At 35.5% G+C, this 72,089-nt stretch overlaps 1 protein-coding gene and 1 long non-coding RNA gene across 3 annotated transcripts; both read right to left on the bottom strand.

Annotated features, from left to right (window-relative positions):
- Positions 1-13,411: 13,411 nt before the first annotated feature.
- Positions 13,412-51,877, bottom strand: LOC139890836 (cyclic nucleotide-gated ion channel 2). Its single transcript, XM_071873761.1, has 6 exons — positions 51,117-51,877; positions 15,693-15,908; positions 15,080-15,511; positions 14,602-14,838; positions 14,225-14,311; positions 13,412-14,097 (listed from the first exon to the last, which is right to left on the bottom strand). The coding sequence occupies exons 1-6, from the start codon at positions 51,786-51,788 to the stop codon at positions 13,609-13,611; spliced, it is 2,133 nt and encodes a 710-aa protein (XP_071729862.1). The 5' UTR covers positions 51,789-51,877; the 3' UTR covers positions 13,412-13,608.
- A 2,291-nt stretch (positions 51,878-54,168) lies between these two features.
- Positions 54,169-56,479, bottom strand: LOC139890835 (uncharacterized). Of its 2 annotated transcripts, none has more exons than XR_011773455.1 (4): positions 56,108-56,479; positions 55,939-56,033; positions 54,884-54,943; positions 54,169-54,269 (listed from the first exon to the last, which is right to left on the bottom strand). It is a non-coding gene; the product is annotated as an uncharacterized lncRNA (long non-coding RNA). The 2 variants fall into 2 exon arrangements; XR_011773454.1 differs by having other exon boundaries at positions 55,944-56,033.
- Between the last annotated feature and the right edge of the window lie 15,610 nt (positions 56,480-72,089).

Below are 72,089 nucleotides of genomic sequence, written 5' to 3'. Positions count from 1 at the left end.
TTATAGGAATGTTGTTTGGGTAGGTTGCTGACTGGTTTTTAGGGTTGTTGAAGGATGATGATTGTTGTCTATGAACGCCGTATCTTCTTACTAATTCACGGTAATAGGAATTTCTTGGATTTGATTTCGGTTTTTGCACAGATCTAACCCATTCTCCTTCCTCTAGGGGGGAGCACATAACAAAAAACCATCCAAGCCACTTGTTATTGTAATATCGGCTCCAACTTACATTCGATTATCTAAACCCTCAAAATTTGGTATCAGATCCCGATCACTTTTTAAAATCTCTGCCGGATCCAGACAACTTCTCATCCACCGAGGTCGGCACCATCCTCATCCTCGATGGAACTTCTCCGTCACTTCACCCTGTTCCCGTCCACGTCATCACCGCAGCAATCAAGAGCAAAGTCTCAGTCATTCCTTACTCTGAGTTTGTCATCAGTTACAAAGATAGTTACAGGCGCCGGAGATTTTGAGTGAGAGTGAGGTAAAAGGATTGATGAATCTGATACAGGTTATCGTAATTTAGTACTTGCTCACTCAATTTTACCTCCAATTTACCATTCTTGACGTTCTAGATCTTCGGCTATTAATTTCATCTGGAATTATTGGGGTTTTTGTTATGCACGCAATGTGTTTGTTTAAATGCCTGAATGATATATGGCCGAAGATGATGTAATCCCTATGTCGAAGCCAAATGGCTTTTCGCCTACAAAGTCGAGTGATAGTTGTGTTACATCGTTTTTGATTTTCAACATTCCGGATTCTTGGTCTCGTGAAGATTGTCGGAGAGTTTTCGAGAATTATGGGGCTCTCAAAGACGTGTACTTTGCTCGGAAGAGATTTTCGAGCGGCCAACGCTTCGGGTACGTCCGATTCGATGGCATTTCAGACATCGATTCCTTCACGAAAGTTTTAAACAACATACATGTCAACGGGAGGTGGATTCGTGCCTATAAAGCTTTAGAGAGAAATGTAACCAAACGAGTACTGAATAAAGGTAGTGTTTCTAACCTGAATGCTGATGTTTATGGTCGTGCTCCCAATCTAATTGTCGATGATTATGATGAATTTCCACATGCTCCTTGGAGTCGTGCTTCGTCAAACCCGTCAAATCCAATTAGCCGGGAAGGTAAATCCTTCGCAGATTCTGTTGTTGGGTCTAACCAACAACCCAATGCGTCTCAGCATAATAATTCAAGTCGTATCGAGATAAAAGTTGGAGGTAAGTGGATCGATTTTGATTTTCCGGAATCGGTGAGCAATCATAATCTTGTTTTTAGTTTTAACAAGGATCGGATTTTGTGGTCTCTAATCGAAGTAAATAAGTTCCGATTCGAAGATGTTGATAGTGGGATTCAATCGAAGCAGGCCAAGGGTTATAATTTGGGTGATAATAAATCGTCAGTGATAGTGCTCCAAATGAACATATATTTAGTAGCAATATCGTTCCAATATGTAAAGTTTTTAAATGTAATTTCCTTATTTTTAGTTGTAATAGTTAAATAAATAAGTGCGAAGACGAAAGACGCAAATCGCTCGAAAATGAAGATTTAAAGACAAAAACGAAGATTTGAAAGACCAAAACATCCAAAAAGCTCAAAAGTACAAGATACAATTAAAAAGGTTCAATTTATTGATAAGGAACGTCTAAAAATGACAAGAGTACAAGTTACGAAACGCAAAGTACAAAATATCTCAGCGTACGCAAGGACGTTCGAAAATCCGGAACTGGGACATGAACCAACTCTCAACGCTCGACGCAACGGTGTAAAAATTACAAGTCAACTATGCACAAGAATAAAATATAATATTTAAATAATTCATAATAAGAATAATATTAAATAATAAAAAGTTGTTAATTGAGCATAGTTCAGGGGTCGTAAATGAAAAATCAATTTACAATTTAGCCTATAAAAGGAACGATTGTAACGATGAGAGGGGAGAGACTTTTTACGTTTCGATCTCTTTTTTTTTTTTTCTTCTATCTTTTTTTTATTTTTCTATCTATCAATATCTATATTCTATATCTCTATCATAATGTTAATGTAATAAGATATAACAATAATCTTAATTTTAATTTTAAATTATGATAATAATAAGATTTATGATAGAGATCGTTTGAGTGTGTAAGTCGAAATTCTGTCCGTGTAACGCTACGCTATTTTTAATCATTGTAAGTTATGTTCAACCTTTTTAATTTAATGTCTCGTAGCTAAGTCGTTATTATGCTTATTTAAAATGAAGTACTCATGATGTTGGGCTAATTACTAAAATTGGGTTATTGAACTTTGGACCATAATTAAGGTTTGGGCAAAAGACCGACACTTGTGGAAATTGGATTATTGACTATTAATAGATGGGGGGTATTGTCTAATTGAGTGACAACTCATTGGAGTCTGTCGAACCTATCTTCAAATTAATTAACCTAATAATTAATAATGATTATAGTTGTCCTATTTAGTGACGTTCATATGGAATCTGTTATAATCATTTAATTAATCAATTGGGTTGGGTAATTGATTATTCATTCTGATCAAGTGGATGAATTAATATTCATAAACTAATTAAAACAGGGGTGGATTACATACAGTGATAACTGGTGTAATTGTTGACAGAAGTGATAACTGCGTCACAGTTTAAATCCTTAATCAGTTGGAATATTTGACTTCGGGTATAAGGGTAATTTGACGAGGATACTCGCACTTTATATTTATGACCGATGAACTATTATGGACAAAAACCAGATAGACGTATCAAATAAACCAGGACAAAGGACAATTAACCCATGGTAATAAATTAAAATCAACACGTCAAACATCATGATTACGGAAGTTTAAATAAGCATAATTCTTTTATTGTATTTCTCATCGTATCTTTATTTACTGTCATTTTATTACTCGCAATTTTATTTACTGTCATTTTATTTATTGTCATTATTTTACGCACTTTAATTATCGTCATTTATCTTTGCGCTTAAAATATAGAATCGACAAACCGGTCATTAAACGGTAAAACCCCCCTTTTATAATAATATTACTACTTATATAATTATATATATTTTGTATAAATATAGTTTTTAAAAATATAGTAAGTATCACCAGCTCCCTGTGGAACGAACCGGACTTACTAAAAACTACACTACTCTACGATTAGGTACACTGCCTATAGTGTTGTAGCAAGGTTTAGGTATATCCCATCCGTAAATTAATAAAACTTGTGTCATATTTTGTAGTATTTCCTAGTAAAAATAATACTATTTCGTACCCTCACGCTACATCATCAAGTTTTTGGCGCCGCTGCCGGGGAGCGCTAAAACGCTATATTTTTAATTATAATAATATTGAAATAAAATATAATAATATAATAATATTGAAATAGAATATAATAATATAATAATATTGAAATAGAATATAATAATATAAAAATATTTAAGAATAAAAGTTTACGTAAAATTTAAAAAAAAAAGTCGTATTTATTAAATACTTCAGGGGTATATTATGTAACTTATAATTAATAATTGCTATCATGTCGCTTTCATGTGAATAGTAAATTAATTAATTTATTTTCATTTACTATTCATGAATAGTAAATGAATTAAAAAAAAAAAAAAAAAAAAAAAAAAAAAATCGTTTTTTAAAAAAAAAAATCGTTTTTTTTTAAAAAAAAAAAAAAAAAAAAAAAAAAAAAAAAAAAATTTGTGTAAAAAAAAAAAATCGTTTTTTTTTTTTTAAAAGAAAAAAAAAATCGTTTTAAAAAAAAAAAAAAAAAAAAAAAAAAAAAAAAAAACGTAAAAAAAAAAAAAAACGTAAAAAAAAAAAAAAAAAAAAAAAAAAAACGTAAAAAAAAAAAAAAAAAAAAAAAAAAAAAAAAAAAAAAATTTATTAAAAAAAAATATATATATTTTTAAAATTTTGTCTATAAAAAAAAAAAAATGTTTTTTTTTAGTTTTATTACCTTTAGATTTTTAGACTATATTCGCAACTTTTAGTATTAAGTTTAGTTTTGCCATAGTTATTTTTACTTCTAGAATTTTTAGGCTTTGCCGTAAAATCCCTTAAGTGCTTATTCCTTAGACTAAGTTTTAGGTGCTTTAGAATTTTACGACGCCGTATTTCGCACTACTTTCTTATTTTTATTTTTCGACGCCTATTTTTCGACCTTTTATTTTTCGACATTTTTCGACGCGCAATCTATTTCTTTCTTATTTCTCGCCATTCTAGTTTTTAGGACTTAGAATTTTTTTTCTACTTCTTCTCTAAATTTCTTAAAATTACGAAAATTTATTTTAAGTGGTTAAATTAATAGACATCAAAATTTTCTGGTTCGTAGTAATAGTTGGATTTGTACGTGGACCGGGTTATTGGAGCCAAACAGTCCTCAATTATATTGAGACCAAACGAATCCTGCCCCTCTGCTGCATCTTTTGGCTATTCGAAACGTGGGCAAAATCAGAAAAGTCTATTGATTGGATAACTTATTATAATTTTTCTTTCCTTTTAAAAACTAATAGGATATTCAGTGAATGCACCGAACAAGACGTTCACCACCTTTTGTACGTTCACCACCTGTAACTAGATCAAGACATTTAACAAATATAACCGCCGTTGATTTCTCTTTAGAATCGTCATCCAGTAGACCAAGTACTTTAGTTCAAATTTCCGATAATCCATTTTTTGAACCCGACTTCACAATTAAGAACCCGGAGCATATTCAAGGACAATTCCAAGATCCTGAACCACTAATTATTCCTCCTGAGCCACAAACCATTAAATCAGAATCCTCTAGTGATTCGGATACAACACTTCCTATCATGGAAAATCTAGAACCTCTAAGTATGGAAGATCGAATGAGAGCTACACGCACGGGCCAAGGTCACGCCATTATTAAGCCAAATGTTAATGCGCCAGATTATGAAATCAAAGGACAAATCCTACACATGGTGACTAACCAATGCCAATTCAGTGGTGCACCGAATGAAGATCCTAACGAACACCTTCGTACGTTTAAAAGAATTTGTACACTATTCAAAATCCGAGAAGTGGAAGACGAACAAATCTATCTCATGTTATTTCCCTGGACTTTAAAGGAAGAAGCCAAAGATTGGTTAGAATCGTTACCTGAAGGGGCGATTGACACATGGGATGTTTTAGTTGAGAAATTTCTTAAAAGATTCTTTCCGGCATCTAAAGCCGTGAGACTTCAAGGAGAAATTGTTACGTTCACACAAAAGTCAAATGAAACTCTATATGAGGCGTGGACAAGATTTGGAAAGTTGTTGAGAGGATGTCCTCAACACGGTTTAGACACTTATCAAATAGTACAAATATTCTATCAAGGTGTCAACGTTGCTACACGAAAAGACATCGACATAACAGCTGGTGGATCCATTATGAAGAAAACCGCAACTGAAGCTTACAAAATTATTGATAACACAGCCTCCCACTCGCATGAGTGGCACCAAGAAAAAGATATCTTTCGATCATCTAAAGCAGCTAGAGCCGATTCTAGCCATGACTTTGATTCCGTTTCCGCAAAAATAGATGCTTTCGAAAGACGAATGGAAAAGATGAATAAAGATATTCACGCAATACGAATCAGTTGTGAGCAATGCGGTGGACCACACTTATTGAAAGATTGTAATGTTGAACCAACGATGGAACAACGAGAGAATGTTTCTTATATGAACCAAAGGCCGGGAAATGATTATCAAAATAATTATCAACCGCCAAGGCCGAACTTCAATCGAAATCAATACATTCTTTACAATCCAAAAGGACCCGAAAATAACTTGTACAACCAACAAGGTCCGAATAACCAACCAACTCAAAACAACACTTTCAATCAACAAAGACCTAGCTTGTATAAACCACCACAACAACTCGAAGAGAAAAAGTCAAATCTAGAAGAAATGATAGCAAAGCTAGTTGAATCTCAAACACAATTTATTACATCTCAAACCCAAACGAATGAGAGGTTTGATCAGTCATTAAGAACTCAACAAGCTTCCATTTTGAATCTAGAAAAACACGTAGGTACTCTTGCTAGCATGATGAGTGAGAGGGAACAAGGAAAGCTACCGAGTAATACTGAAGTAAATCCTCGGAAAGAGAATGTTAATATGGTGTCAACAAATTCTGAAAAACCAGTTCCAGAAGATGGGAAGATTTTAGATGTGAGTAACAATGAAGAAGTTACATCACCACCACCACCCGAGTATGTAAAGCCAGTGGTGACACCATACAAACCACCCATCCCGTTTCCAAGAAAAGGAGTTGAGTATGAGCAAGTGATAGGTAATAAAGATTGTGATACCTCTGGAAAGAAGAAGAAGAAAAAGAATAAGAAAGTGCAAGAAACAAAAGCCGTAAATATAAACCCGGTGAATACAGTTCCACCAAAACCTCCACCTAGAGTAGGTGATCCGGGTGAATTTATTGTTCCTTGTCTACTTAGTGATTGTGTCATGTATGATGCACTAGCAGATTTAGGTGCAAGTGTGAGTGTTATGCCTCTTTCCTTATATAAGAGATTAGGTGTAGGTGAGTTAAGTCCAACGGATATGAGTGTTCGACTCTTTGATCAAACCATTAAGCACCCAGTTGGAATTGCTGACAACCTACCCATTCAAGTAGGTAATTTAACCTTTCTAGTCGAATTCATTGTCATTGACATAGAAGAGGACTCAAACATTCCTCTAATTTTAGGACGACCATTCTTAGCGTCCACCGGGGCGTTATTTGATGTAGGAAATGGAAGAATGACACTTAGTAGTGGTGACAAATCGATCACCTTTATGATTCGAAAGTCTAAATCTCCACCAGCCAAAACCGTTGAACCAGTAAAAACAATTGGTAAGAACCATGTGGTTTTACCAACTCCAACGGTAATACTTAGCAATAATGAAACGCCTAAGTGTGGGGAAAATGAAGTAACACCTAATGATGACATGATAACAAAGAACCCCGTTGTTGATACGAAATTAAATGATCCCGTTATTAATAGTTCAATGAAGAAACTTATTAAACGGATTCGCGATGCTAAAACCAAGGGGAACTTTAAGTTATGTAACCGGTTAGTATCCAATCTATCACCTAAAGAAAAGGAGAAACTAGTTGAAATTGTGGATATTACACAGGAATCCGACCAATGGCTTAAAGAAAAAGTCACGGATATGCAAGTTGATTATGGACCAAGAGAAATTGACAATGAAGTTAATCACAATTTTGACACCACAGCTACCTAAGTGTGGGGAGATTCAAGTGTTCTAAAAAGAAAATGCTATCTAGAGTTAGTTGTTCTGTTCTCATGTAGTTCTGAGAATGGAATCCGAGTGGTCTTTTCCACTAGCAGACACTAAAGAACTAGTTTTCTCCCTCCATTCTGAATTTTTATTTTTTTTAGGTTTTATTTGAAATTAATATGCATTTTAATTTATGTTTTATTGTGATTTAAAAAAAAAAAACAAAATTTACTTTAATTCATTAAGTTGAAAAAAATGATTTCTAAAATTCGTCGTGAGTTGAAGACTAGGTCATTAAGCCGAAATTACTTTACCCGAGGGCGGGGCGACAAATTTTGTTATCATTATTTTTAATTTTATTGATTTAAAGTATGCCAAAAATATTATACTTTATAAATTTTTGAAAAGTGGGGTTATAAACCAAACTTCAAAAATATATATGTATATATGTTTGTATTTTATGTTATGTACACAACAGGGTAAAACAGCGCACTTTCAAAGACTGTCATTAAGTTCAACAAAAAGCTACTAATTTTGATGACAAGGCGCAAAATATCAAATGTGATGTAAAATAATATGCTTACAAACTGGGTATTTTTAATCACTTTTCTACACTAATCACCCTCATGAATTTATAATTATAGTCTGATTTCATGCAAATGAGGGCATTGCATGATCTTAAGTGTGGGGAAGGGTTATAAATTCTCTCAGGTTTATACTTGGTTTATTTGCCAAATTTTGTGAAAATTTGAAAAATTTTCAACTAAATGAACTCAAAATCATGTTTATACATATTTATGAACGATGAAAACTAGGTGATAATACCGAAATTATCGTTACCTCGGAAAGGACATAAATTGAGAAACACCCTAAAATGCTTGAATTCATTTAAAATGAAATAAAAGAAAATAAAAAGGCAAAGAAAGAAACTAAGTGTGGGAAGAATGTACCAAGTTATTCAATTTAAAACAAATATCACATATTTTTGTACAAGATTATTGCAGGTACTTTTGCTTTGGACGATACTAATCAGTTTTACCCGGTTTACTGTAATACATTTGAAAGAAAGATGGATCTACACGATGAATCAATTCCATCATTTGAAGGAAGTAAAGTCTTCCGAAAAAGACACGCGCTTCTTGATTTAGGTCATGAAGTTGTCGTCCAGACCAGCTGTAGGTTGACGAAAAATCTAGAAAAGTCATCTCTAAAATCAGCAGGAAATCCACGGACCTCAGCATCAAACAGGGTCGCCATGTGGTCAGATTTATCCTAACCATGAGAAGGATTTATCTCGTACAATGGGGAGGCACCGTGCAAATTAGCTTGATAAGACTAATGAATCAGATCCCCAGAAAGGATAATCTCCTTAAAGATTAAAAATCAGCTTTTAAGACTGATATTACTCAATCCTAGAGATTGACCTTAAAGATTGAGAATTCAAACTCATGGAATTCAATGATATCTAAACTCGAGCTTGAACGAGAAAATATTTTGATCAAAAATACAAACCGATTTGTTTTCTGAAAATCCATTTTCAATGCGTTCATTACCATTGAACGTAAAATCCTAGGAATTCACCTAGAATTCATTAGGTCACCTGAACCAAATCGGGTGTCAACCGTAAGAACGGTGGTTGCATAGCATGGTCAGAGACAGGACCTTGTGCCAGACCGAAAAATCATAGGATGATCTTTACTATCGCTCCTACCAAGGATAGTTCTAGCATCCGACACGTTAAAAGACCATAATCATCTGCATGTCACGGGACATTGCCTTAACAGTTTCTTGTTCATCGCTTTCCTTTACAACCGGACGGTAGTTTGCCGAAAGGTAATATACGGAACAAGTAAACTGGATGTGTGCTTTCCGATACCGGGATAGCAGTGGATTACACGAACCTAAATGTTTTTAGCCAAAATATTGATCCACAAATATATTTTGCAACACCAATGGTGGATCAAATCAGAAAACTTGTCTAGGGTAAAATCTAGCTTGAATTTTCAAAAGATCAAATGTTTTCATAAAGATCCAATTTCCTTAAAGGATCTAAATTTTTATAGTCATGTGGGACTGTAAACCGCCTTTCAAATGTGCACTTTGCTTTGGAAACCGAAAGTAAATCGGCTATTTGATTGCCAGTGTCGTTGACCTAAACCCGAGGCAACTGTGGATGACACACCCACCTTTAACCATCATTACTGTCATTGTTTATACCGCTATATCAAAATCACTGATGTACAAAATGTGATGAATAAAAAAGTGATTCATGTATGTTTTTATTTCAAGTTCTGTATTGCTTGAGGACAAGCAACGCTCAAGTGTGGGGATATTTGATAGTGCTCCAAATGAACATATATTTAGTAGCAATATCGTTCCAATATGTAAAGTTTTTAAATGTAATTTCCTTATTTTTAGTTGTAATAGTTAAATAAATAAGTGCGAAGACGAAAGACGCAAATCGCTCGAAAATGAAGATTTAAAGACAAAAACGAAGATTTGAAAGACCAAAACATCCAAAAAGCTCAAAAGTACAAGATACAATTAAAAAGGTTCAATTTATTGATAAGGAACGTCTAAAAATGACAAGAGTACAAGTTACGAAACGCAAAGTACAAAATATCTCAGCGTACGCAAGGACGTTCGAAAATCCGGAACTGGGACATGAACCAACTCTCAACGCTCGACGCAACGGTGTAAAAATTACAAGTCAACTATGCACAAGAATAAAATATAATATTTAAATAATTCATAATAAGAATAATATTAAATAATAAAAAGTTGTTAATTGAGCATAGTTCAGGGGTCGTAAATGAAAAATCAATTTACAATTTAGCCTATAAAAGGAACGATTGTAACGATGAGAGGGGAGAGACTTTTTACGTTTCGATCTCTTTTTTTTTTTTTCTTCTATCTTTTTTTTATTTTTCTATCTATCAATATCTATATTCTATATCTCTATCATAATGTTAATGTAATAAGATATAACAATAATCTTAATTTTAATTTTAAATTATGATAATAATAAGATTTATGATAGAGATCGTTTGAGTGTGTAAGTCGAAATTCTGTCCGTGTAACGCTACGCTATTTTTAATCATTGTAAGTTATGTTCAACCTTTTTAATTTAATGTCTCGTAGCTAAGTCGTTATTATGCTTATTTAAAATGAAGTACTCATGATGTTGGGCTAATTACTAAAATTGGGTTATTGAACTTTGGACCATAATTAAGGTTTGGGCAAAAGACCGACACTTGTGGAAATTGGATTATTGACTATTAATAGATGGGGGGTATTGTCTAATTGAGTGACAACTCATTGGAGTCTGTCGAACCTATCTTCAAATTAATTAACCTAATAATTAATAATGATTATAGTTGTCCTATTTAGTGACGTTCATATGGAATCTGTTATAATCATTTAATTAATCAATTGGGTTGGGTAATTGATTATTCATTCTGATCAAGTGGATGAATTAATATTCATAAACTAATTAAAACAGGGGTGGATTACATACAGTGATAACTGGTGTAATTGTTGACAGAAGTGATAACTGCGTCACAGTTTAAATCCTTAATCAGTTGGAATATTTGACTTCGGGTATAAGGGTAATTTGACGAGGATACTCGCACTTTATATTTATGACCGATGAACTATTATGGACAAAAACCAGATAGACGTATCAAATAAACCAGGACAAAGGACAATTAACCCATGGTAATAAATTAAAATCAACACGTCAAACATCATGATTACGGAAGTTTAAATAAGCATAATTCTTTTATTGTATTTCTCATCGTATCTTTATTTACTGTCATTTTATTACTCGCAATTTTATTTACTGTCATTTTATTTATTGTCATTATTTTACGCACTTTAATTATCGTCATTTATCTTTGCGCTTAAAATATAGAATCGACAAACCGGTCATTAAACGGTAAAACCCCCCTTTTATAATAATATTACTACTTATATAATTATATATATTTTGTATAAATATAGTTTTTAAAAATATAGTAAGTATCACCAGCTCCCTGTGGAACGAACCGGACTTACTAAAAACTACACTACTCTACGATTAGGTACACTGCCTATAGTGTTGTAGCAAGGTTTAGGTATATCCCATCCGTAAATTAATAAAACTTGTGTCATATTTTGTAGTATTTCCTAGTAAAAATAATACTATTTCGTACCCTCACGCTACATCATCAGTCAGATATGGATTCAGTTTCGTCACATGAGCTTCTTGTAACGGCAGAGGGGGATGTTCATTGTGAAGAAGTTAAGATGGAAGTTCACGGTGATAATCTTACTGTGAATGTCGATGCTGTCGTTGATGATGAGGTTGAAGAGGGAGAGATCACGACGGTTGATTTTGGTGATAACGTAGTTCCGCCACAATCCGACGACCCTCTAGCCTCGACATCCACACCGGATTTCAAATTAGGCGGCGACTCACTGCCCAAAAATTTACAGTCGCCGATGTCGTCTGATGCAATTTCCAACGTTGATGGTGATGTGTTCGAGGAAAGCAAGGGCACGCGTGTGCCTGCTTATCCGATTCCCCATTCATGCAGTTCCCAAAATCAACATCAAACTGGGCCAGTTCCTCATACTGGGTCAGTTTCTCATGTTGGGCTAGACTCTTCATGTGAATTTGCTATGGACAATCAGGCCCTAAATGGGCTGGACCTGGGCTTAGATGAACGTGACGTGGGTGACCCTAGCCCAATAGGAAATGTTCATGCCGATTTGCAGGACGTACCCCTCTGTCCTGCTTTTACCGCGGTAGCTCGGTTTCGTGTTAAAAGGAAAAAAGCTCCTCTTTTGATCAAAAGTCCTTTTATTAAACATGTGTGGGTAGGAATAATATGAAGCGTAACCGACGTCGAGATAATTTCCGGTGGCACGATAGATATTTTATCGAGAATGTGATGAATGACTCGGAAGAGGATATTGGTTGTTGCTCGTGTTGCTCTTCTTGCGCGTCATCGGACTCGGAAGCATAGTTTTTTAGTTGTCGTGTCGTGTCCTCGTGATTGTGTGACTTGTTTAGTTTCGTACCTTTGTGCGTGTGTGCGTCCTTTTTATGCGGTTATGTGTTGGTTCGTGTAATTGTCTAGCTCCTTGCTAGTCTTTTTTCGTGTACTGTTTTTTTCTTAATAATAAAATCTGCTTGCCTTTCAAAAAAAAAATTCTCCTTCCTCTAGGTCATCGGTGAATTTTGGTTTGAAAGTAGGGATCCGGCGGTTTTTGATCGGAGGTGTGAAGGGTGAAGATGGGAAGGGGAAACGTTGGTACATCGGACTGATATGGTTAAGGTGTTTATGCACGACTTCGAATCGCCTTGAGATTAGTTCGCATAGAAAATTTGATAACTCGCACCTACTTGATTTGAAGTATATATCAAGTTTCAACCACACTTCTTTTATCAGTGATACTTAACATTCTTGGTACCTCTATGACGATACAAACAAAAAGAAAAAGTTGCAAGTGAAAATCAAATAAATCATTATTCTTCATATTATTAGAAGAAAATAGAACTTTATTTCAGTACTTTCAAATTATCCATGAAGTCTAGAATATGATAGCATACAATCTATCGCGAACATCCAAAGCAACGTACACCAATTGGACCAAGACTCAAAAGTATGTCTAACTTATTTATTGTTGATTATATCACCCATAAAATCAAGAGTATGATATCATACAATCTATCGCGAACATCCAAAGCAACGTACACCAATTGGACCAAGACTCAAAAGTATGTCTTACTTATTTATTGTTTATATTAATATATTTCTTCTAACGTTGTATGACATCATCATTTTTTAATCTATCTTTAAACTATTTAATATGGTATTAGGTATAACATTGATTTATCAATCATCTCTATCATGTCATATTGTTAAAAGTCTAAAAAAATACAGTAATAAAAAGTCCAATTTGACTTTTAGTGGGTTTCTAGACTTTGGGCCGCATGTGACATCAAAAAGGTCCGATGAGTACAACAATAAAATAATTTTCTGAACAGTAAATTCATATATTTAAAAGGATTAGCGGACGTGTGCTGATGTCAGCATGACATGAGCACGTATACTGTTCGTCGAGTATGGCTAATATGTATATTAGGAATAGGAATAGGAATAGGAATACGAATACGAATAATATAATAATATATATGTATGCGGGCCCAACTAGTATTCACGTCTTCTTTTTTCTTTTCAAATATACACGAATATGTGACGGAATGCAACATTTCCTTCAATTTTTAGTCATCAGAGATATAGAAATACAATAAATTTCAATTGTAGCAATAACAAACATGATAAAAAAAGCACAATCAATGTCATATATATGAGACCCTATTCAAGATGATCATGGGGTCTAATTGACATAAAAATAGCAGCATATTGCCGGAGCATACGATCACTGCCACCGCCCTCTTCCGTCACATCATTCACCACCCGCCGCATCCTAGCCACATACCGCCTCCACCCTAGTTGTATGTTAACGGCAGCCCAAGTCCGCCAGTTGGACGAATAATATCTAACTGTCCGCTTCAACCCCTCATTTGAAAATTTGTATCTAAAATGGTCTGTCACATAACGCAGATGATTAGCATCGAGCCCAAATGCTTCTGTGGGCTCCACACAAGTAAATGTGGCAGAAGAGGTCGGAAGCCGGTTTATAAATGGTCTTCTTAGGCTCCAAGATAAAAGCTCGTCACCTAAGTAGCCGCCGGGGTCTAGTAAACTCGTTGCAATAACTCCTTTACTTAAGTTTTGGCTACTTTTAACACGCCCTCGAACTATAAACACCATTCTTTGAACTGGATCACCTTCTCGTATGATCTATGGCTCAAAAAAATCAAATCAGCAAAACAAATTAATGTCTGAAGAAATTACTGTAAACTAAGTTTGATGATTTTATCAATTAAGTGGTTTTTGCAGTACTTCATAATAAATATTGATCTGATACCTTTTCGTCCTTTGAGAATACTAGAGGCTTAACACGGTCACATATGTTGTCGAGTATTAAATCATCTAAATTGTGGAACAATGGTACCTGAGGATGATGAACCGAGATTAATATAATCACATTATTAATAAATCGATTTCTAACATGTTTTAATTATTTGAATATATTTGGTACGACCAGAGTAAAGGGTCGGCAATGTTTGCCGGATAATCAGGTTTGACTGCCTACATCCGAGTATGGAGCCTGAACGGGGAAAATCTTATCCGTTTACAAGATGTTAACCCCATTTGACTTGTTTGACCCGTTCCATAGACAGTAAAATCAGGAAAAACCTCTAATACATGAATCAATTGTGTGTAAATAACTTAGTAACTTACCATTCGGATGAGATCAAGGCAAAGAAAACGCTTAAGATCGCGTCTAAGGCCTTCAGGTAGATCTTTGATCAGTTCCATCTCGTCTTCACCACCCATTAACGCCCAATTCTGGCGCTCATAATGGCGTACTCTTTGTCTAAGAATTGATGGTAATTGTCTCCTCTTCATCCACCATTCCATATCGCGACATCTTAATTGCATTTTCCTCTTTTTAGCCATAACCGCATGTAAAAACACCTACATTTTAAAATAACAATTAATTCACACACTACTTTAAGGACCTATTTACTTTTCACTTAATAATATGATTCTGAACAACTAAGTTCTTTGTCACTTAATATGTCACTTAATCTGAAAATAGTCTGTTTGTATGTATGAGACATAGAAACACAGACTCCATTCCAAACAGAGGCACATGGAAACAACATTTAATAGAGTACATAATAAAAGTAAACAACCCGTAATGTTAGAATGTTACCTGAATATTTCCTATCAATAAAGTGAAGAGAAGTAACCCGCTAAGCACGACACAAATACTAAAGACCACTTCGACCCAATGACTCGTGGGCTCCAGATCATTTCCAAAAGTACTGAGACTCATTAGTCCCCAAAATATAGGATACAAAATCTTCACAGTTAGCGAATTGCTAGAAATAACAGGAAGTGCCCATCTGTAAATACCATAACTGTACGGCCCATTTACATCTAAACATAACGGTTTTCTAACAAGATCAGCAGTTGAGTTTCCAGCACATCGATTACTAAACGTCCCTTCAGACAATAAAAAGTTGTAGCAAACCTCATCGGCACAAGACAACGCTAGATTACACATGGTTTTGTTATCACATCGTTGTCTTAAGCACAAAACCACCCGTTGTATCGCCAGTACATACCAACATCCTCCTGCAACCTATTGCAAACGGACGAAAAATCATACATACATATAAGTTATTGTAAAACAGATAAGAATAGTCCACTTCCATAATAGTAAACGTAAAGTAAATAAAAAGTATAATGTGATGATTATATTTTTTAAATTGTGAGTTTTTTGTCTGAGACTATTAAATTGAGATGGAGGGAGTAGTACTTACATGAGAAGCTATGAAGTAGGCAATAAGATTAAGCGCGAAACCCCACCAAATGGTGCCGAAAATGTAGCCAGTAACTTTAGCCATTCTTCTCATCAGCGAGATCGAGTGATAGACTTTTGGTAGAAATTGGAAAACAAAAATGAACAGCAGAGTCGTCATGATCGCTTTTATTCGCTCTTCACGAATTAATCTTGGTACCACTAACCAAAAAATGGCCTGATTAAAAGGAACTTCATTAGTATTCCAATCCAAGAATTAAAAAGCACCATATATTAATATGCCATATGTATACGTAATTTATACAATATCGAATTTATTAAATTGATGAATTTATAAAATTGATGAATTCATTTAATCATGATGTGTAAGTTACATAACTTAACTATAATTATTAAGCACGCATATCAATTTACTAAACTTGTGAATTCAACTGGGTTAGAGAACCTATAAATACTATGGTAGTACGGTCAATGGCGAATTCACTATCAGAACTAAATGTTGTTACAATTTTCATTTCCATTACTAATTATATTTGAATGTTATTATAGTGGTTATTTACCTTCAAAAAACTACAAATTCAAAAAATATTTGTAGACGAGTAGTTAAATTTAGTGGAGTCTAATACAATTTAAAAGAAAAATTATAAATTCCAAATATATATGGGGTATTGAAATTAAATTTAGTGGTGTTCTATAAAATTTAAAGAGTAATATTGATAATGAGTTATATTTGGATGAATACTCATGGATCGAAAATGAGTTATATTGATAGGGCTTTGGTTTCTCAAAAATGTTTTAGATATGCAATCGGGCTTTAGAGTAACGGCATTGAAAAGTGGGTGGTCGGATCATACTCCTATACTTTTTCATAAGCTTAATGTTGATTACGGTCCAACTCTGTTAAAAAAATTTCATTCATGGTTGAAATATGATAGGTTGGAAGATGTTGTACATTCTGGTTTCGGTTCAAATGAGTTGCTGAATATGTCATTTCAAGATAAGTTGAAATTGGTGAAAAACAATATTAAGTCTTGGATAAAAGTGAAAAGGAGTAACTCATTGTCTCGTTCATCACAGATTCTATTGAGGTTGAATGAGATTGAATCCCTTATAGAAGATGGCATGGCTAATGAAGATCAACTACATTAGCGATTGTCACTGTTTCAAGAATTACATTCGGTTAAGAAACTTGAGGAATTTGATACATACCAAAAAGCTAGAGTGAAGTGAAATTTGGAAGGTGATGAAAACACTAAATTCTTTCATGGATTGATCAATCAAAAGAGAAACCATCAAAATATACGTGGCATTATGGTTGATGGCGAATGGGTCATGGACACTAACGGTATTAAGAATGTTTTTTTTACTTTTATAAGTCTAAATTCGAAAGTGAACCAAATGAGCCCATTATTAATAATTTATAGCCAAGTAGCACACTGTGTGATCCTGATCGTAACTGGCTTGATAGTGACATCAGTGAATCGGAGATTAAGAGGCAGTTTGGTCATGTGGTAATGATAAGGCCACGGGTCCCGATGGTTTCACGTTTTTGTTTATTTAAACTTTTTGGGATTTGTTGAAGGAAAATTTGATTAATTCGATTAAAACATCCTTTACTTCGTTCAAATTACCAAACGGCTCATCGTCTGCTTTCATTATGCTAATTCCAAAAGTGGATAATCCTATTCTCATTAAGGATTTTCGGTCTATTTCCTTAATTGGCGTCTTTTATAAAATCGTTCGAAAATTGCTTGCCAACCGTTTAGCTAATGTAATCGACAAGATTATAAGTGTGGAAAAATCCGCTTTTATTGAAGGCCGTCAAATTTTGGAAGGGCCGTTAGTGCTTAGTGAGGTGATGGAGTGGTACAAAATAAAAAAGAAGAAGCTTATGTTGTTGAAGGTGGATTTCAAAAAGGCATATGATTCAGTAAGTTGGAAATATCTTGATACTATGCTTTTCATGTCTGGTTTTGGAGATACTTGGAGACGATGGATCAGAATGTGCTTATCATCTGCGCGTACCTCCATCTTAGTCAATGGAAGCCCTACAATAGAATTCGGTCTTAAAAGTGGACCAAGACAAGGTGACCCAATTAGTCCGTTTTTGTTCCTCACCATTATGGAAGGTTTGCATATGGATTTGAAGGCGGCGGAAGACGCTAACTTAATTAAAGGCATTTGTGTTGGTGGTACGAACTATAAGGTATCTCATATTTTTTTATGCGGATGATGCTTTACGTATTTCATAATGGGATGATGATTCGATAAGTAATATGTACGTGTTTTAAACATTTTCTATTGTGCATCGGGTCTAAAGATGAATATCTTAAAATCCAACTTGTATGGAATTGGTGTATCTAATGTGGAGATGGATTTGTTGGCTTGTCTCTAGATCCGGACTAATTCTAGCTTATTTGAAGGAAGGTGAGCATGAAGCAAATGCCTTTCAAATATCGTGTTCTTCCGATGGGCACTAATATGAATCTCGTCTCTAATTAGAATGATCTCATTCAATTCGTAAAAGATAGTCCACTTGGAAAGCGAACATGTTATCGATTGGAGGTAGATTTACCCTCAATAAGTCGTTTCTTGGAAGCTTGGGAATATATTACTTATCGTTGTTTAGATGCCCAGAATCTGTTTTGCGTGAATTGGAAGGCATATGTTGCTCCTTTTAATGGGGATCAAATGATCGTAATAAGAAGATTGCTTGGGTTAAATGGAACAACGTTCTAGCTGAAGGTATTTCGTATGCCCGAGAGACATATTAAAATTAACGTGGCCACTATGTTATGATCCAAGTCGGGTCATACCCAATAACAAGCTTGCCAACACTTTATATGTATTTATTTTAACGGTTGGATTGTTAAATGAATACGCGACACTTGAACTTTAGAAAATCGGTTTTCTAAATTATGATCACTTGAGATAAATTATTTGGATAATTTATATATGATGTGGATTTAATTATTTATAGGTTTAAATAATTATGTTGTGTTATATTTTATAAAATGGTTTATAAAATAATTACAAGTAACAAATACATATTTATTTTATACAAGTTTTATAAAATAAATACAAGTTTTATAAAATAAATCTTGTTATAAAATATATATATGTGGTGTGCAGAATTTTGATCTCCAAGATGCCACACCCATGCTTGTTTTGTTTAGTTTAAGACCACACAAGTGCCAAGGTACATGCCTATTAGTTTACCAAGGGCCTTGACTCAAGTTGAGCTTGTAATACACATTAAAACTAACAAAAAAAACTGCATTTTTCCTCTCTTGCTGCTGCTGTTTTGCCGTGAGCTAGAGGGGGAGAAAGAGAGTGTGTTTTGTTGGTTGCAAGCTAAATTTCAAGTGACAATAAAATCCTAACTAAAGGCTAAGTGTTGGTGGAGAGTTTGGGGTATTTCTCCTTGAGGTTTCATCCTTTTGAAGCTCCATTTTGCATCATCTTCTTCAACCTTCCTGCTGTCCAAATTTCAGCCCTCTACATTGTTAGAGGAGGTATAATTGTAACAGACCGAAACCCGGACTAGTTGTAAGTTGTCTATTTATGCCTTTAGGGTTTGTGCTTAGTCTTAAGTGCTTTTTATTTTAATTATTTTAGTAGTATTTTAATATAATTGTGTTGTGACCAGTTTGTGACAAGGGTCCCAGAACAGGTTTGTTTATTTTATTTGGACCTCGTTTGGGTTACCTAATCTTGTGCGAAAGATATCAGATAACTGGTAAATACCCGTGTGTTGTGGGGTATGAGGTTTTAACCCCAAATTAAGTGTGAGACCAGCTAATTTCCTCTCAATTGCTCCTGAACCTTCCTCTCACTCACTCTCACCTAACTTCACCTCCTTCAAACAACCCTAAATCATTTGATCTCGAATTAAAGCTTGATTTTGGTGTCAAATCGTTCCTTATGTTGTTGTGATTCTAACAAGGTAAAGTTTATCTGATTTCGTGATCAAATCAGTGTCAAAATGGGTGTTTTAGTCAAGTTTTATGAAAGTGGGTTTTGATGCCCAAATTGCTTCAATTTGTTGTTGTTTGTTCATAAAAGTTGTGGGTTTATGTTTCTAAATGTTTAGTGTAAAAGATGTAACCAGTTTTGAGGTCAAAAACGTGTCCAAAGTTGAGATTTGGTGATTTTGGGTTGAAACCCGTCACTTTGCTGCTGTTGCAGCTGATGAACTACCTTCGGCCGATGGTCGTTGACCATCGACCGATGGTGAGGACGATCGGCCGATGGACGAGACCATCGACCGATGGTGTATGATTTCTGACCAGCGGATGTAATTTTGACGATCGACCGATTGGGGGAGACCATCGACCGATGGTGTGTTGACGATCGGCCGATGGATGGGACCATCGACCGATGGTCTTAGACAGTGAAATTCTTACTAAGTGTGGAATTCTAGCCGTTATGCTGCCCGTTTGTATTTTGGTGTTCAGGATGTAAATTTTGAAAGTGCATAAGTGTTAAGCATGAAAATTTTAGCGGACGCAAATTTTTACTAATTTGCTATAATTCGCTGTCAGTGTGTCTAATCTTGATGGGAACACTATTCTAACTTGGTTTTTGCTGTTCTCAGGAGATAAGGACAAGGAAGAAGCTCAGAAATAATAACTGAGCAGTTGCTGGTAATTGGTGAGTGGGTCTATCTACGGATAGAGTTTAAGTAGCATATCATGCTACTGTGGTTGACTCTTTTACCATGCATAGTGTAGGAATTGCCATGATAGAATAATATCGTTTGCCTGATGTTGTATGTGAATTATGTGTACACTGTGTGAATGGCACCAGTCGGGCCTAGGGAGACTGGGGACTCGAGACCGTGCCTAGGAGAGGTTAGAGTCCGTATGAGGTCAACCGTGCCTAGGGGAGGTTGGGTCCATAGGCTACTGATTGTGGAGTATAGTGTGAACGATGCACCCCCTGCATCTGGATAACTATACTGTTAATTGAGTAGCAGGGACTATCGGTAGACTCAGGCCCGATCAGCTGGGAGTCGTGTGCTCGTACAAGCCGCCGATCCTCGTATTGTCTTTTGTATGCTAGTTGGTAGTTAGCAGGTATTGTTGATGTATATAGCTTGTGTGTGACTTAAGCTATATCTGTTAGATAGATTCCATTCACTTAGCGGTGCGCTAATCCCCCACATGTTTTCCCCCTTGCAGGTTTAGGTACTGCTAGTCGGGATGGGTGATACAGCAGATGACATGTTTGACAACCAACTCTGATGTGGACTTTTGTTTAAATAATGTTTTGTAATAACGTAACACCTGTGGTTTGTAATAAAGTAATTAACTAAGGATTTATGGTAATCATGTTGTTATCGAATAAGGGTAATTATGTAAATGAAGTCTTCCGCTGTGTATATATATAAAAAAATAAAAATAAAAAAAAAATGGCCGGTGTTACAAGTTGGTATCAGAGCCAGGTTTGGCAGCAAATACGTGCGCGTATTTTGTTCCCAAACCCTGAGGCAAGTCAAACATGTCTGTGGGAGTGGGGGCTAAGTGAAAATAGGATATACGTGTGTTAGTTGTGATTGAACTAACTGTTATCCACTAAGCTTTTGTGTAAGCTGTTTTGTAGCACAGGTATGGCTGATAGAAACGCAACTGGCCCATCCAACCCCGGAACATTTAGAGCACCAGAAGAGGGTGTTGAGTCTGATGATGATCAGAGTAGTTACATCCTTCAATTAGAAAGTAAGCTAAAAGAGGCCGAGGATAAAATTAATGAGCTTGAATTGGCAAGGCATTCTGGAAATGATGATACACCACCTGGATTCCCAACCGCGCAATCCCAAACGATACCTAATGTGCACCAGAACCAGTTTCAGAATCAAATACCTAACCAATATTATATGCCACCGCAAAACACTTTTACTTACCAAAATCCCATGATGATGAACCCGTACCAAATGCAAATGTTTCAACAACCTTACATGCAACCACCCAAAAAGTGTACTTATAAGAACTTTCGTGATTGCAAACCCTCTGAGTTCTCTGGAAGTACTGATCCGACTGTAACTCTCAATTGGTTGCGAGAAGTTGAAAGGGTATTTGAAGCGTGTCAGTGAGTATGATCACATGGGAGCAGTTTCATGGGAAGGTAACATATGCTAGTAGACTGTTGAAAGGTAGGGCTATGATTTGGTGGGATTCTTTGATTTCTAGTATACCAAAAGAGCAAGTGAGTATGATCACATGGGAGCAGTTTCATGGGAAGGTGTGTGAACAGTATTGTAATCCTTTTGATATGAACCGAATCAAGACTGAGTTTCTTGAAATGAAGATGACACCTCAAATGACGATCGACGAGGTAGTAGAGAAGTATATGGATAAACTAAGGTTTGTACAACAGTGGGTGCCAGACGAAGCGTCTCGTATACAACATTTTGTTAATATCATTTTGCCAGAGTACCGAACTTTTGTTAGAACGGCTACGTCGTTGTCTCAAGCGGTTGTGATGGCTAAGATGGTAGAAAGTGATGTTCAGGCCGCCAGAAACAGAATGTTTGGTAATGTGCTACAACAAGGTGGGCAAGTATCTGGTCAATCAGGATCTAAATCCAAGAAGTCTAGTGGGTTTAAATCGAAGAGTAAAAGTGGTCAGAATAGTTCTGGATCTGGATCAGGTAAAGGGAATTGGTGTCACACGTGTCGATCTTCTCACAGTGGTCAGTGTTCTGAGGCTACAAGAAGATGCTTAAAGTGTGGTGTTGTTGGGCATGAGTCTTCAGCATGTCCGTATCTGAATAGTGTATGTTGGAGTTGTCACAAACCAGGGCATCGTGCAATTAGTTGTTCGTCGAAGAGTGGTAGTTCCGGGGCAGGGTCAGGGTCAGGGGCGCGTTCAGCATCAGCTGGAGGGTCAACTGCCTCGAGTGGGCAGAAGAGGAAGAACCCTCCAACAGCAGAGGCTAGAGCTTTTCAGATGTCAGTTGAGAATGCTGTGGCAACCGACGAAGTGATCACCGGTATGTTTCTAATCAACTCAATACCTGCTCGCGTATTGTTTGATTGTGGTGCCAATAGGTGTTTTATGTCCCTAGATTTCTGTGCTAAGTTGAATTTACCAGCTACTGTGTTACCCAAGCCGGTTAGTGTAGAAGTAGCCGATGGTAAGACCACACCCGTCACAACATATGTGTCTGGGGTTTGTATAGAGATCGAAGGGAAGTCTTTCCCGGTGACTTGTTTAGTGTTACCTATTCCTAGCTTTGATGTAGTATTAGGAATGGATTGGTTAAGCTCGCTTAGGGCTAATATTAAGTGTGATAGGAAAATGATTACCTTTCGTTCGACCGATGGAACCCGTTTTGTGGCCCGAGGGGAGCGGGGAGGGTATAATTTTCTGTTGATAACCATGATGAAAGCGAAAAAGTCGATGGCAAAGGGTTGTGAATCATTTCTTGCATATGTGATTGATGCGAAGAAAGAAAAGAAAACAGTGGCCGATATTCCGATAGTATCAGAATTTCCCGATGTGTTCCCAGATGAGTTACCAGGTCTGCCGCCGGTAAGGGAAGTTGAATATAAGATTGAATTGGTTCCTGGAACAACTCCAGTTGCAAAAGCTCCATACCGATTAGCGCCGTCTGAAATCCGTGAAATGATGTCACAGATTCAAGAACTATTAGATCGTGGGTTTATCCGACCGAGTTCTTCACCGTGGGGTGCTCCAGTATTGTTTGTTAAAAAGAAATATGGGTCAATGCGTATGTGTATTGATTATCGTGAATTGAACAAAAGAACTGTGAAGAATAAGTATCCGTTACCTCGAATAGATGATTTGTTCGATCAGTTACAGGGTGCTTCATTCTTTTCTAAGATAGACTTACGATCCGGATATCATCAGGTTCGTGTTGCTGAATCAGATATATCGAAAACAGCGTTCAGAACAAGGTATGGTCATTATGAATTTCTTGTCAAGCCTTTTGGGTTGACGAATGCGCCAGCAGTCTTCATGGATCTAATGAATAGAGTGTGTCGTCCATTCTTAGATAAGTTTGTGATTGTGTTTATTGATGACATATTGGTGTATTCGAAAACAGAGAGTGAACATGCTGAACATCTGAGGTTGGTTTTGAACTTGTTAAAACGTGAGCAACTATTTGCAAAATTTTCAAAGTGTGAATTTTGGTTACGTGAAGTGAAGTTTTTGGGTCATGTGATTTGTACCGAGGGTATAAAAGTTGATCCGACAAAGATAGAAGCGGTAATGAATTGGAATTCTCCGAAGACTCCGACTGAGATTAAGAGTTTTCTGGGATTGGCTGGGTATTATCGCAGGTTTATCAAAGATTTTTCTAAATTAGCGGGTCCGTTGACTAAGTTGACTCGTAAAGATGTAGCCTTTCGATGGACTGATGAACAGGAAAAGGCTTTTCAGATTTTGAAACAGCTACTGTGTCAGGCACCAGTGTTAGCTTTACCAGAAGGTTCAGACGACTTCGTGGTATACTGTGATGCATCCTATGCCGGGTTGGGTTGTGTATTAATGCAAAGAGATAAAGTAATCGCCTATGCCTCGCGACAGTTGAAAGTTCATGAGAAGAATTATCCAGTGCATGATCTTGAAATGGCTGCAGTAGTGTTTGCTTTGAAACTGTGGAGACATTATTTGTATGGAACTCATTGTGTTATTTGTACAGATCATAAGAGTTTGCAATATATCTTCTCACAGAAAGAATTGAATATGCGTCAGAGACGATGGCAAGAGTTGATCAAAGATTACGACTGTAAAATTAAATACCATCCGGGTAAGGCAAATGTGGTTGCAGATGCGCTAAGTCGTAAAAAGTCAAGTGAAAATGTGAAATTTCTTAGTTTGAATATAACTTCAGATTTGATTAACAGCTTAAAAACCATTCAGGCATGTGCTTTAGAGGACGAACATATTAAATCTGAACAAATGACCAAACGAAAAGTGGACTTAATTGATGACTCACGTGGACTAAAGACCTTAAACAATCGTGTTTGGGTGCCTAAGCTTGGAGATTTGAGGGATTTAATCATGACGGAAGCTCACAAATCCAGATTGACAGTACATCCGGGTAGTAATAAGATGTATCATGATTTGAAAGTAGTGTATTGGTGGCCGACAATGAAAACAGATATCGCTCGATATGTCGAAAAGTGCCATATTTGTGCTCAAGTGAAGGCAGAACATCAGAAACCTTATGGTTCGCTACGTCAGTTACAGATTCCAGAGTGGAAATGGGAACATATAACGATGGATTTTGTGACCAAATTACCTCGAACTCAGAAACGACATGATATGATTTGGGTAATAGTGGATCGTCTAACTAAAAGTGCTCATTTTCTTGCTACTCGTGAGACAGCTTCGTTAAGTGAGTTAGCCGATTTGTATGTGAAAGAAATAGTTAGTCGACATGGTGTGCCGTTATCGATCGTTTCAGACAGAGATTCCAGATTTGTGTCGAATTTTTGGAATAGTCTTCAACAAAATTTGGGTACACGTGTGAATTTAAGTACAGCTTATCATCCTCAGACAGATGGTCAGAGTGAAAGAACGATACAGACTTTGGAGGATATGTTAAGGGCTTGTGTGTTAGAATACGGTGGTTCGTGGGATACACATTTACCGTTGGTCGAATTCGCGTATAATAATTCATATCATTCGAGTATAGGAATGCCGCCCTATGAAATGTTGTACGGTCATCGTTGCAGAACTCCGACTTGTTGGTTAGAAGCCGGGGAGAAGCAGTTTGCAGGTCCCGAAATTGTTCAAATGACAGCCGAAAAAGTTGCAATTGCGAGAGAAAAGTTGAAAGCCGCTAGAGATAGGCAGAAAATGTATGCTGATCCGCGTAGACGTCCGGTAACCTTTAATGTGGGTGAACGAGTGTATCTGAAAGTTTCGCCGTGGAAAGGGGTTATCAGATTCGGTAAACGTGGTAAGTTAGCACCGAGATTTATTGGTCCTTTCCAGATCAGTGAAGTGTTGAATGATCAGACTGTGGTGTTAGATCTTCCACCAGAGTTAGCCGGTATTCATAATACATTTAACGTGTGTTATCTTCGTAAGTGTAAAGTCGATGATGAAACGCAACTTCTTCCTTTAGAAGATTTAAGGGTCGATTTGAATAGGAAATTGGTGGAAGAGCCGGTCCGTGTAGTTGACCGAAAGGTGACTAAGTTGAGATATAAAGAGATACCGATGGTGTTGATTGAGTGGAAACACAGTTTGGGTTCTAATCTTACGTGGGAAACGGAAGAGTTGATGAGAAACCGCTACCCTCATTTGTTTGACCAAGACCAGATTCCGAGGACGGAATCTCCTTAAGGGGGGTGGATTTGTAACAGATCGAAACCCGGGCTAGTTGTAAGTTGTCTATTTATGCCTTTAGGGTTTGTGCTTAGTCTTAAGTGCTTTTTATTTTAATTATTTTAGTAGTATTTTAATATAATTGTGTTGTGACCAGTTTGTGACAAGGGTCCCAGAACAGGTTTGTTTATTTTATTTGGACCTCATTTGGGTTACCTAATCTTGTGCGAAAGATATCAGATAACTGGTAAATACCCGTGTGTTGTGGGGTATGAGGTTTTAACCCCAAATTAAGTGTGAGACCAGCTAATTTCCTCTCAATTGCTCCTGAACCTTCCTCTCACTCACTCTCACCTAACTTCACCTCCTTCAAACAACCCTAAATCATTTGATCTCGAATTAAAGCTTGATTTTGGTGTCAAATCGTTCCTTATGTTGTTGTGATTCTAACAAGGTAAAGTTTATCTGATTTCGTGATCAAATCAGTGTCAAAATGGGTGTTTTAGTCAAGTTTTATGAAAGTGGGTTTTGATGCCCAAATTGCTTCAATTTGTTGTTGTTTGTTCATAAAAGTTGTGGGTTTATGTTTCTAAATGTTTAGTGTAAAAGATGTAACCAGTTTTGAGGTCAAAAACGTGTCCAAAGTTGAGATTTGGTGATTTTGGGTTGAAACCCGTCACTTTGCTGCTGTTGCAGCTGATGAACTACCTTCGGCCGATGGTCGTTGACCATCGACCGATGGTGAGGACGATCGGCCGATGGACGAGACCATCGATCGATGGTGTATGATTTCTGACCAGCGGATGTAATTTTGACGATCGACCGATTGGGGGAGACCATCGACCGATGGTGTGTTGACGATCGGCCGATGGATGGGACCATCGACCGATGGTCTTAGACAGTGAAATTCTTACTAAGTGTGGAATTCTAGCCGTTATGCTGCCCGTTTGTATTTTGGTGTTCAGGATGTAAATTTTGAAAGTGCATAAGTGTTAAGCATGAAAATTTTAGCGGACGCAAATTTTTACTAATTTGCTATAATTCGCTGTCAGTGTGTCTAATCTTGATGGGAACACTATTCTAACTTGGTTTTTGCTGTTCTCAGGAGATAAGGACAAGGAAGAAGCTCAGAAATAATAACTGAGCAGTTGCTGGTAATTGGTGAGTGGGTCTATCTACGGATAGAGTTTAAGTAGCATATCATGCTACTGTGGTTGACTCTTTTACCATGCATAGTGTAGGAATTGCCATGATAGAATAATATCGTTTGCCTGATGTTGTATGTGAATTATGTGTACACTGTGTGAATGGCACCAGTCGGGCCTAGGGAGACTGGGGACTCGAGACCGTGCCTAGGAGAGGTTAGAGTCCGTATGAGGTCAACCGTGCCTAGGGGAGGTTGGGTCCATAGGCTACTGATTGTGGAGTATAGTGTGAACGATGCACCCCCTGCATCTGGATAACTATACTGTTAATTGAGTAGCAGGGACTATCGGTAGACTCAGGCCCGATCAGCTGGGAGTCGTGTGCTCGTACAAGCCGCCGATCCTCGTATTGTCTTTTGTATGCTAGTTGGTAGTTAGCAGGTATTGTTGATGTATATAGCTTGTGTGTGACTTAAGCTATATCTGTTAGATAGATTCCATTCACTTAGCGGTGCGCTAATCCCCCACATGTTTTCCCCCTTGCAGGTTTAGGTACTGCTAGTCGGGATGGGTGATACAGCAGATGACATGTTTGACAACCAACTCTGATGTGGACTTTTGTTTAAATAATGTTTTGTAATAACGTAACACCTGTGGTTTGTAATAAAGTAATTAACTAAGGATTTATGGTAATCATGTTGTTATCGAATAAGGGTAATTATGTAAATGAAGTCTTCCGCTGGGTATATATATAAAAAAAAAAAAAAAAAAAATGGCCGGTGTTACAATAATCACCCTTCTTATCTTGTTATATTTGTAAGCATGATTTCAAGACTTGATATTAACATGGAATTCAACTAAATGGTTTAACATATAAACTTGTTTCATTGATAATCTTGCTTCCGCTTTCTTAATAATTACAAGTTGGTTTTGTAACTATGTTAACCTTAATGACATGTTTTATGCACTCATTGAATTCCATCAATGGTATCTAGAGCCAAGGTCTTTGAAATATGCTTCTTGTTTATGACTTTTAAATCCACTAATCTTACAATCTAGTAACATGCATGAAACTAGAATGTAAAAAATTTTGGATTTTGGGTGGGGTTTAATTTTGGCCGAATTTTAGGGGTTCCAAAATGGGTTTGGAACTTCAAGTTTGGTCAAGTTTTGTTGTTAGTTGTTGTTCACAATCAAGCCTTGGCCTTGTGGTTGCATGCGTGTATGATGTGGTTGTTTTATTCATTCTTATGGTTAGTAATAATAATTCATTCATTTGGTTTGTAATAATTTGTAATATTTATTCATTTGTAATTTATTTTATATTTGGTATGTAAAATAGATTAGGTTGTAATTTCATTTTCTAGAAAAATGTATTAGGATATATTTTTTGTAAAGAGAATGAAGAATGAAGATTCAAGATGAATGAAGAACACAAGATGGATGCAAGAGCTAGTGGGAGATTTGTAAATCTCCTACTTTGTCATAACCCTTAGAAGGTGATATTTGTTTTGGCTAAACAAATGTCTACCAAATTGGCTTGATTGTGAACTTGGTTGTTTTGCATGTTTATTGTGTTTGTATGTTTGGTTGCTACAATTTATCACATATTTACAACTTGCAAAATGACATTATAATTGGTTATAATTAAAACAACAAATGTCACTAATAAATGGTTATCAAGGACATAAATGACATTGCATATAAAATGGTTTATATCATGTAATTGGTTTTACTAATAAGACATGAAAATTGGTTTTTCATATTGTGCTATACACCAAATGCATGTTGGTATATGGCAAAATGTTTTCTTAAACTAGAATTTATGAAAACTTAAAATCCCTTAACTAAAACAAGGTAAACAAGTTAAACGCCATCCTTTTGTGGGAACACTTGAACATAGTAGGGAACTCATAATGGGATAAAGGTCACCTAACCATTATGAACTAACTAATATGGTTAAGGTAAAATTCGCATGCTTGTGGGATAAAGGTCACCTAACCACTTGTATGTTGATTTTACATGTTTACACAAGTAGGACGACCTGATTTGGGAATCATGAACTTAGGGTCACCGAAGCATGAGGAACAAATAGGCGTTGATGGGATAAATATGCCATGCAAAAGGATTGCATGATCCCATAATTTAGAAGTTGCAAAAGGATTGCAATTGTCATTATGACTACCTAGCTAAATCAAATAACGGGATAAAGGTCACCTAACCGAAATTTGATTTACCGTTGGATTCTAATATTTAATATGTCAATTAAAATATAAAAGGGTATTGTTTATTAAATTTAAAATCAATACTTAAATGAACTTTGTTAAATTTTGTAGATGGCCGCCAATAACATCAACAACACGCAAAATGCACCAATTAACTTACACAACCTATCATTAAGGTCTCTCCTCGAGAAAGACAAACTCAACCATACGAACTTTATGGATTGGTTCCACAATCTTAGGATTGTCCTCAAACTCGAGGATAAGGCGTATGTGTTGGAGGACCCCATTCCCGATCAACCCGACGAGGATGATACGGAAGGCATGGCTTATTGGGATAAGTATTGTGCCGATTCGGTGCAAGTTGCTTGCCTAATGCTTGGGACTATGATACCCGAACTTCAAAAGGATTTCGAGCATCATACTGCATACGACATGATCACGCAATTGAAGGAGATGTTCCTTCAACAAGCACGTGTCGAGCGCTTCGAGACCGTTCGAGCACTACATGCATGTCGTATGGATGACACCCAATCCGTTTCATCTTATGTCCTCAAAATGAAGAGCCTTATTGATCGCGCAAACCGTCTTAATCTCAACATTTCTAATGAGTTAGCCACCGATCTTATCCTAAACTCCTTGTCAAAGAGGTTTGACCAATTTGTAATTAATTACAATATGAATGGGATGGATAAGACCATTGGTGAACTTCATGGGATGTTAAGGACGGCCGAAACTAGCATGGATAAAAGGGCTTCACCCGTACTAATGATCAATGATGGTGGGTCCAAAGGTAATAACACCTCTAAGCCTAAGGCGGCTAAAAGGAAAGGACCCGCTCATCAAGGCAAGGGAAAGGGGAAGATGGTTACCCCAACCAAAAACAAGAACAAGAAGCAAAAGGTTGTCGGACTAGCAAACCCCAAGGAAGACCCGTGTTTCGGTTGCGGTGAAATGGGTCACTGGAAACGAAACTGCCCGGTCTACCTTAAGGAGTTGAAGGAAAAGAGGGATGCGGGGCAATCCTCAGGTAATATATATATATGGTATATATAGAGCTTAGTATTACTTCTTCTAATACATGGGTATTAGACACTGGATGTGGAACTCACATTTGCAATTCTTTGCAGGGGTTCAAAAGAAGTAGCAAGCAAACGGGAACATCAAGTCTCTTCATGGGCAATGGAGCCAAAGTGCAAGTGAAGGCTCAAGGAGACTTTGTATTAAAGCTTCCAAGTGGTTTGGAACTTATTTTGAACAATGTTTTGTATGCACCGGATTTATGTCGAAACATTATTTCAGTTTCCCGTTTAAAACAATGTGGTTTTTATCTTAATTTTGTTAATGATGATATACACGTTTATTTAGATAATGTATTCTATTTTAAGGCTTCGCCTTCAAATGGAATTTATGAATTGGTTCATGATGACACATCATCTGATAGCTCAATATACCATACAAGCACCAAGAAACTCAAAAGGGATTTGAGTGATTCCTACTTATGGCATTGTCGCCTTGGTCACATAAACAAGAACCGAATGCATACACTTCAAAAGAATGGACTTTTGAAATCAAATGAGATGGACTCGTTTGATGTATGTGAATCTTGTTTACAAGGTAAAATGACTAAAGCACCTTTCAAAGGGACCTATGAAAGGGCTAAAGACTTATTGGGATTGATACATTCGGATGTGTGTGGACCCTTTAAGCCCATGACTAGGAATGGTGAAAGATACTTTGTTACATTCATTGATGACTTCAGTCGTTTCAGATATGTCTACTTGTTAAGGCATAAGGATGAAACTTTTGAAGCATTCAAAGAATATCAAAACGAAGTACAAAATCAACTCAACAAGACAATCAAGGTACTGCCTACCGATAGAGGAGGTGAATACCTAAGCGATGCTTTCCAAGAACATCTTAGGAGTTGTTGGATTATCTCACAACTTACTCCACCAGGAACACCCCAACTTAATGGAGTTTCCGAAAGGAGGAACCGAACCCTAATGGATATGGTTCGATCTATGATGGCAAGAAGCTCGTTACCTCTGTCGTTTTGGGGTTATTATCTATGCTCCACGGCTCGTATTTTAAATATGGCCCCAACCAAGAAAGTGGAACGAACTCTTCACGAGATGTGGTTTGGAAAACCTCCTTCTCTTTCATACTTGAAAGTATGGGGATGTGAAGCTTATCCAAAGCGCTATAATGCTAATAAGTTGCATGCTCGATCCACGAAGTGTATCTTCATAGGATATCCCAAGGATGATATGGGATACTATTTCTATGATCCGACCGAGCAAAATGTATTTGTTGCTCGAAAGGCGGAATTCCTTGAAACTAAGTTCCTAATGGAAGGTAATAGTGAAAGGAAGATAGATCTTGAAGAGGTTCAAGATCAAGTAGATGATACACAATTGGTTGACACTAGCACTCAACATGAAAATGTTGAGAGTGATCAAATGGATGATCAAAATACACAAGACGTTCGCAGATCTGGTAGGATTAGTAATCCTCCTGAGAGATATGGGTTTCTCATGGATGGTTGCTATGTGGTTGATTTGGATGAACCAACAAACTACCAAGATGCTTTATCAAGGATTGATAAGGATAAATGGCAGGAAGCCATGAACGCTGAGATGCAATCCATGTATGACAACCAAGTTTGGAAACTTGTTGAACAACCTACTGGCTCAAGGCTAGTTGATTGTAAATGGCTTTTCAAGATGAAAACCGACATACATGGAAACTTGGATACATATAAAGCTAGACTTGTAGCAAAAGGTTTCACTCAAACTCAAGGGGTTGACTATGATGAAACTTTTTCGCCTGTGGCAATGCTAAAGTCTATTAGGATATTACTTGCCACTGCTGCTCATTATGATTATGAAATATGGCAAATGGATGTCAAGACCGCTTTCCTAAACGGACATGTTGAGGAAGATGTCTACATGGTTCAGCCTGAAGGTTTTGTTGATCCGAAATATCCTAAGAAGGTATGCAAGTTAAAGAAATCAATCTACGGATTGAAACAAGCATCTAGAATGTGGAATCATCATTTTAATGAGGAGGCCAAGATATTTGGCTTCATTAAAAATGGTGATGAAGCTTGTGTATACAAGAAGGCTAGTGGGAGCACCATTATGTTCCTTGTATTATATGTGGATGATATATTATTATTTGGAAATGATGTTCCGGCAATGCAAGGAGTTAAAACTTGGTTAAGTAAATGCTTCTCCATTAAGGATCTTGGAGAAGCACAATACGTTTTGGGGATTGGGATCTACAGGGATAGATCCAAGAAGCTGATAGGTTTGAATCAAAGTGCATACATTGAAAAGATCTTGAAAAGGTTCAAGATGGAGAACTCTAAGAAAGGTTTGGTACCTATTCAAAAGGGAACACTTCTCAGTTCATCTCAGTGCCCCACCACGAAAGATGAACAGGAGAGAATGAAGAAAGTCCCATATGCGTCTGCCATTGGGTCAATCATGTATGCAATGATATGCACTAGACCGAATGTGTCGTGCGCTCTTAGCCTGACAAGTAGATACCAGAATAACCCAGGAAACAGTCATTGGATTGCTGTTAAAAGTATATTGAAATACCTTAGGAGGACTAAGGATATGTTTCTAATATATGGGTCTGGTGAGGAGAAACTCGCTGTAAAAGGTTACGTGGATGCGAGTTTCCAAACTGATCGAGATGATTCTCGATCACAATCCGGTTATGTCTTCACATTAAATGGTGGTGCGGTCTCTTGGAAGAGTTCAAAATAGGATGTTGTTGCATTATCCACTACAGAGTCGGAGTACATTGCCGCCTCATTGGCAGCTCAGGAAGCTGCATGGATGAAGAAATTCATAGACGACTTAGGAGTGGTCCCATCCATTCAGGACCCTCTTGAGATCTTTTGTGACAACGAGGGTGCGATTGCTCAAATCAAAGAACCTCGTGCTCACCAAAAGACCCGTCACATTGAGCGGAGATTCAACTACATAAGGGATGAAGTTGAAAAGGGAAAGATATGTATTCGCAAAGTTCACACAGATCTTAACATAGAGGATCCTCTCACGAAGCTCTTACATGGAGCAAAACATACAGGACATGTTTGTGCATTAGGGCTTCGATATTCTAGTGATTGGTCATGATCTGTTTTAAGTATTGTAATGGAACGAAATTATTCAAACTCATTAATATAATTATGGTATTAATTTATTTAGAGTCATGTTCCTATTTTGCATATTTTATCCATGAATAAGTAATTATTCTAAATTCCGTAGTCGATCACATTCGTGGGAACAAGTGTGAGATTTAGACTATTATGAACTTGGATTGGTATACATTCACGGACTGAATGTGGGGCAAGGTTGCTACCAAGGTTCATAGATATTTGTGGGATGCAAATATTGGAAGACCCGCCCTCAAGATTTGCTAAATGGAGCCTTTGTGGTTGATCACATGTAATCTTGAGTAAAGGCGAATATCATTGTATCCTCTGACCTGAGATACATATTGGGTTCAGATATTTACCAAGTATTGTGCCTTGATTCTTTCCTTCGCTATTCTGAAATATGGTAGTTCATAAGGAAGAGCTCAGGTACAATGCAAGGTACATATTTAGGACGTATGTAGTCAAGATGGAATTTGTCCCTCTTATTCGTTGAGAGTCAGATGTCTAAGGCCTGATAAAGTTAAATCTAGAAAGAGAGTGATCACTCTGTGTCTCTTGGATTTAACATGACATCTAGGACGAAAGGAAATAATGAAAGATTCACCTATTCATATTCGAGATGGAAACTCGAAGAGGATGATGTTATTGAATGGCACAAAGTCATAACATATTGGGGGTGATGGACGGTCGTTAGGTGGTATCCATCACTTGCATTAATTTCTTATGTTTCTCGTGCAAGTGGGAGATTGAAGGTATTTCGTATGCCCGAGAGACATATTAAAATTAACGTGGCCACTATGTTATGATCCAAGTCGGGTCATACCCAATAACAAGCTTGCCAACACTTTATATGTATTTATTTTAACGGTTGGATTGTTAAATGAATACGCGACACTTGAACTTTAGAAAATCGGTTTTCTAAATTATGATCACTTGAGATAAATTATTTGGATAATTTATATATGATGTGGATTTAATTATTTATAGGTTTAAATAATTATGTTGTGTTATATTTTATAAAATGGTTTATAAAATAATTACAAGTAACAAATACATATTTATTTTATACAAGTTTTATAAAATAAATACAAGTTTTATAAAATAAATCTTATTATAAAATATATATGTGGTGTGCAGAATTTTGGTCTCCAAGATGCCACACCCATGCTTGTTTTGTTTAGTTTAAGACCACACAAGTGCCAAGGTACATGCCTATTAGTTTACCAAGGGCCTTGACTCAAGTTGAGCTTGTAATACACATTAAAACTAACAAAAAAAAACTGCATTTTTCCTCTCTTGCTGCTGCTGTTCTGCCGTGAGCTAGAGGGAGAGAAAGAGAGTGTGTTTTGTTGGTTGCAAGCTAAATTTCAAGTGACAATAAAATCCTAACTAAAGGCTAAGTGTTGGTGGAGAGTTTGGGGTATTTCTCCTTGAGGTTTCATCCTTTTGAAGCTCCATTTTGCATCATCTTCTTCAACCTTCCTGCTGTCCAAATTTCAGCCCTCTACATTGTTAGAGGAGGTATAATCACCCTTCTTATCTTGTTATATTTGTAAGCATGATTTCAAGACTTGATATTAACATGGAATTCAACTAAATGGTTTAACATATAAACTTGTTTCATTGATAATCTTGCTTCCGCTTTCTTAATAATTACAAGTTGGTTTTGTAACTATGTTAACCTTAATGACATGTTTTATGAACTCATTGAATTCCATCACTAGCGAGCCGGGATAAATGTGGGTTGGGGATTGGTAGTCTAAAAGGCTTCAATTTTGCTCTTATCTTCAAATGGATATGGAAATTTTGCTCTAATTCAAATGGTATATGGGTTAAAGTTAATGATGCAATTTATGGTGCAAAGGGTGGTCTGGATGGTAATTTAAATCACAGTCGTGGGTTATGGCCTACCATAGTGAAACATTTAATACAGCTCAATATTCGGGTCTGCTTCCACCTCATCCGATCAAATTTAAAGTTGGTAATGATCAAAAGGTGAAGTTTTGGAAGGATCTTTGGATTGGAAATGAACCGTTACGTAGTTGATTTAATAGATTATTTCATCTTGATTCAGATCTGAATTGTTTTATTGTTGATCGAAGGATGAATAATTCTTGGAAATGGAGCTGGAAACGGGATAATATTGGTGGTCGCAATGAGAATGCGGTTGTCGAGTTAACCGAAGTCACTAACTGTGTGAATATATCAGATAATGAAGATGTTAAGTACCGTTCTTTGTGCGAATGCCTTTTATAAGGTTTCGGGAACAAGACAGGTGATAGATAATGCATTACTACCTTATTGACATATTGGTACACAAGTGGTGCAAATTGCTCCCGAAAAAGGTTAATATTTTCTTATGGTGATTGGCGCTAGATAGACTACCTACTTATCGAGGTGTTGAAATCAGTAACTTGGACCGTTCATTGTGTAACATCCCACGTTTTTCCGTTAAAATTTATTTTTAACACTCTCTTTTTTTTAATAATATCTTTCGTTATTCAAATTCGTAGTTTTCGTTAACTAACGTTTTTAATATTTCTGTTATTTAATTATAACATCTCTCGGTTACTTTAGCGTTTTTAAAATATTCGTTCGGTTAATTCACGCACCCGCTTTGAAACTTGAGGGACCGAAGTTGTCAAGTGGGCAAACTAGTTGACTAGGTCAACTAGTCAACCCACCATTCTCATCCATTCATTTCCATCCACCTTCCACCTCCTTTCTCCTCCTTTTTCTCTCTAGTTGCAAGAACAACCATAACACCCAATTCATTCAATCATCATCTAAATTCGATCTAGGAGGCCAACATCAAAACAAATTACATATTCGTGATCCTCTCTTCATCCTCTACATTTTGGTACCAATTTCATCACATTTGGGTAACATTTCTAAAACACTAGATTTCTCTAAATTCGTTTTATATACTTGAGATGGTGTTAGTTAGTGTCTATGGCTCGTGTCTAGCATGAATATATGTTTTGTTTGCTCGATTTGTTGTTTTTGGAGTAACTAGAATGAACTTGAAATAGGTGTGCTTAATCTTTGATTTTGGAAGATTAAATGTTGTTAAATTGTTAAAGTTCATGTTTTAATTGTGTTACTAGTATCACTAGCTTCGTTATGATGCGTAGGTTGATTAAGAAAACTTCAAATACATGATTTGTGATGTTTGTGAATTTTGATTAGGGTTTGATGAACTTGAAATGAACTTTTGATACTTTGGATGCCATGAAATGTTTTTAGTAAGTGTTTAGTTGTAATGCACGTTTCATTACCTTCAAAACGGCATATCATATGTGTAAATTGGATTCTCGAAACTTAAAATGCATTTGATGAACTTGAACTTTGAAAATAAACCTTTATTGATCAATTGACGAGTTTTCGGTTATTGTAATTGATGTTTTTGCTTGGTGAAAAGTAGTTAGTTGTATTCCTTGTCAAAATACCTTTCCAACGATATAAGATACTTGTTTTGGATGTTTACGGTTTAAGATTTATGGGTATTTGAAGTTGGATTCGTGCTTGGGTGTGAAAACTGCCAGAATCCTCTGCACAGGTAATGGCGCGGCGCGCCATATACCCGCGCGGCGCGCCAAAGTGGTCTGTCCAACTTTGTCGATTTTTGAATAATGTTTGCTATGCTACACACCCCCGATCAACATGAAACTTGGACAACATGCTCATATATGATTTCTAAGCTCGTGAAAATAGTTCGGGACCCGACCCGACCCCATTGACTTTTTCGTTGACTTTGACCAAGTTTGACTTTTAGTCAAACTTAACAAAACACTTATGCAATCGCTCTAATCTTATTTTATATTTGATTCTTGCATGAAACGTGACAATTTGATTCACATGCTATATAATCGAGTCGTAACGAGCCATAGGACTAATTGAACACATTTCACCCGACCTTGTGTCGTAACCGGTAAATTGATACAACTTACTTGTTTAGGTCAAGGCTAAGCAACTTTCATGCACACGTTTGCTTTGTGAAGTACTTTTATACTCGTGCACTCGAGGTGAGATCATAGTCCCACTTTTTCAACAACTTTTATATTTTTAAATCGTGGGCTGAGAAACATATACGTTACATATTTATATACATTTCATATGTATATATACCTTTCATACTTTTATACATCGAACACGAATACGAATACAAAGATACGGACGAGTTTGAACGAAAACCCTCAATTCAATTATCATTAATTACATCATATGGTGTAAGCGAGACTATGTTGTGTGGATCCATACGGGTTTGACTAACCCTCATTCGGACGGTTCGCTACCGTTAAGCGAATGAAATATATTCTGGTACGGTGTATGTTCTAACACTTTTATGCTGAGGTAAATGATACGGTTAAGCTTTGATAATTGGGTGCTCGGTAAACAACAATACTTATGGAATTCAAACGATTCGGAAAATCGACTTATACTATAACTTGTGGTTCAACTTATTTTACTTACATACTCATTTACTAAACCTATGATTTCACCAACGTTTTCGTTGACAGATTCTCTATGTTTTCTCAGGTCCCTGAATACTATATGATACATGCTTCCGCACTCTTTTTGATACTTGCTTGGATGTCGAGTATACATGCATATTTGGAGCCCTTGACTTGCTTTTAAATTGTGTCGCATAGGTTTCAATTGTACGTTAAACATTGTAATGTAACTAGTCGTTGAACTACTTTTGTAAACTTGAAACGTCCTTTACATTTGAAATGAATGCGACATATTTTTGGTCAAACGTCATCTTAAGGACTTATGACCACGTAACGGGACCTAAGTAGACGGCGCCGTCAATGACGATTTTTTCGGGTCGCTACAGATGGTATTAGAGCGTTGGTTGTAGGGATTTAGAGTTCATTGGTGTCGACCCCGAGTCATAGGGTACATTAGTGAATCTAGACTACAACCGGCATATAGACTGATGTAGGAACTACTTGACTATTTGTGCATTATACTCGAACTCTCCTATCATATCTAACTCTTATTCGATCTTGATATCACGTTGTTAAATTTGATTGACACGCCACCTTGACTTTATGAAGTAATGTTAAATGCACATGTGAATCAGGGTAATATAATTTCCGGGATTATATTACGGTGGTTCACATGGACTTTCCGACATTATGACATAAAGAATTTAAGGCGGGTTAAGGAAATTTTCTCTTTATCCTTATTCCATATCACGGTTGGTATTATTGAGAATACTAACCAACGATATTCTTGTGTCTTGAAGGAACAATGGCTCATCGACGCGCTCCTCCCGAAACTCCCGAACAAGCTCTACAACGAATGATAGCCACCGCCGTGGATGCGGCCATGGCCGGTCACTCTTCCAACAACAATAACAATAACAACAATCACAACTACAACAACAATGGAGCCGGTAATTCAAACGAAGGGTGCTCCTATAAGAACTTCATGGGGTGCAAACCTCACACTTTTGATGGAACCGGGGGACCGGTCGTGCTCACCCGATGGTTTGAGCAAACGGAAGCCGTCTTTAGCATAAGCGGTTGTCGGGACCAAGACAAGGTCAGATTTTCCACTCACACCTTCGCCGGTATCGCTCTCACATGGTGGAATACGTATGTACAATCGGTGGGTATCCACGAAGCCCACGCTCTCTCTTGGGTCGACTTAAGAGGAAAGATGATCACCGAATACTTCCCGCGCGAAGAGACCCGCAAGCTTGAACACGAGCTAAGGACTTTAAAAGCGGTCGGGAATGACCTAAAGGCCTATAATCAACGATTTTCTGAGCTAGCCTTGATGTGCCCAAATCTCGTGAGTACCGAGTCTCTAAGGGTTGAGCTGTACATGGATGGTCTTCCTAAGAGCATCAAACAAGGAGTAATATCATCCAAACCCGCTAATCACCAAGAGGCTTTGAATATGGCCCGCCAATTGATCGAAACGGTGGACGAAATTGAGGTGTCGGCATATAAAGCCGAGGATAAGTCGGGTGGCAACAAAAGAAAATGGGAAGCCCCCGAATTGAGCAACTACAACAACCCCGCCAAGAAGCCTTTCACCTCCAACGACAAAAAAGGCTATGCAGGAAGTCTACCATCTTGCAACAAGTGCCACAAACATCATTATGGCGAATGTAGCAAACCATTTTGCAACAAATGCCGCAACCGTCATTATGGTGAATGTGGTAAGTTAACTTGCCATCGGTGCCAAGGAAGTGGTCATACGGCCAACTATTGTAGGAGTGTAGCCCCCGTCGCCCAAAAGGAGCCCAATGCACACTGGACGGGCGTTTGTTTCGAATGTGGCCAACCGGGTCATTTTAAGAATGCGTGCCCGGAGAAGAAGACAAACCCCAATACACGCGGCCGAGCTTTCAACATTAACACCGAGGAAGCCTGAGATGACAACTAGTCACGGGTACGTTTCTTCTCAACAACCCTTATATGTCATGTTTATTCAATTCGGGTACCGTTAGACGTTTTATAACCAAGGCCTTGACTCGTACTCTTTGCACACCACCATATCCCCTAGACACTACCTATGCCATTCAAGTGACCGACGGAAAACTATTACGTAAAACTTTTTGGGTGGAGAATTTGAATTTTGACTTGACACCTATAGAACTAGGGAACTCAAAACCTATTCGTTAAGAAGAAAATGATCCCTTACATGTGTATAGATTATCGTGAACTAAATAATTTTCGGTTAAGAACCGATATTCTCTTTCCCGTACCGATGACCTCTTGATCAATCACAAGAATTCCGTGTGTATTCCAAAAATCGACCCCCATTCCGGTTATCTCCAAAACGGTTTTCAAAATTCGTTACGATAGTTATGAATTTCTTATAGTGTCGTTCAGTTTAACAAAGGCTTCCTCCGTATTCATGGGCCTGATGGGTCGCATATGTAAACTTATCTAGACAGATCCGTCATCATATTCATAGGTGATGTTTTAACCTATTCAATTCAAGCAAAGAAGAAAACGAACAACATCTTTGTCTCACGCTTGAACTCTTGAGGAAAGAGCAACTCTATACCAAAATCTCCAAGTGTGAACTTTGGTTAAACAAAGTCCAATTTCTAGACCATGTTGTTAGTGGTCAGGGTATTACAATATATCTCGCAATCGAAGCCACACGTAATCGGGAAACCCTCACAACTCTGACTTGTATTCGTAAAATCTTAGATCTCGCTGGTTATTACCGAAGATTCATTTCCGACTTCTTCTCGCGTTGTACGATCTTTAACCTCGTTAACTCACTAAGAGAAATTTAAACCTCTCCATTCCCGAACCTTGACCGTGATTATTCACACCAACTTTGCTAGCTAAATTCGTATAGCACAAGATGGAACCAAAAATGGAAATATTTCTACTTGAATGCCGGAAAGGCATACTCTCTCTCGACTCGAAATCAAGTAAACTGAAATTCGTCATTTTACACGAAGAATTTGAGTACTTAATTATGGTTTCAATCAACCTTCTCGTCATCACGTACCACATTACATAACTCTGTTATTTCACCGTTACCGTCTAGTATTACTACTCAATTCCGAACTATACAACTACGTGTACTATCTCGTTTCCCACCCTGTCTCAACATTTGACCACTAGATGCGCGATGTGGCTACCTCAAGACGTAGACTCATCATGTTCTAAGTTCTCATTTCACTCCTATCTTTTCTTTCGTACTTCCGTATAAGGAAACCTTTATATCTAAATCCTCAACGAAGAAAGAGACTTTTCATGTATTACTAGTATTCACCACGAGGGGGGATGGCCCAGACGAACATTTTCAGTAGCCGATAAGAAACTTGTCCCAACAGACGCTTTCGAGCCCTAAGTAACTTGTTCGAACATATCTTAATAAATTCTATTCCAACACGGTGTATCATTGTCAATTATCCCAGATCGAAATACTCGTTTCACTTCTAGTGTTACAAGAAGCCTTAGGAACACGTTTAAACATGAGTACCACGTATCATCCGCAAACTGACGGAACAAGCAAACACACGATTCAAATCTAGGAAAGAAAGGTTACCAACTCGTATTGTCGCTTTTAGTTGATTCCTCTCACTACGGTAGTTACCATTCGTGTATTAACGCCGCACTTCCAAAACCCTATGTGACCGTAAATGTTATAACCCTATTCGTTGGACCAAAGCATGTGGCAAGCAAATCACCGAATCCGAAATCATTCAAGAAACGACCGTTGAGATAGTTCATGTCCGAGAAGGGCTCTAGACGGCCCGTAGTCACCAAAAAGGACTATACCAATGTTAGGCATAAACCTTCCAAATTCCCAGCCAGCAATTGTGTAAAATTAAAAATAAAAAAAAAAAAAAACGCACCTTGGAAAGGTGTAATCCGTTCGGGAAATCAAGGGAAGTTATATCCGCAATATTGATCCTTCTAAAATCTTGGGGCGTATTGGAACCGCCTCCTACCGTATAGGTCTCCTGACTCAATTAAGGTTTCCGTTTACCTTACATTTCGTGTAACAAACTTAGAGACGTATCCTGCGTAACAGGAACGTGCTATCCTTCTAGATAAACTTACTATTGATGACAAACTCCCCTTCGTGGGAAAACCAGTTGAATTTGTGGATCGTAAAATCAAGCCTTAATACAACGTGAAATCCCGAATGTCAAAGTTCATGAGAATGCCCAAGGACATAGCTTCACTTATTCATAGCATTGACAACGTAAGGTCTCGAGTAAGAGACATCGACTATTACTTCTAACTAAATTTCGGGACGAAATTTCTTTTAAGGTGTAGGTAATGTAACATCCCGCGTTTTTCCGTTAAAATTTATTTTTAACACTCTCTTTTTTTTTAATAATATCTTTCGTTATTCAAATTCGTAGTTTTCGTTAACTAACGTTTTTAATATTTCTGTTATTTAATTATAACATCTCTCGGTTACTTTAGCGTTTTTAAAATATTCGTTCGGTTAATTCACGCACCCACTTTGAAACTTGAGGGACCGAAGTTGTCAAGTGGGCAAACTAGTTGACTAGGTCAACTAGTCAACCCACCATTCTCATCCATTCATTTCCATCCACCTTCCACCTCCTTTCTCCTCCTTTTTCTCTCTAGTTGTAAGAACAACCATAACACCCAATTCATTCAATCATCATCTAAATTCGATCTAGGAGGCCAACATCAAAACAAATTACATATTCGTGATCCTCTCTTCATCCTCTACATTTTGGTACCAATTTCATCACATTTGGGTAACATTTCTAAAACACTAGATTTCTCTAAATTCGTTTTATATACTTGAGATGGTGTTAGTTAGTGTCTATGGCTCGTGTGATGTGGTACCAAAATACGACGTGGAACCGGGTTGATAAGTCAGTTGATGTTGGCGTGAAAACAACAAAGAAGATTCCTAGTAATTTACGTGTTTAGTTAAATAATATTAATATTAATTTTACTTTATTGTGTTTCCTTAATTGAATAGGAATTCACGAATTGTAATCCTATGCCAATTAGTCTGTTTCTATCCTATAAATATGGATACACCATGTACTCGTGATTAATCATCAATAATATTATTTTTATAAAAGAATTATTTCTGCCATTCTTGTTTACGTACGTGTTACGTGAATATTTATCGATTAATTCACGTTTGTGTTTTAATCATTTGTTGCGAAGAGCGTTTGTCTTCCAACGGATCCATTGATCCTCATCAATTGGTATTCAGAGCAATCGATCCAATCTATCATAATTCCAATTAGTTGGGTTTCTCCCACGTTTGGATTTTGATAGTTTATCTCACATATCTTAATTCGATTACTTGGGTCTCTCCCACGTTTGAGTTTTGATATTCTATCTCACAAAAAAAAAAAAATACTGTTCATCGCCGGAACACTGTTCACGCGACTGTTCATCGTCAGAAAACGGGACAGAATACTATTCATCGTCAGAAAACGCGTCTGAAATCACTGTTCACGTTACTGTTCATCCAAAAAAAGTTTTTCCCCCCTTGTTCAATGGCCGATAAGGGTAATGAAAGTCGCGATCTCGCTACCGCCCTAAAAAGACTCAAGAACACGTTAGATATAGTTAACAAATCCAATGAACGTGCAAAACAACGATGGCTTGAAGAAGAAACCCGAAGTGCTACTTATGATGCTTGGGTCGAATCACAACAATACTACCAATATGGTGTACCTCAATACCACCAGCGCCCTGTTTACTATGAACCACAATCCTACCATCAACCCTACTATCCACCACTGCCCTACTATCATCCATACTATCAGCCACAACTCTACCAGCAGAGTCAACCTGTTAAGGAGCATCTCGATACACATGAAGTTTTTGATTCGATGAAAAGTTTAATAGAGAGGTTGAAGAAATCAGATTCTGATTCTCGTATGGACAAGTGTGATAAAATAGTTGAAGAGAGTCAGGTAGAAAATATATCATCGTGTCCAGAAAAAGAAATTATTTTGGAGGAGATGCAGAATGATATAGTTGTTAGTGTTGAAGAAGATCCAAATTCGTTAGGCTCTAATTTAATAGAAGAGAATTTATCAATATGTAATTTAGCCGCGAGTTCGGAAGGTATCCATGACGAAGGTGTAGTTGTAGAGATTTCAAAAGATTATGGGGGCAAGAAAATATCATATGCTTATTTGAATAACTCCATAGATGCAAGTCAGATTGTTAATAAAGGAGATTTGTTCATGTATAAACCGTGCATTGAGAACTCGAGGTCGAGTTCTTTTCAAGAAGGGGAGAAGGGTCAAAGGGTTTTAGAGCATGATACTTTTACAAGAGGTCGTCGCAAACTTATTTGGAATGGCAATGACGAATTTATAATTGGTGTGTTTGTATTTGACCCTGGCATATCATTAAATTTGAGTTGCACTGTTGGAGCTGTAATTGATAGGTTTATCTTTGATCCGGGTATATCGTCTTATTTGACTTGGAACTCGAGGGCGAGTTCTTTTCAAGTGGGGAAGACTGATGTGGTACCAAAATACGACGTGGAACCGGGTTGATAAGTCAGTTGATGTTGGCGTGAAAACAACAAAGAAGATTCCTAGTAATTTACGTGTTTAGTTAAATAATATTAATATTAATTTTACTTTATTGTGTTTCCTTAATTGAATAGGAATTCACGAATTGTAATCCTATGCCAATTAGTCTGTTTCTATCCTATAAATATGGATACACCATGTACTCGTGATTAATCATCAATAATATTATTTTTATAAAAGAATTATTTCTGCCATTCTTGTTTACGTACGTGTTACGTGAATATTTATCGATTAATTCACGTTTGTGTTTTAATCATTTGTTGCGAAGAGCGTTTGTCTTCCAACGGATCCATTGATCCTCATCATCGTGTCTAGCATGAATATATGTTTTGTTTGCTAGATTTGTTGTTTTTGGAGTAACTAGAATGAACTTGAAATAGGTGTGCTTAATCTTTGATTTTGGAAGATTAAATGTTGTTAAATTGTTAAAGTTCATGTTTTAATTGTGTTACTAGTATCACTAGCTTCGTTATGATGCGTAGGTTGATTAAGAAAACTTCAAATACATGATTTGTGATGTTTATGAATTTTGATTAGGGTTTGATGAACTTGAAATGAACTTTTGATACTTTGGATGCCATGAAATGTTGTTAGTAAGTGTTTAGTTATAATGCACGTTTCATTACCTTCAAAACGGCATATCATATGTGTAAATTGGATTCCCAAAACTTAAAATGCATTTGATGAACTTGAACTTTGAAAATAAACCTTTATTGATCAATTGACGAGTTTTCGGTTATTGTAATTGATGTTTTTGCTTGGTGAAAAGTAGTTAGTTGTATTCCTTGTCAAAATACCTTTCCAACGATATAAGATACTTGTTTTGGATGTTTACGGTTTAGGATTTATGGGTATTTGAAGTTGGATTCGTGCTTGGGTGTGAAAACTGCCAGAATCCTCTGCACAGGTAATGGCGCGGCGCGCCATATACCCGCGCGGCGCGCCAAAGTGGTCTGTCCAACTTTGTCGATTTTTGAATAATGTTTGCTATGCTACACACCCCCGATCAACATGAAACTTGGACAACATGCTCATATATGATTTCTAAGCTCGTGAAAATAGTTCGGGACCCGACCCGACCCCATTGACTTTTTCGTTGACTTTGACCAAGTTTGACTTTTAGTCAAAATTAACAAAACACTTATGCAATCGCTCTAATCTTATTTTATATTTGATTCTTGCATGAAACGTGACAATTTGATTCACATGCTATATAATCGAGTCGTAACGAGCCATAGGACTAATTGAACACATTTCACCCGACCTTGTGTCGTAACCGGTAAATTGATACAACTTACTTGTTTAGGTCAAGGCTAAGCAACTTTCATGCACACGTTTGCTTTGTGAAGTACTTTTATACTCGTGCACTCGAGGTGAGATCATAGTCCCACTTTTTCAACAACTTTTATATTTTTAAATCGTGGGCTGAGAAACATATACGTTACATATTTATATACATTTCATATGTATATATACCTTTCATACTTTTATACATCGAACACGAATACGAATACAAAGATACGGACGAGTTTGAACGAAAACCCTCAATTCAATTATCATTAATTACATCAGATGGTGTAAGCGAGACTATGTTGTGTGGATCCATACGGGTTTGACTAACCCTCATTCGGACGGTTCGCTACCGTTAAGCGAATGAAATATATTCTGGTACGGTGTATGTTCTAACACTTTTATGTTGAGGTAAATGATACGGTTAAGCTTTGATAATTGGGTGCTCGGTAAACAACAATACTTATGGAATTCAAACGATTCGGAAAATCGACTTATACTATAACTTGTGGTTCAACTTATTTTACTTACATACTCATTTACTAAACCTATGATTTCACCAACGTTTTCGTTGACAGATTCTCTATGTTTTCTCAGGTCCCTGAATGCTATATGATACATGCTTCCGCACTCTTTTTGATACTTGCTTGGATGTCGGGTATACATGCATATTTGGAGCCCTTGACTTGCTTTTAAATTGTGTCGCATAGGTTTCAATTGTACGTTAAACATTGTAATGTAACTAGTCGTTGAACTACTTTTGTAAACTTGAAACGTCCTTTACATTTGAAATGAATGCGACATATTTTTGGTCAAACGTCATCTTAAGGACTTATGACCACGTAACGGGACCTAAGTAGACGGCGCCGTCAATGACGATTTTGTCGGGTCGCTACACATTGTGTAACCATGGTATCGAAGACATACATCATACTTTATTCTCTTGTAGTGTTGCAAAGGAATTGAGGAGGAAAGTTGGGCTATGGTTAGAGTTGGATATCAACAATTTTACTTGCTGGCAGATTAGTCTCATTTGTATGATAATTGTCATTTAAATACCAAACTTAAAAATCGGTTGTTCCTTATTGTGGCAACATCACTTTGGGTGCTTTGGCAATTCCTTAATGGAGCTATTTTTTCGGTGAATCGGGGGAGAAAAGATGAGTTGTTTGATTCTATTAGACACTTTTCATATTCTTGGGGTTCTAGTAGAAATAAAGATTCTACTAGTTGGAATAGTTGGCTTATAAAGCCATTGTAACTCGTTTGTTGTTTTACTTCTAGTTTCTTGCAAGAAGTCTTAATAAAAAATATTTGTCGTTAAAAAAAAATTATAACGTAAAAATTATAAATTAGTGGTGTCTCGTGACCCAAACTTTATGCTAAACTCGCCTCTGGGTACGGTCTTTGAGTCGACCATTAACTCTACAGAATATTAAAGAGGAAACAGAGATATAGCTTAAGGCTTAACTTTTTCATTCATACGTATGAACCAAAAATTACTTGCGTTTTATTCTACTGATCGAACTGTTATTACTAACTGCAAATAACTACTACTAGAATTAAAGTGCTAATAACATGGAAATATGATAAATAAATGATGTCATGTATATGCAAACGCGGTAGGCTTGACCGAATACATAACTCACGTGCTCAACAATTATTCTTTAATTTGCTATTTGATAATCTCTAAAACTTGGGCCAATTCCAATTAATAATCAACGTGAGCTGAGTATCCATAACTAGACTCGTAACACACTATAACATACATCATGTTACTTATACCTTATGAATACGGTCATATAATTCATTTGAACAAATTACGGAGTAATATTTATGTAGTGATTTTTCATGTCTTTATAAATTAGAGTAAAAGCATTTTTAATAATACAGAGATATTTAATACTCCGCAAGTCATATACAGATTAGTACAGATTTGTTAACACGACATAAAAATATTGTACAAACATTGCTAATGGACAGTGTCTGAGTTGTAATCTCTTGAATCCAATAATTTACTTGAAATTCAACGGACCAATCAGAGCGCGACATGTGGCGCAACAATCACGTGTGATTGAAAAAAAATTAATTTTTTTTTAAATAATTTTTTTTGAAAAAAAAAAATTTTTTAATTTTTTTTTTAAATATAGCATTTCAAATCCAATCACATGTGATTGTAAAACCCAATCACATGTGATTGTAAAACACAATCCACATGTGATTCTGCATTTCAAATTCAATCACATGTGATTGAAAAAAAAAATCAAAATTTTTTTTCAAAAAAAATTCAAATTTTTTTTTTCAAAATAAAATTTCAACCGAAAAGCGAATTTAATTTGGTGATTTGATCAAGTTTGTTAGCGTTTCGTGATCATAACTTCAAAATTTTAGACTTTAATTCGGTGATTTGAACAAAAACTTGGTGTTTGAAGGTTTTAGCACAAATTAACTGAAAATCGTCATTTTACTAAAAAATAAATAAATAATTTAATCACATGTGATTGAATTTGACATGCAGAATCACATGTGATTGGGTTTAACAATCACATGTGATTGGCATGCAGAATCACATGTGATTTACTGCATGTCAAATTCAATCACATGTGATTGAAAAAAAAAATTAGAAATTCGGGGAAAAAAAATTCGGGAAAAAAAATTTTCGAATTTTTTTTTTTTCGAATTTTTTTTAAAAAAAAAAATTTGAATTTTTTTCCAATCACATGTGATTATCGCGTCACGTGTCGCACTCTGATTGATCCTTTGAATCTCAACTTAAAATTTGGTTTCATTTGAATATTCCTCATACGCCAATATATCTCTATATTTATATATTTTGTTTATATAACAAATATAAATACAGAGAAACTTATCTATCAAAATCGTCATACCAAAAACATTTTAATTCATTACCATAAAACTTACACCGTCATATTATTATTTTGATTTTGCTAATGTCAGGTTACCTATTATCTATTTACGTTAATTAAATTATGTAATTAGAAATTAGAAATGAAAGAAATAACGCAGATGGAAAATAATATATGTATATACATCACTATAAAAGTTTAAACATGTAAAAAAAGGAAATAACTTGCTACTTATGTCATGACATTCATGAATTTCACTATGTGCACAGTGCCCTTGCCCATTTTTTCTTATATCTTGAAGTCGTTTTTGTGAAAGGTAAAATTTAGTGTACAGTGTAAATACATCAAACGTGACACAATGATAGAGACGTGGAAAACCTATATTTGCTTTAATTTTATAATTTATACTGTAATGTAATAGTTTTAGTAGTTAAAGTTAATATAGCGTTTTAAAGCCCTACTATAAAATCAAAAATACAAAATTAATTAACGGGTCATGGTATTAAAAATTTCCTGTTTGTTCCTCTAAATAAGAAAGACATATTTCTTTTGATAAATAATAAATATGGAGTAATAGATACTCCTTCCCCCTCTGTCTCAATTTAATTATCATTAAATAAAAAGCACACAATTTAAAAAAAAAATTATAAATGTATTGTATTTTCTGTTTATTTTCCAGTTTTACTCTTATTTTTCCTTTCTTTTTAATCTTATCCACATATATTAAAGCCATAATATAATTTAATATTCTTATTATTTTCTATTTAGAGTAGCGGACAATTATTTTGAACATCCCAAAATAAAATACTGGATAATAAATTAATGATGGAGGTGTTAATAGATAAATGGAATCACAAATTCTTTTGTTTCTTTCGTTTTATCTTGACATAATCACAAAAACAGTCCCAATGATTTGTTTTATATCACACCTTCAGTCACTAAACTTTTCTTTGAATAAAGATAATCATTGTGGTTTATAATTGTTGCAAAAAAAGTCATTTCTCTTTAACGGACGTTAATTTTTTTTTATTTTTTTTAAATCTATGCACATGCATGTCACGTGAGGGTAGAAAAGTCATTGATAATCAAAATATACCCTTTACGCATAAGAAGGTAGCGATTTTAGTTGTTGGATTGTGTAATTGATCACTAGAATTTAACAGATACTCCGTAATATTTTTGTAACCAACTCACTTACATCACTTGTAGTTTTGGCCATCCGGATTTTATAAAATTCACGAGAAAGTGTAATGATTTAGCTAATGAGATCTGTTTGATTTTTAAACAAGATAAAGTTAGAGAGTAACCAAGATTTCAATATGGAATTTGTGTGGTAGGTATTTAAAGAATAAATTTTACATTGGTGTTTGTGTTTGTGTTCTTAGATGTATAAAATTAAATGTTTATGTTTTGTGTTTATGATTTATGATTTTTTGATTTTTGATTTTGATTTTTATTGTGGAATTTAATTTGATTATATCTGCTTATGTTTAAATTTAGGTGAAGATGAAGATATGTGACATAGGAGATAAGAGAGTAGTAATAGTTAAATTGACAATAATACCCTCACGTGCAAAGCATGTAACGCTTTTTAACGGATTTTTTAATGTGTGTTAAATGGAAGGACTGTTTTTGCAACATTTGCAAACCACAATGTCCTTGTAAAAAAATTTTAGTGACCGACTTGTACATTGAAACAAACAGGGACTGTTTTTTGTAATTTTCTCTTTTATCTTTTTAAAAAATAAAATGTTTTAATTAACCTTTTGATGTTAGATTAACGTACAACCTCTTGCAAATGAAATTTGTCTAGCTTGATCGAGCTTGAGACTAGTGGCGGAACTTGAACTCAAAAACAGGTGGGGCGGATGCAAAAATTTAATAAATTTTTCATTTCCAGTGAGGGTAAACACTAATAAAAACCTTATTTTTTAGTAAATCTTTTTTTTTTTAGTGTAAAATTTTTTTATCCGTTAAATCTAGATGGGACGGATACCCCCTTTGGGTTCCACTAAGATCCGCCCCTGCTTGAGACTCGATCTAAAGTTATACTCTAAACATAATACTTATAGACCAATAAACCTTTAACAAACCATCTCAACTTCAGCTCGAAATGACCCACCTTAGGTGTTCGATTACACACATCGATCAATATATAACTAATTAAGCATCTTATGTTTACGTTCAACTTGTATTTATTTATTCAACTTCAATAGCATATTAACATATGTACTCCGCAATTAGGCCTGAACATATAGTTAGAGTTAAAACATTATACGAATTGTACCGTAACCAATAATTTTAAATAATTAAAATCATTGCATGTGAAAGTAGTACGGAGTAACAAGTTAAAAAAAACACTGATTGAATACCTGTGGGATCGGTAGTATGACGTATGCATCGTACCAAAAGCCTTTGATAGACCTCAAATAATGTGAAGAGATAGCCTTTGGATCCCATACAAGTTTCCCACAACCAACCACAAGCGACTCACGTGACACGTAAGCAACCCTAAACTGCAACCACATATGCAACAAATGAACCGTATCAACCAACGTTCGTAACACCGCTACCACGGCAGCCAACGCACCGTCCATATAAAGACACGGATATCCACCACGACCAATTGACAAAGTGTAAAAAAACATTGGGTCAACGGCTAAAGCCATCCCACGTGCCAATAAAAAGAATCTATTCCATCTTTGCACATTTTTACTTCTTGGGTCGAACACCCGAGAAAAGAAGCTCGAAGAAGAACTGTGAGTTCTTCTTCGAGCTGAGGTATTAGCGCGGTTCTGAATTATTTTGGAACTGGGCCGGTTGCGAATGGGAATAAGGGAAGACCCCGCAGAGGCTTCCCATTCGAGTTGGTGGGTTAGGTCATGACAACTAGTGGAGTGGAAAACGGGGACGCCAACTTGAGTGCACGTGTAGCACTCGGTTGTGGCGCTCGTAATGGGGCTAGTTTCGTCGACGTCGAGGTCGTCGGTGGTGTCGGAAGTGGTGGTGGTTCGGTTGTTGAAGAAGTGAAAGAAGGAAGGCATGATTTGTGATTGAAAAGGGTAACCATGAAGGGGGAAAATTGTGGGTGGTGATAAAGGGGAGAGAAGAAGATATGTTAAGTGGTGTAGTTTGTAGCAATAGCCCACTTCTATTGTCGATAGATAGATACAAACGTTTCTATTTTGTAAATTAGTTGTTTTATTTTATATTATTTTATTTATTTCGATTATGAATGTATCTATGATATTTTTTTTTTCTTTTTAAAAAGCAAGAAAGTAATTTTCATTGATCGAATATATAGTTACCTAGAATTCTTAGATCATAACTGTATACTAACTATACAATGGAAACACAGAAGAAAACACTATACACCGAGAATGTTACAAGTTGCGAGCCAAAACAACGGGGGAATAGATCAGGGGAAAAACTTGAGAACAAGCTGGGGAGGGCATAGATGGCAGTGCTGATCGAGCAGCGACAAAGCAACCATGACCAACCCATGTAACCCCTTAACCATAAAACCTAGTTGAAGGGCGCGTAACTGACCCAAAAAAAAAAAAAAAAATTACAACGGTAGGATGGAAGAAGAGGATCTAGTTGTATTTAGCCGATTCCGGTTCTGTGTTGAGGAGATACAACGAAGTAGGAGGGGTTTATAAGCCATTTGTGCCACTCGAGGGATGATATTTGAAAAGTTTGGATATCCAAGTGAAACTTTGAGTTTGTATTTCAGCTAAGATGGCCACCGGGATCCAATCCTTTTTTGAAAATACCTTGAGATTTCTATATTTCCATAATATGTAGCCACAAGTCCATTTGGTGGTTTACCCAATATTAGAACTTGTTGTATTACTCGCGAAGGGGTAATTTGACTTGAAAGCTCCGTCCAAGTTAGTGATGGAGGTATTGTGTTGATTCCACTATTGTAGTAAGAGGGTCCATATTTGAGAGGACAAGTTGCATTGCACAAGAATGTGATCAATCGATTCGACATTGGAGTTACAAAGTGGGCAGAGAGTGGAGTCAACATCAACTCCACGCTTGTCGAGTTCGACTCTTGTAGGGATCATGCCTGGTAGGGTGCGCCATATGAAGATATTAACCTTTTGCGGTACACTTTTGATACAGACCGTTTCCGTATATGAACTAAGTGAACCGAGTTTGAGATCATCAATTAAAGAAGCAAGTTTTTTCGTTGTAAAAGTTCCGGATGGATCAGTTGACCAAGTCCAAGAGTCAGTCCTGTCAGATAAAAGACAAGATGAAATTAAATTATTAAGTTCAGATAAGTCCCGTGTGTATCTATGATCTAGCTAGTATCTCGCATATTTAATGTGGTCGTAAAAACGAAATAATACGATTAACCCGTTTACATTTGAATAAAAATATTCATTTTTACAGGCTAACCCGAAAAACTTTTATCTATTTAGTAAAATGAAAACACGACTTAATTACTTCGCTTTACTATATACGGAGTAATAAAAAAAATCCGTTTACAACGACAAATGTTATTTTAGATATTAATACTAGTTAGCCTGAGTGAATATATACGCAATTGGTCAAGTATGTAATCGAGTTGAGTTTGAAAATGATCAAAGCTTGGACTCGAAAATAACTGTGACTTCGTGTTCATTCTAGAGTTGTTTCGGACATTTTAATGAAAATGAGACATTTGTTCGTCTTTATAAATCATTAGACATAGATATGATAGATGACATTCATTTAAAAAAAAAAAAAAATCAAATCATAGTTTTTGAGATATGTAACTATCAATCGTACATGTTCAATGTAAAATTTAAAACACAATACGCATTCAGAATAAAAAAAACACTTAACATTTTCAATTTGTCCTACCCAAATAAAAAATAAAAATAAAATAAACCTATATTGTGTATATAGCCATAGGGATGTCAATAGATGTTGAGATACTCATTTAGTCCGATTTATTAACTTTAATATAAATGATAAAAGGACATGGATATGAATATTGTTGATGTAAAAAATTGATGGATCGAATATGAATAACAATTTATCATCTACGACTACAACCATATATCACTCGAAATACATAATATAAATATACTAGCCTTTAAGAGCCCGTGCGTTGCACGACGACTCTTAATCATAAAAACTTGAAACGTGAAATGTTAAGTATAATAAATACAGTATCACAAAAATTGTTGGGGATGAAATAAACGTTCATACATCGTAGCTGATGAAAGCTATGCAAATTAAATAATTATAAACACATCTTTGCAAACACAACCAACACTTAGAAATTGATTTGAAGTTCTTATTTAGCAGAAGCCCAGATGTATGTCAAATGATTTACCTAATCCATTGCATCAAGTAACAAATACTATCTGTCATGATGTATTAGAAAGTGATGGATGCCCATAACTAAGTTTCCATAAAAAATTATTACCTGGATGAAGCTCTCGGGCCTGCTTTTTAGGAAACATATAATAGAATTTCACACAACTGAGCATGGACTTGTGTGCAGAAATTTGATTGCCTTCATCCTGCAATAGAATTTCAGTCAATCAGCTTGTATTTGTTTGAACTTCTGCATAATTGGATTGTGTACTATAGCAAATAAATAAAAGCACAAATGATCTAGTAATTATAGAATCACATTATTATATAAGGTTGTCCCATATGTAGATTTAAGGGGTCAAATGAGTTAAAAATGATCTATAATATAAACATTTGTGCATAAAAACTAAAAAACCATATTTTAACAATATGTTTAACTATTAACAATATGGTGAACATTTGATCCATGTTACCCATTAGTTATAACATACACCGAATCAACTATTTTATATATAATATTGGGGAGTAAATTGTGACAATTATCTGAACGGGGCCAATTTTTTAAAAATAGAAACTTGGTTGCAAAGTTTATCCAAATCCGATATGTTTACACCATTACTGATAGAAGTTGTTTATAAAAGTAAGTATCAAGATGCTTATTGTACTTGTACCCACTAAAGTTGTACTTTAAAATTATTAAATCATAAAGATAGAAACTCAAACAAAACAACCTATAGGCCAACTCAAACAAAACAGTATGTAGACCAATGTATTCATTTTACCATGAACTATGTTGGGTCGTAAGTACAAAAAATCATACCTGCCATACTTGATAAGCCCTCCAACACACATCCAACTCAAAGTGCTCACCAGTTGTTTTCTGCACTTAAGAGACAAGCATTTTACTATAGCGAGTAGCGTAGTAATTAGTAGAAACAAACTGTGTGTTAATAGCGAGGATATGGTGAACCCCAAGAGCAATATCCCATTTCCAGTGACTATTTATGTGCTTTGCAAGACCATAACAACTTGTTGGAGTACAAACATTATGTCATCGATAATATATATGTACAAACATATACAAATAGTGTCATCTCTATACTTTACCACTACAATAACAAATAAGACATATTTGCAGATCAACCTTATAAAAACGAAACACGGTATGAGTAAGGTTTAATCAGCGAAATTCTGCATAATTGACAAGTATATAATGGAATAGCACAAAATCGACAAATATATACTGGAATAGTAAACAATCAAACAACACTTGTAGATCAAATATAAAATATTGATACAAATACAAGTATGTTTACTTGTATATTGCTACTTATTATATGAAATTACACATACACTACCATAGGATACACCAATTAGGAGTATACAATTACATATCTCGTACGATTACAAACTTAACATAAATTTCATATTAAAGTACAACTAAATAGCTAAGTAATCTCATGGTGTATATAAATTGACATAAATTGTGTATGACGTTAAAGCAAGTAAGCCATGAAGTTTAACCAATAGTTATTCATTATATCACCATTAAATCACACAAAATTTATGGAAACCAGTCAAATTGAAAAAATATGCCCTCCTCGACATTTATTCAAACACCTAGTATGCATCTAAGACAGGCTCAAAATCACTATTGGTGAATGGAGCAAAATATCAATACCTTTAGATGGTGTTTATCAAGCCAATTCTGGAAACAAATCATATATATTTTAGGATTTAAATTTATCTATTTAATAAAATATAAAATAAACTAAAAAGCTTAAAAACATTATTTTTTAATCAACTTTTATATAAGCTTCTGAACTTTCTGGTATTGTTAACACATAATATGAACCGATTCGATTTAATTAATACCTTACCAGTGTAGTGGTATCAGGCGGCCATGGGCAGTTGAACATGATAACTGTGAGTCTACATACGTATGTAACAGCATAAAATTAAGTGAATACCTGTCAAAACAACACATCGATTATTAGAATTCAACAACATGGTTTACCAGAAAATGACAATGGGTGCTTTATACCGAAACAATCTTCAATAATTAGCATGAACCGTCGACCACCGGAAAGCGATATAATGACCGGAAAAGCTTCAATCAAATTCAATCGTTGTAAAACGCAAACCCAAATGACAGGAAAAACTTCAACTGATTTCAATCGTTGTAAAAAGCAAACCCATTTACAAACCGAAGAAGCTTCCGGCGAATAAAATAAACCGGACATATTATACAAAATTTATATCACTAAATGCGTAAAAATGTAACGAATTAATCAGTTGTTGCGGCATCGTTTATTACGGCCGCCGGAGGCGGCAATCGTCGATTTAAAGGGCGTGGTTGATTGTATTTTGAAGAGAGAGGGGTAGAGTGTTTTTAAGATCTGGATCTGTGTTCTGCGGTTTTCAATTGTGAAGAGAGAGATGGTGTGGTTTGGTTCTGGCACGTGGAAATTAGGTTTATTAAAAAAACTTTTAATTTGGCAAAAAAATCCACGTGGAGTATTTTTCCTGATTGTAGGGTCAGTGTGCCACATCAGATTTAAGTTTCACACTTTGTAAATTGTAGAGATACATATTTACTTAAATAAAAGAAAATTTAATGTAATTTGAGTTTTTGTTTATTTTATTATTGACATTTAACAACTTAAAACGCATACATCAATCTCAATCAACTATAATAACAATCAAAAAATCGTTAAAAAAAATTTAAAAATAACAATTAAAAGTAGCTCAAAGCATTTGCGACTAATTAATAAATTCAAAAAAAGGCTCTCGGATTGGAAAATGAGAATTTGTCTTTTGGTGGAAGGCTAGTTTTGTTAAAATCGGTTCTTAATAGTCTCCCTCTTTATTACTTTGCTTCGCGCTCTTTCGAGCTCCGACTTGCGTGCTAAATCTTCTTGAGAGTGTGAGACGTACTTTCTTTTGGGGGGTGGGGATCCTTCGGGTTCAAAAATCTCATGGGTTAAGTGGGCAACCACATGTTTGCCTTACGGGTTGGGAGAGTTGAATATCGGGTCCTTAAAAGGCAAAAACCTTGCTCTTTTGGGCAAGTGGTGGTGGAGGTTTAAAACCGAAACCAATTGTTTGTGGACCAAAATTATTCGAAGTATTTATGGAATTGACGGCGGCTTGGGTTCGGTTGATGGGTTCCCTCATCCTCCGTACTCGGGCGTGTGGCGAAATATTATATTTGCAGGTAACCACTTAGAAGAGCTAAAGATCCCGTTCAAGAACTCCTTCATAAAGACTATTGGCGATGGACGGTCAACTTCGTTTTGGAATGAGATTTGGTGTGGGTCGGATTGTTTTAAGAATTTGTTCTCGCGTTTGTATCAACTCGAGCTCAACAAAGAAGCGTTGGTCAGCGATCGTGTGCTAGCTCCCAATTCGGTGTTATCAGGTAACATAAACTGTGCAGGTGGTGGTGACAACAGCCTAGTAGGCCTCGTTTCAAGTCCAAGCCCAAACTCTGGTGGGCAGATTGCTTCTCTATCCAGCCTGTTTGCTTCGGATTCAGTTCCTAGGGATACTCGTGGTCAAGGCAATGCTACAGCAGGTGCAGCAGTAGCAGCAGCTCCATCGGGCGTCTTTCAATGGAATTGGGTGCGAAACCCAACTGGTCGAACCGCTACTGAGTTAACCGAACTTGTTAATCTTCTGTTTTCTATTGCTTTTGATTTTAATGCTCCTGCATCGTGGAAATGGTCCCTTGCTTCAAACGGCATCTTCACGGTTAAAAGGCTATCTCATCTTATCGATAAAGAACTACTTGGTGTTAACTCGACAAATCAACCCTTGCAAAAAACGTTGAGAAACAATTTGGTACCAAAAAAGACCGAAATCTTTATATGGAGGGCATTGAGGGAAACACTACCGGTTCGTACCGAATTAGATAAACGTGGCATTGATCTTCATAGTGTTCGGTGCCCAATTTGTGATGATGGTCTCGAATTGGTGGATCGTGTACTCCTTGATTGCAAATTCTCTAAGGATGTTTGGTCTCGTATTTTCAAGTGGTGGAATTGTTCGACTACTTCCATTAACTCTATGTCCGATCTCCTTCGTGGCAACTCGTCCCATACTATGTCCCTACTTGATTTGAAAATTTGGCAAGCCGTGGTTTGGATGAAAGGACCCGTCCTAATCCATCTGGACGAATACATTACATTTGGTTACATCGCGAGGTACTTGACCTCTATATGATACATTTTACAAACATTGCATTCATTTTTAAAAGACGAACTTTTTTTACAGCGAAAGTTGACGGCATGCATACCATTTCATAATACATTCAACTATAATTGACTTAATAATAATCTTGATGAACTCGACGACTCGTGTGATGCCCCGTACAAAACCATCGTGTACGAGTCATCAACAACAGAATCATTACAAGGTCAAATACTATATGCTGTTTCAAAACAAGTTTGCATTCATGATAAAAGGTGACGTTTTAACCAACGTCAAATGTTTAACATCCGAAAGTATGCTTCTACGAATAGCAAGCAAAATAATAGTACGCGACCCATAGGTCGTTACAAATACATTGTTCAAAAGTAATAAAGTCTGAATGCAAGATAAAATATTTCATGCGATGACATCTCTAATAAGCGCAGCGGGAGTCTACAAGGCATGACTAGTACAACATCGGAAGCAAGCAAACCTTAAGCACCTGGGAAAAACATGCTTAAAAATGTCAACACAAAGGTTGGTGAATTATAGTTTAAGTATAATAGTAATGTAAGATAGGCCACGAGATTTCAGTGTGTGACGACCCGAAAATTTCCGACCAAATTTAAACTTGATCTTAAATTGTTTTCAACACGATAAGCAAAGTCTGTAATGTTAAGTCTCGAAAATTTTGGATCTATATTCATATAATCAATTACCCTTTGACTATGCTCAACGATTCACGAACATTTATGTGTGTGTGTATATATATATATATATATATATATATATATATATATATATATATTATAATATATAAGATAATAATGTTGTGATTAAAATGAATCTATATGTATATATATATATATATGAATTATATACATAGTTAATGTTATATGTATATTGTTATATATAAATATTAAATGAGTTATTATATATGTCATGATTAATAATATGTAATACTAAGTTTGATTACTGGTTAAAAATAAAATTAAATATAATTATGATAGTACTTTCAACATTTTTATTAATATTAATATCAATATTAGTATTATTAATCTTATTATTGTTATTATTGTTATAATTAAAAATTCTAATAATTGTAATGTATGGTTATCAAACAAAAGTTAAAAATATAAGTATTAGAATAAGAATGATTAAAATTATAATCTAAGTATAATTTAAATTAAAATTATCATTTATTATTATTATTTTCATTCTTATTATTATTAGTATAATTTTTGATAAAATTATTATTAATACTATTATTATTAGTAATTCTATTATTATTATTATATTCTTATCAAAATTAATAATATTAATGGGTTTTATTAATAAATACGTATCAGTAATTTATTAAATATAATATAAATACAGATATTTGCATATGATATAAATACTTATATATAGTGTTATATGTAAACAGATACTGTATATTAATCAGTTTAATTACACATTCAAGAATCAAAATCAGTGACCTCTCATTATCAAACTGTATTCGATTTGTACGTACTATATTTGATTGTTGAAATTAAACCACAGATTGGATGAATCTGTTTCACGTCCACATCTCCTTTCATTTCTTTCTTTTCATACGATTCCTACTGTCGACCTTCATCTGCTATAAAACAACTATCTTGTGTTAACTATCTATCAACATTATCAATCATAACAGCTTTTAACTTCCATTATTTACGAAATTAAATAGAAAAACAATTAAAAGTTTACGTACCCCTGTTCTTGGGTCATATTTTCAAAAACTCGATTTCTTATTAAATCTTAAAATTCTTAGATGCTGTTATGCTAGACACATGTCGTTTAAACTGTATGCAAAGTCTCATAATCCAATTTGTGTTATTCATCTAGAATTAGTGAAGTCAAATTTTGTTTCAAAAAGTCAACTGTCATGTTTATCGTGAAATTCAAATTCGTTTTGAGGTTTTAGGATCAATTAATGGTTTGAGAAGTTTCCAGGGAGGATTTAAAATCTATTTCATATTGAAATCGTGAGCTAAAACTGTGTGAAATTCAATATCAATGTTGAGTCATGTTCGTCGTGTTCAACAGCAACGATTCCTGTTTTATTTTTTTATTTTTTTTATCTGTTAAATCAATTCAATCACTTTATTAAATGTTACTGAGTTTTTATAAATCTAAAAAAAAAACAGATTGTTATATCGTTTTTTTTATTATTACTGGAAGTTCCTGAGCGATTTATTATCTATGAAGAAGAAGAACGTACAAATTAAAGGTTAAATAAATTTAATTATCATCCAAATCGGAAATGTTAGAGTGGTCGAGTGGTGGGCTGTTGGTTCGTGTTTGCAAGTGGTTGCGAGTTCGAGTCCTTGCGTGGACATTTATTTTTGGAACTAATTATTGGGAGGTAGCCTTTTATTATTATTATTATTATTATTATTATTATTATTATTATTATTATTATTATTGTTATTATTATTATTATTATTATTCTGATGATTGTAGTTATTATTATTAGTATTAATTATTATTGATAAATTTGTTATTATTATTAATACTATTATCATTACTTAGTATTATTGTTATTATTATTACTGATATTAGCATATGTAATAATATTACTATAATTATGAACATTATTATTATTATTTTCATTATTATGAATATATTATAAATTACCATAATAAATATTATTATTAGTATCATCTTATACGTTATCAGAATTATTATTATTATTATTATTATCAAAAATATTAGTAATAAAATCATTATTATTGATAATATGATTATTAGTATAGTTATAATTAAACTTATTATCATTAGTATTAAAATTATTATATTCATAGTTATTATTATTAGTATTACTATAAATAGATATTTTTATACAAAATATATTTACAAGAATAATAATATCACATATCACTATAATTTTAATATTAACAAGATAGTAACTAAACTATATATATATATATATATATATATATATATATATATATATATATATATATATATAAAAATATATCAACTAATATATACATATATTTTATCATATATATAAACTCTAATATAAATTATTATTATTAATATGTTATAATGAAAGGTAAATACTAGATAAATAAAATATATAAAGATATCTATAATTAGATAACAAATAATTTAATAAGTATATTATTAAAAATAACATATATATATTTATTCGATTACAAGTATATGTATTAATATATATAACAATTATATAGGTTCGTGAATCCAAGGCCAACCCTACATTTGTTCAATGACGTCATATGTATTTTTACTACAAAATACAATATGTGAGTTTCATTTGCTCCCTTTTTAATTGCTTTTGCAATATATATTTTTGGGCTGAGAATACATGCGCTGCTTTTATAAATGTTTTACGAAATAGGCACAAGTACTTAAACTAATTCTATGTGGGTTTAAACCAGAAATATACCCTTAGTTTGGTAACATTAAACTACTTGTCTATGTACGGTAGGCGCGAATCCTAAAGATAGATCTATTGGGCCTGACAAACCCCATCCCGACTAAGGGATGCTTTAGTACTTCGAGGTATTTTAAACACACCTGATCTGGTGTACTTCAGAGGGTAAAACATGAACGTTAAGGCTTGTTACCGGGTGCCTACAACTTATAGAATACTTTTATACACTTGCGAGTGTACATATATTTATAAACGGAAATCTTGTAGACTATTAATATAATGAAATGATTATTATGATAAACCTATGAACTCACCAACCGTTTGGGTGACACTTTTAAGCATGTTTATTCTCAGGTACGAATTAAGTCTTCCGCTGTGCATTTGCTCATTTTAAGGACATTACTTGGAGTCGATCATCGCAATGGGACCAAATGTTGATGACTTCGTCCAGGTGGATAAGGACAGGGTCGTCACACAGTGCTTCAATAGCGTTTCAAAACAGTATGAAAAGTATATGTATAACCGTGGGCACTTGGTAACTAACTTAACGTTTATCACCCCCTAAAAGTACACTTGGCGAGTGCGTATGTTTACGAAGTATTAAACACCCATTAAATGCTAGCGCTACTAGCCCGAGTGGGGATGTCAAACCCTATGGATCCATATCTAAGATTCGCGTTCACCGGTTCAAAGACCAATGACTAAACGTTACCGAGCTAAGGGGAAAGTTAATACCGTTGTATAACCCGCACATATATAAAGTTTAAGTACTCGTGCCTAGTATGTAAAATGTAAAATGTGCATGTATTCTCAGTTCCCAAAATATTTAAAGTAAAAAGGGATGCTATAACTCACAGTGGAAAGTAGTAAAAGTCGATATGCGGGAATAGTAAGCAAATGGTTGGTCCGGAAGGTCCTCAACCTAAGTCAAAAGTTACTAAGTCAGTAAATCGTTCCCAAAGGTTTAAAAGTATGTAAATTAGGTCTTAAGTATCATCATCATTCATCATTTAACAAAAAGTGTAAAGTAAGTTTTAAGTCAAGACTAGGGTTTGAAACAAGGGCTGACTTCGTTCAGTCGCCATGACCTCTATAAAAACTGAAATGGGGTGAGACCAGTGGCCATGGCTCCGTATATGAGTCCCCTAGGTATTAACCAATTTCCAGAACCAAAATCGTCTTCGTTTGACCGTGGTGACGGTTTAAGTGCGAGTAGGTCAGAAATTTCAGCAAAACGTTAATAGGGTGTAGTGACTTTCGGGAGGACATAGATCCTAAACCGTAACTCGGATTAAGACGAGGTCTAAACGGAAAATCATATACTCGAACCGAACTAACTGTAAATCAACTTTACAGTAGCCCAGGTAGTCTGATCAGTTCTATAAATAGTAGCTAAAGGTGTTCAGGTGGGTTCTCGGTGCTTGATGCTCATCACGGTTCTCATCCTTGATGCGTATAGCTTCAAGTGTACAACTCGTTGATGGGTTTGCATTATCTTAACCAAGGTTTGACCATCATAACACTAGTGTAAGTCAAAGATAAGTTGCACAACTCACTTAAGAGTTGTATGTAGTTTGATGAACCAAAGTTACATCAAGTTCTTAGATCCGACACCTACATGAGTTCTACTAGTAATATTAAGCTACAAACTTGAAAGTAAACTAAATAAATAAGATCTTAAGTTGTAGAACATAGTTCTTAGTTAGATCTTGAAGATCCTAGACCCAAAAATCTAGATCTAAAGTTCTCAAGTTAGATCCTAAGTTATAATACTTGGATCTTTACTTTAATGAAACCATAAGTTATGAAACTTAGATTTTCATCTTGAAAAGTGTATGTAAGCTCATAAGCTCTTGTTTACAACAAAATTAAAAGACCATAAGCTATAGAAACTTAGATCCAACACAAGTATATGAAGTTATTACTAGAAATTTATACTTCCATGTTCTTGAACTTACAAAGTTAACTTTGGTTCAAGAAAAATGAGATCAAGATTAACTAGTAACACTTGACCAAAATAACAACATTACAACTTTAAATAAATGAAATGAAGAAATAAACTAAATCTACAAGTAATAAGTTCATGGTTGTTCATACTTTAAAGATTCAAGCCAAGGCTTTGATCTTTAGGAAAGTAAACCTTAAGTTTACAAACATGAACACAAGTATGATTTTAAAACTCATGAACTTTAAATCTTTGAAACATTAAGTGTAGAACCATAAACTAGAAAGTTTAGGTTCTTGTTTGTTCTTGTAATACAAGATAATACGAAGAATAAACTAGGAAGTTTGATTCTTACAACTATTAAGTAAACAACTACAAACAACAAGTAAGTAAACTTCAACAAAGAACAAGTAATCTTAAACAAGTAAGAATGATGATGATGAGTGCTTATGTTTCGATTTTGTTAAAGGAAAGGAAGAAGAAAAACTTGTTCACTTACAAGGTAGAGAGAAAATGAAGTTGTAAGTATTATGTGTGTGTAAAAAATGGAATGGAAACTAGTGAATAAGTAACAAAACAAAACAAAAATTTTGAACTCCCTCCATGCCATCCCAAGTTGACGGTTTTCAACAAAAAAAGGAGAATCAAATGGTGCTTTCAAGTGTTGGAGAATGGAGTGAGCTTAAAATGGTATTAAAGTTAAATGCATGGGAGCTTGGTGCAAGCATGCTTGTGACAAGTCTCTTCATACTTAATCTTAATTAATCCATGTTTATCACTAATAAAACACTAGCTTAAAAGTGGGCTTACTAGTCCATTAAGTGTGTAGGATGGGCTTCCAAGTCCATTTCCAACAATAAAAGCCCAAGTTCAAGTAATTATGCAATTAATCAAATAAAGCCCAAGTAATTAACTAGTAACCTTAGTTAATTAAAATGACTAATAATAATTAATCATGAATGTAAATAATATTCGAAAATATTATTCGTGAAGAGTACGTGCGTCACAAAGACAAGTCGGGCCATGAAAAGTTAAATACGGTAACAAGTAACACGTATAAGAACACGTTTATTAAAACGCAAGCATTAATAATGAATTATTAATAAATAAACGTTGGAAAATCCAGGGTCGTTACATTACCCACCTGTTAAAGAAAATTTCATCCCGAAATTTTAAGCTGAGGTAGATGGAGGAGTTGGGAAAAGGTGAGGATACTTCCGCCCCATTTGATCCTCTCGTTACCAGGTAAACTTAAGTCCTCGTTTGGCATTCCATCGTACTCGGACGATCAGAATCTTGTTGTGTTTCAAAGTTTTGACCTCACAGTCCATGATTTCAACAGGCTCTTCCACGAAGTGGAGTTTGTCGTCAATTGTAAGTTCCTCCAATGGTATGGCATGTTCCGGTTCAGCGAGACACTTCTTCAAATTCGATACATGAAAGGTAGGATGAACTGAGCTCAATTGAGTTGGAAGGTCTAAACGGTAAGCAACGGGTCCCACACGCTCCAAGATTTCAAAAGGACCAATGTATCGCGGGTTTAACTTTTCGCGTTTTACAAAACGGATCACACCCTTCCAAGGTGCAACCTTCATCATTACACGATCACCCATGTTGAATTCGAAGTCCTTACGTTTAAGGTCGGCATAACTCTTTTGACGATCACGGGTCGTCTTAAATCTCTCTTGAATTTGGACAATCTTCTCAGTTGTGTCATGGACTATCTCAGGTCCGGTGATTTGCATTTCGCCTACTTCGGCCCAACAAATAGGAGATCTGCACTTGCGGCCATACAATGCTTCAAAAGGTGCATTAATACTCGAATGATAACTGTTGTTGTAAGAGAATTCGGCTAGCGGTAAATGCCTTTCCCAAGCCTTTCCAAAATCAATGATACATGCACACAACATGTCTTCTAAAGTCTGAATCGTGCGTTCGCTTTGCCCGTCGATCTGTGGGTGATACGCAGTACTCATGTCGAGACGGGTTCCCAAGGCTTGTCGCAAAGAATGCCAAAATCTGGAAGCAAAACGGGGATCACGATCTGAGATGATCAATAAAGGTACACCATGACGAGATATAACCTCTTTTATGTATATTTGAGCAAGTCTCTCCATCGTATCCATTTCCTTCATGGCTAAAAAGTGTGCAGATTTAGTAAGACGGTCAACAATAACCCAGATGGTATCGTATCTGCCCGTCATCTTTGGTAACTTCGTAATGAAATCCATTGTTATCCTTTCCCACTTCCATTGCGGGATTTCCGGTTGTTGAAGTAACCCAGATGGCCTTTGATGTTCGTCCTTAACTTTCGAGCAAGTCAAACACTTCCCAACATAAGCTGCAACGTCCTTCTTAAGATTAGGCCACCAGTACTGTTCCTTAAGATCGTGGTACATTTTGCCGGCTCCTGGATGAATCGAATATCTCGACTTGTGGGCTTCATCTAATATAAGGTTCCGTAGATCTCCATAACGAGGTACCCAAATTCTTCCGGCATAGCATCGGAGTCCAGTCTCCTTCAAATCGAGAAACAAGTATGTTCAAATGTTCATGAGATATATTCTCCTCCTTGAGAGCCTTATATTGGGCTACTCGGATCTGGCTGTTGAGATTTGAATGGATGGTGATGTTCAGTGCCCGAATACGAAGAGGTGCCGTCCTCTCCTTTTGGCTTAAAGCGTCAGCTACAACATTTGCCTTGCCAGGGTGATAACGAAGTTCACAATCGTAGTCGTTCAGCGTCTCGATCCATCGTCGCTGTCTCATGTTGAGTTGCTTCTGATCGAAGATGTGTTGGAGGCTTTTTATGATCGGTGAAAATAGTGCTCTTAGTTCCATAAAGATAGTGTCTCCATAGTTTTAATGCAAAGACAACGACTCCAAGCTCGAGATCATGAGTAGCGTAATTTCGCTCGTGAATCTTTAGTTGACGAGAGGCATAAGCGATAACCTTTGTTCATTGCATCAGTACATAACCAAAACCACTTTTTGAAGCATCGCAATAAACGACGAAATCGTCACTGCCTTCAGGAAGTGATAAGATAGGTGCGGTGGTTAACTTCTTCTTCAAGGTTTGAAATGCAGATGTGACGACCCGAAAATTTCTGACCAAATTTAAACTTTATCTTTAAATGATTTAATGTTTTCGACACGATAAGCAAAGTCTGTAATGTTGAGTCTCAAAGTTTTGGAACTATATTCATGTAATCAATTATTCTTTGACTGTTCTCGAAGATTCATTAACAATATATATATAACTTAATGTATATATATATATATATATAAATATATATATATATATATATATATATATATATATATATATATATATATATATATATGATTTCAAGTTATTTAGTAAACGATAGTAACATTCGATTATTGATTCGATTGATATTTAGATAAGTTAACTAAAACGTTTAAGATGAACCAGTAAATCACTAATTTGCTACAGTATTTTCGAATTGCTACAGTACCCGAAAAGCTACAGTGTTTTCGAAAATCACTATTTGCTACAGTAAAAAAACTTTGCTACAGTAAACACTATTTCAAAATGAAAATGTATATATGTATATGTATATACTACGAGACGATGATTTATAGAAGCAAATAACCAAAACACTTAATTGATTAAAACTACACTTCGAGTGACCTAGTTTATCAATGATTAAGTTTAATTTTTGATAAAGGTACACGTCGCGTAACGAAAAGTATTAGTTTTCTAAGCGTACGAAAATGCGTTCGAGAAACCGAAAGCGGGACATAAGTTGAACGTAAATGTACAAGACATCGGAACCAAGATTACAAGTTAGCTAGGCACGAGAATATAATATAATATATAATTAATTAATTTAAATTATATATATTATATATTATTTTATTATGTCGACGAACTAGTGTACAAAAACAGATGTGAGCTGTAAAATCATCCCATGCGATCGCATGGGATATGGCCTAGGAAGCCATGCGATCGCATGGCAACCCTGGACAGGCCAACCACTATAAATTCGATCGAATTCTGTTTATTGATTCACAAATCTCTCCATCTCTATATTACTCTGTATTATATATATTATTATTATTATTACTATTATTATTATTATTATTATTATTATTATTATTATTATTATTATTATTATTATTATTATTATTATTATTATTATTATTATTATTATTATTATTAATTATATTATTATTATTAAGAGTATTAATATTATTAATAGTAGTATTATTACACATAAAATACTACGACGAAGTGCTGTTCGGGTTATTTTAAAATGGGTTTTCAAAAGGGATAGAGCTAAGGAAACTATGGGTTATAGCTATGGAGGTTATGGGTATTGTTTGCAAATCAAACCTAGTGTTTATCATCTCTGTTACGTCTACGTACTTTCCTGCAATATTGAATCACAATATTGATACGTGAGCATTCATATCTTATCTTTTATATATTAATTGTGTATCCATGTCTAGTGCTCGAGTATATATATATGCATGCTTGTATGCTAAATTTCATCGTTAAACAGTTTATGATGAATCACGAATTAAATACATATATTACTGATAAAAGGTATATGATATGCATGTTTTTGGAAAGCTGGCGAAAAATCAATAACTTTTCATTTAGAAATCGCGTAATTTCGATGAACGAATTAAAAGATATGGTCAATTGAATTATGATTGACGTTAATTGGAATTGTTTTTGAATCTGCAATTAATATTTAAACAACTTGTTTGTAAGATTGATAAATTGGATTTTTGAATATTACCAGCCGAAATAAATGAATCCTTATATAAGGCACGTCTCGTTTTGTTGAACTATTGTCAAAATTGACTTTTTGAAATGACTTTAGATAACTTTTGTATGTCGATCTCGAGCATTAGGATTGTGATACACTATGATCCGACCTAGCTTATTAGACATGTATTGACCAACATATGTTCTCTAGGTTGAGATCTACGGTTATTTTGCATTCCGAGTTTCGATCACATTTCGGTGAATGAATTTATGTGCTGCTAAGGTGAGTTTCATTTGCTCCCTTTTTAATTGCTTTTGTAATCTATATTTTTGGGCTGAGAATACATGCACTTTATTTTAAACGCAATAGATACAAGTATATACTAAATTCTACACCGAGTTTGAACCGAAAATCCCTTAGATTTGGTAACTAGTAACTGCCGGTTATAAAAACTGGTGGGCGTGAGTAGTTGTATATGAATCCATAGGGCTTGACATCCCCGTCTGTTCCAGGTATAGAAACCCTAGCCTGAACTATAAAACAGACGTATGCTATTTGAGTTTAGTACACGTTGGTTTGCGTGTATTGTACATGTTGGTTGTATGTATGTTAAAACAGGGGTACTTATTATAACGTTAAAATTTAGTTACCAGGGTGCTCAATTTTGTAGAATATTTTGATAAACGTTTCTGGATGAAACAACTGAAATCTTGTGATCCACCTTTACGTACAGATTATGCAAAACATTAAAACTATGAACTCACCAACCTTTGTGTTGACACTTGTTAGCATGTTTATTCTCAGGTTCCTAGAAGTCTTCCGCTGTTTACTTATATGTTAGATAAGCTATGTGCATTGAGTCATACAGGGCATATTTTTCAAGGAAACGTTGCATTCACAAAATCATCACCATGTATCATATTTTGACTGCATTGTCAACGAAAGTATTATTGAAAACCATTATTTACTGTGATTGTTTATATGTAGAAATCATCATATGTCGAAAACCTTGTATTTCAATATTCATTTATGGTATACCCTTTTCAAAAGAATGCAATGTTTGTAAAACGTATCATATAGAGGTCAAATACCTCGCAATGAAATCAATGAATGACGTATTCGTCCATATGGATTTGGAGCGATTGTCACAGTAGATTCCTGTTCGGGTTCCCAAGTGAACTTCTTCCCTTTGTGAGTCAGCGCGGTCAAAGGACGCGCAATCAGAGAGAAACCTTCAATAAATCTTCGGTAGTAACCGGCGAGACCTAAAAATTGGCGGATATGAGTCGGAGTAGTGGGGGTTTCCCACTTGCTGATAGCTTCAATCTTTGCGGGATCAACCTTGATACCTTGATCACTCACAACGTGACCTAGAAATTGGACTTCCTTCAACCAAAACTCACACTTGGAGAATTTGGCGTAAAGTTGCTCTTGTCTCAAGAGTTCCAACACTAGACGAAGATGTTGCTCATGTTCTTCTTCGCTTTTGGAGTAGATGAGGATATCATCTATGAAGACGATAACGAACTTATCCAGGTATGACTTGCATACACGATTCATGAGGTCCATGAACATGGTAGGAGCGTTGGTTAAACCGAATGGCATTACGAGAAACTCATAATGACCATAACGAGTTCTGAATGCAGTCTTCATCACGTCGCTCTCTTTCACCCTCAACTGGTGATAACCAGATCGCAAATCGATCTTAGAGTAAACGCTTGATCCTTGTAGCTGATCGAAAAGATCGTCAATTCGGGGAAGAGGATACCAATTCTTAATCGTCAATTTGTCAAGTTCACGGTAGTCGATACACATGCGGAATGATCCGTCCTTCTTCTTCACAAATAAAAAAGGTGCGCCCCAAGGCGAGAAACTTGGTTGGATAAATCCACGATCTAGCAGTTCTTGTAATTGATTCTACAACTCTTGCATTTCGGCAGGTGCGAGTCGATAAGGTGTACGAGCTACAGGTGCAGCCCCTGGCACTAAATCGATCTGAAACTCTACTGCTCTCGGCGGCGGTAATCCAGGCAATTCTTCCGGAAAGACATCGGAAAATTCTGTAACATCCGGCGTTTTTTCGTTAAATTTATTTTAACGCCGTCTTTTTTTTTAGATAATACCTTTCGTTATCTAAATTCGTATCTTTCGTTGACTAGCGTTTTAATATTTTCGTTATTTAATTATAACATCACTCGTTTACTCTAGCGTTTTTAAAATATTCGTTCGGTTAATTCACGCACCCGCTTTGAAACATGAGGGACTAAACTTGTCAAAGTGCCAAAGATGTCACTAGGTCAAAGGGTCAACACCCTTCTCATCCATTCATTCATCACCACCACCATCCTTACTACTTCCTTTTTCTCTCAAATCCTTTCAACAAAGAATCATCATCTAAATCTTTTCAAGGAAGTAAACATAAAAACAAATTACATATTCGTGATCCTCTCTTCATCCTCTACATTTTGATACCAATTTCATCACATTTGGGTAACATTTCTAAAACACTAGATTTCTCTAAATTCGTTTTATATACTTGAAATGGTGTTAGTTAGTGTCTATGGCTCGTGTCTAGCATGAATATATGATTTACTTGCTCGATTTGTTGTTTTGAGTAACTAGTTTGAACATTTGAAATGTGTTTGCTTAATCTTGAATTTTGGGTGATTAAATGTTGTTTAAATGTTAAAGTTCATGTATTAAATGTGTTACTAGCATCATTAGCTTCATTTTGATGTGTAGGTTGATTTAGAAAAGCTTCATTTACAAAATTGTTGAATTCATGATTTTGGTTAGGGTTTGATGAACTTTAAAACGGGATTTTGATGCATTGAATGCTTGTTAATGTTGTTAGTAAGTGTTTAATTGTATTGTATGTTTCATTACCTTCAAAACGATGTATCGTATGTGTAAATTGGATTCCCGAGTCAAGAAATGCGTTTTGTGAACTTGAAACTTTGATTTTGAACGTTTAATGATCATTTGATGAGGTTTTCATTGTTTTTAATGATGGATTTGATTCATGAAATGTGTTTAGTTGTATTGCTCTTTAAATTACCTTTCCAACGATATAAGATACGTGTTTTGAATGTTAACGAGTCAAAAGTTATGATCGTTTGAAGTTGAAATCGTATAAGTGAAAACTGCCCCATAATTTGCTGATACAGCTGCAGATGCGGCGCATCTGCCTCAGATGCGGCGCATCTGAGGCAGACTGCCCAAAAACGTCAATTTTCGTTTAATTCTATGTATGCTACGCACCCCCGATTAACATGAAACTTGGACAACATGCTCATATATGATTTCTAAGCTTAGGAAAATAGTCCGGGACCCGACCCGACCCTGTTGACTTTTTCGTTGACTTTGACCAAGTTTGACTTTTAGTCAAACTTAACAAAACACTTATGCAATCGTTCTAATGTGCTTTTATACTTGATTCTTGCATGAAACTTGATAACGTGACTCACATGCTATATATTCGAGTCGTAACGAGCCATAGGACTAGTTGAACACATTTCGCCCGACCTTGTGTCGTAACCGGTTAATTGATACAACTTACTTGTTTAGGTTAAGGCTAAGCAACTATCATGCACACATTTACTTTGTGAAGTACATTTATACTCGTGCACTCGAGGTGAGATCATAGTCCCACCTTTTCAACAACTTTTATACTTTTAAATCGAGGGCTGAGAAACATATACTTTGTTACATCTTATACTACTTACTT

The sequence above is a fragment of the Rutidosis leptorrhynchoides genome, chromosome 2 (assembly GCF_046630445.1).
Source record: "Rutidosis leptorrhynchoides isolate AG116_Rl617_1_P2 chromosome 2, CSIRO_AGI_Rlap_v1, whole genome shotgun sequence".
NCBI classification, from domain to species: Eukaryota; Viridiplantae; Streptophyta; class Magnoliopsida; order Asterales; family Asteraceae; genus Rutidosis; species Rutidosis leptorrhynchoides.
This window is presented reverse-complemented; position numbering and strand designations above follow the sequence as displayed.

Excerpts from the sequence above, each read along its gene's own strand:
- LOC139890836 (XM_071873761.1), bottom strand. The coding sequence starts at position 51,788 with ATGCCTTCCTTCTTTCACTTCTTCAACAACCGAACCACCACCACTTCC. Across the intron at positions 14,312-14,601 it reads GCCTTGATCTCATCCGAATG|GTACCATTGTTCCACAATTT; the intron begins GTAAGTTACTAA and ends CATCATCCTCAG. Across the intron at positions 14,098-14,224 it reads TATTCTCAAAGGACGAAAAG|ATCATACGAGAAGGTGATCC; the intron begins GTATCAGATCAA and ends TTTGAGCCATAG.